This window comes from Chrysoperla carnea, chromosome 5, assembly GCF_905475395.1.
Source record: "Chrysoperla carnea chromosome 5, inChrCarn1.1, whole genome shotgun sequence".
Lineage (NCBI taxonomy): Eukaryota > Metazoa > Arthropoda > Insecta > Neuroptera > Chrysopidae > Chrysoperla > Chrysoperla carnea.
This window is the reverse complement of record NC_058341.1, coordinates 32,145,623-32,201,647: the sequence shown is the minus strand read 5'-3', so window position 1 is coordinate 32,201,647 and position 56,025 is coordinate 32,145,623. Positions and strand designations below refer to the sequence as shown.

The 56,025-nt window shown below is 28.6% G+C and overlaps 1 protein-coding gene across 4 annotated transcripts; it reads left to right on the top strand.

Annotated features, from left to right (window-relative positions):
* Window positions 1-28,840: 28,840 nt before the first annotated feature.
* LOC123301820 lies at window positions 28,841-54,303 on the top strand. Of its 4 annotated transcripts, XM_044884727.1 has the most exons (5): window positions 43,226-43,332; window positions 44,950-45,149; window positions 46,557-46,912; window positions 49,287-49,563; window positions 53,569-54,303. In XM_044884727.1, exons 2-5 carry the CDS (start codon window positions 45,065-45,067, stop codon window positions 54,087-54,089), a joined length of 1,239 nt encoding a protein of 412 aa, XP_044740662.1. In that variant the 5' UTR covers window positions 43,226-43,332; window positions 44,950-45,064; the 3' UTR covers window positions 54,090-54,303. The 4 variants fall into 4 exon arrangements, with proteins under 4 accessions (XP_044740665.1, XP_044740662.1, XP_044740661.1 ...); XM_044884730.1 differs by lacking the exons at window positions 43,226-43,332; window positions 44,950-45,149 and adding an exon at window positions 28,841-28,973; XM_044884726.1 differs by lacking the exon at window positions 43,226-43,332 and having other exon boundaries at window positions 44,923-45,149.
* Window positions 54,304-56,025: the final 1,722 nt, after the last annotated feature.

Genomic DNA, 56,025 nt, shown 5'->3' with positions numbered 1-56,025 from the left:
AAAACTTCTTTCTGCCGTTGCGGTTGTAACTGGAAGGGTCAAGAATAAAAAGCATGCTGTGAGTACCTCGGGAAAATTGGATGCAAGACTATTGAATTTTACTAGCAATAATTCAATGAGTTCTTTAATGGAATAAATTTTTTTAATTTCAGAATTTAAGCATGTTTTTAGAGCTTTTAATTGGTCACAAAGATTAAGTGAGATGTCTTTACTGTATTTAGCAGACAGTTTTCCGGAAGCGTTTAATATCTCTTCGCTTGAAGAAGATAGGAGTTTCTCCGGTTGTAATATTTCGAATATACTACTCAGGTTGCAAAGGCTCTGAAATCTTTCTTTAGTTTGAGAAATTAATATATCTAAACAGCAATAGTATACATTGACTTTGAAATAGGATTCCGGGTCGGAAATTCTCTCATCTTGTGATAACTCATCAAAAAAACGCTTCGTTATCTTTCGCCTACTGTTTTTAAAAACAGTTGTTACCCCCCACTTTTTTGCTAAATCTTTGGATTCATTTAAAGGAATTGCTTTATAGAATTTTGTCATTTGTAAAATAAAATAAATTAGAAAGTTTTTATTCTTTTTCCTTACACACTTTGGGGGCCCCCGTGGCCCGGGGGCCCCGTATAATTGATACGGCAAATACGGCGGTAGCTACGCCCCTGGCCCTCAAAAATCTTACTTGTAGTTGTAAGTAAACTAAGAGAGAGTTTTGTTTCGCACTTCTGGGCGTCGACGCTATAGGTAATGCATTTAGCTCGAAATTTGAATTGATATTTTTTCTAACTCGAGGCAATTTATTGTATATTGTTCTTATTGGTGCATATCTTAAATACACACATATAATGACAACAAGTATGTTGTCACTATCTCTAATTTTACACTACACTCACCGTTTCATTGAACATATCACATATCGTTAAAAAAGAGAAACAGCTATCTGCTGATCGATAAAAATCACAAAAATCAGTAAAAATACAGATATATTTTACGGAGAGTAAATAATATTTCTTCGAAAAGTGTACCTACTATTGTAATCCTTGTAAACAAAATGAATGAGAGATGAACCATAACAATGGAAAAATTTTTATCATATTAATTTATTTTAGCGATAGCATTCACAATTCATAATAAAACGAAATTGTTAACCTAGAAATAATTTACTATTATTGCTTACATTCCTTTGCACAATCACGCACGCAATACATACAATCATAGATACAATTCTAGATTCGTGAAATATCATTCGACAGCTTCTTTAAATTGTATTGGAAAATAATTTTTGCGTTTTTCAAAGCAATGTAATTGTTATGTATATACCATTCACTTGACGAATCATGTTTACGGACTTACCAGAGTTTCCCATACATTGACTGATCAGCCCAACGAGCAAATCTACAAAAACACATGACCAAATTGTCAATTTGGCTGGTATAAATAAATATTATAACTATCTGCCACACGTTATTAATCAATCACTAGTATATTTTGTCTAGCGTTGTATTTGTGTCGGATTGCGCAACTATTACAAACAAAAATAGGAAGTCATTTCCATTAATTATTTAATAGAGTACAGTAAACAACAAACATCGAGACAGATAGACATATATGTGTATTAATAAAATTTTTTGCTCTCCGAGCGGAAAGTGTCAACTTTCGTCCCGCTATTGTAAACGAAGTTTCCACTTGCCATCTCCAGCGAGATCTCAGATCTCATGTTTGCAACCCTCGACTTCGCCTCAATCGACCATGAACATGAGATATGTATATCATCATACATTACCAACACTACAATAAGCTCTGACAAATCTCGCTTGAACACACATTGGTTCGCAACATGTTGCCGAGCATACCAACATGCTCCCGTATATACTCGCCAAGTTGTGAAAGCCCGCAGATTGTTTCTACACCTGTAGACGCTATATTTAAAAAAAAGAACGAGATGTGTCCCCTTGGACCTTTGTATATTATAAATGTAGCGCTTACTTTTTTTAAGAAGAAATTTTTCTGAAAATTTAAGGTTTTTATTTTAGATGTCCAATACTTGTTTGATTCTTTAAAGAGTTTAATTTTATAGCTACTTTTAGTTTTTACTGTATGAATTAATTGTAATATTAGTTTCAAACAGACTCACTTCTGCTTTAGTAGTCAACTCAATATGTGCGTACATTACGTTTGCCTTGATCAGGATATTTTTTATGACATACCTAATATAAAAATTGCTTTGTATTTAAAATTATTTCTGTTATCTTTAACTTTAAATGATAAAACATACAATTTTGACAAAAATAGAAATTGACAAATTATAAAAATATTTTTGCATTTTCTCAAAATTTATGGCAAGTTGAATCGATAGAAAAAGTTTTAGATTAAAGGGTTAACTAGAGGAAAATGGTCGGTTTTGGTGACTTTTTTTTTGTTCCCCTTTTTTGGGTTTTACTTCCCAACCAGCTAACAAATCAGAAGAATAACGGACGATAAGGTACATAGTTCCAATAGTTCCAAAATTGTTGTGGTATTATAATAGCCACCTAATGATCTTTTACACAGACTGTATAGATTATCTAATAATTCGTGCGTGTTTATTATTATTTCTATTTTTTATATAAAAAATGTTTATAATATAAAAACTAATTTATGAGTGGGACTCTAAATTTGCATAGTCAATTTATTCAGAGCTTTTTATTTATGAGATAGCCGTAATGACTAATGAAACAGAAACAAACAAAGAATTTCAATTAATAATTTATATCTTTATGATTAATCACTAATAAATTTTTCTTTTTGATTCTTATTATATGAAACGTATTAGTTAATTGGTACTCAGAGCACCGTCCTAAAAGTCCAAAGCTTTGTATTTTTAACCCCCGAACTAAAAAAAGGGGTGTTATATGTTTGACCGCTATGTGTGTGTCTGTCTGTCTATCTGTCTTTGGGACCGTAGTGCTAAACGGATCAGCCAATTTTGTTTCGTTTGAAAGGTAATTTAATTGAAAATTTTCTTAGATATGTTTCAAGTGCGTGTTTAGGGTTCCGTACCGGGAAAAATTTTTCTATTTTATTTATAAAATTATGTTTATTTTATTTAATTTATGAATTATAAAATCAATCAGCTTTTATTTTTTAAATCTCTTCAATTCCAAGCAAATCTTACCAACTCAGCCAATTATGTTTATTTAAATAGTGTACGACTTTTTGTTTCCGAAAAATATTTAATATTATTTTATCGAAAGATTCTTCATATTTATTAAATACGAGCATAATAATGGAAGTTAAAACTCTTAAATAAATTTTATATTCATCAGGTGAAAAGATAACCTTAAGAGATGAACACATGAAAATAAAACTAATTAATGTTCAATCATTTGGTTTTTTTAAATAAAGTTATCAAGAAATAACTGTAGGTCGTTGTTCATTTCTTGGGTAGTAGTACTCAAGACTATCAACGAAAATTATTTCAAATATGATACGTTTATTAGAGGAAGAAGAGGGGTAAGCTGCAGATTTTCTGTGCCAATTTTTTTAAAATCGGAATATAATACTCCCAAGCAAAAATAATGAGATTCCCTGAAAATATCTTTCGTAATAATAACTTTAAGCTTTTTTAACAGCTGGAATCCGTTGGAAAATATATCTGTGTGGAATATCCATTTCTCATGTGAATTGTAAAATGTATACGGATGTATGCATATACAATATACCTTTGTTTACAGAGAAGATAATCACAATAATTCATGGTTGTACGTTAACTCGGTTTCGCTACCAATCATTATTTATAATAAATTTAATTTACTCTAACAGATTACGAAAAATGGAATGAACATCTTTAAGTTTATTTTTATAATACCCATTTGGTACAAAATTAATGTTTTGATAAAAATATGGGACTTTGCAGGGTGGCTCACACCTATTGACTCTATTGATTGCTGTTGATTAATTGATGAATTTCCTTAATTCAATAATATAAGTATAGCAAGAAAATAATGTCTTAAATCAAAGTATTTACTTGCTGCCTTAAGATTTTCCTGCTAGTATTTTTTTTCAGTTTATTATTTATTTTTCAAATAAATTTCACTGTAAAGTATGTATTTTAGGGAAAAGACCAGAATATTTCGAAAAACTAATTTTTAGTCTTATTTTCACTCCATCTCATTGATAACAGGTGGTCTAATTCAGAAAAAGTTGGTAGGGTGTTGCTTTCTCGTAAGACTGTTAACAAATGTTAACATTTTTGAACAGTTTTTTCAAATAAAATTACACGGTAAGGTATGATCGAAACTTTTCACTATACGATAGATTAAGACTGTTATAAAAAAATTATTTTTCCTTGTAATCTAATATTTTTTAATTCTTCTTTTTTGAAAAAAATACAACGACCTACTTTTGTACATTTTATCATTACACTAATGTTTGCCACGATTAAAAATTTCAAGAATTACTAAAGTTTCAGAAATTAAAACCGTTAAATAAATTTTATTCATAATTTTTAAAAACGAATAATGTTCCATTTATATGAAATTTACCATATTACTGGTGTTATTATTAGAATTAATAAATAAATAACACATAATATTTCCAATAAGTAAAATAATTCTTAGTAATTTTTTATTTAAAAAAAATTCCCAGCAATTTATAGTAAAATACTTGATCCAAGGCATACTCATTGTAAACTTCTTATAGTCGTATACCTCTAACCATGACAGTTTTTGTAGTTGAGTAGAGTGGTATTACCATTTTAATAGTCATTTAATAAGTATAATATTATTGAATTAAATTAATAATTTTTGAATAAAATCGAACCAGCGAAAAATGTAAAAAATAATTTTAAAGTACCCACTTTAAAAAGCGTAATTGCTCACAAGAAATTATTGATTGGAGTCGGTTCTTTAACTTTATATTTTACTTTCTTGAGTATTTTTCAGTTCTTTTTTTCTATTCTGTTCTATTTTTTGCCAGAAATTTTCATTTTATATATACATTTTAGTACATTCTTCTCTTATACATTCCCTATTTTTCTACCCTTAGACGCGAAATAAATTTTGCATTTTGTATGAAACCAACTTTGAAGTATATCCTATCGAATAATATTTATATATACGAATAATAATATTTGTATATTACAGAAAGAAAAGGACGATAGTCAACCGTTGGCGTAAGGGTGAAAAAAAGTCCACTTCTGATAATAAAGGAATAATATTTCTAAATTTTTATTTCGGTATAACCACAAAACAGAAAAAAAATTTTGAAAATGTATTTTCAAAAGAAATTATACATATTTGAAAATTCACCTTTGCCATTCACACGCCAACGCCATTCTTTATTTAAACTAAGTAGTATAATCGGTTGTTTTATTTAAACCGTTGTCCATTTTGTGTTTCCTTATTATTATACTCTTCAATATCTACTAAGGCTAAGACTTAAATGCCAACAGCTGAGCACTATGTGTGAGACTTTGGACAATAATCTTAGCCTAAGGATTTACCAAATTTTTAAAACAATTCAAGGCCAAGTCGAATGTGGCATTGATTGGCGCAAGTCGGATACTTTTCTATTGCAAATGATATTTAATGACTTTTTATAGTAATATTTTATTATTCAATAATATTGTGGTCGCTGAAATAATCAAAATGGTCTTTCGAAATAATCGAAAAGGGCTTGAAAACTGCTCTAACTTAAGCCGAAGTTATTAAATCGATTTAAGAGATTCATCTCAAGGATTGTATCCAATGTCTTCGTTATACCATGTATATGAAATATACAAAGGTATACTAAGTTTAGTCTCAAGTTTGTAACGCTTAAAAATATTGATGCTATGAACAAAATTTTGGTATAGGTGTTCATAAAATCACCTAATTAGTCAATTTCCGGTTGTCTGTCTGCCTGTCTGTCGTCTTTCTGTCCGTCTGTCATCACGATTACTCAAAATATATATCAACTGAAATTTTTAAAGCGTGCTGAGGACGTAAAAAAGGATTTCGAGTTCGTAAATGAGCAAAATAGGTTAACAAAAGTTTAAATGTACATAATGTTCCTTATAAAAAAATAAACAACTTTTGTTTGAAACATTTTTTCGTAAACATCACTGTTTACCCGTGAGAGTGCAAACTATGCGCAAATTGTATAGTTTGTATTATAAGGGTATATCAGTTAAATGTGACATGTATGTATGTGTAATGTGACAGAGTAATCATCACTGACCATACATGGTATTTCAACAAGTAACTCAATCAATTGTTTGTTTTCACTTGTTTATGTTTAAATTCTATGACGTTACCGTGCGAATCTTTTATTACAAATTATATTTAAAAAAATGCAAATTAAATAAAATTATAAAAATCATATATATATATTAGTTTATAGTATTTAAATTTTCTGTTTTATTTTTTACAACAAACGTTTTTTTTATATATTGATTTATTTTACAATTCTGTAGGTCACGGAAAAAAATGTATAATTACGAAAGTATTTCAATTTTTTTTTTGTTTTTTTTTATTTCTGTTTCAATATTATAAACAATGAATAAAATGTTCGTGCAATCCGCAATTAAAAATTAAAAATGTTAATTTGTTATAAATAAATAAATATCGTCAACAGATTCATGTACGTATTAAATTAATGTATAAAAATTTTCTCACTATTGTATTTTAATAAGGATGAAGACATCTTCATAATCTTAATATATATATTTCTTGTGTGCGTGTGTATGTAATTGAACTCCTCCTAGACGGCTGGACCGATTTTGATGAAATTTTTTGTGTGTGTTCGTGGAGATTCGAGAATGGTTTAGATTTACAATTTGGTCCAGTACAACTGTTTTTGAGGGCTCCGTACCAAAAAAATGAAATTTCATTAAATGGTGGGAGCGCATATAAATCATATCACATTATGTATACTATGTGTACTAAGTATTTTTAATAGTATTCAGGTATTGTCAATAGGCATTTATTAGAGCCATATGCGAGCGCAGCGAGCTCTACTATCAAAGGTCAGGCCAAAGGTCGAAGGTCAGGCCACTCCAATAAATAGGAGTTAAATTGGGGTTTAGCGGGATGGGTTTAGCGGACAGGCTAAACGTAGTATAGGTATTCATGAATTGGAGTTACGTTTTTACGGGACAACGTCCGTCGGGGCCGCTAGTAAATCTTATAAATATATATAAATATTTTTCTCATGTTTGACATTGAAATTTTTCTTGAATATTTAATTAATGATATTTCTTGATTATTTAGCGATAAATTATAATAATAAACAAACAAATAATAATAACCACACATGGGCAAAGAGACTTAGTACTTTTAAAATCGTATATTCCATAACATCACGAATAAGTTTATTTCAAGATGGGTTTTTTTCTTATTGAAATGAGGAGTGCATTTAGGCGCACATCCTCACAGACATTAAACTTGACCTAGGTTTTGAAACTATTTGGTTTACAAAAAACTGTTTCAATCAAAAAATGTCAGCGCTTTTATAAAGAAAAACTTTTTTTAATTCAAATAATAATTGAACCGGAAAATTTCAAAAGAAAAGGAAATATTCAATTCAATACCCGTATAAGGTGTGAGCCTTTGAAATTAACATTTTTTTTTATACATTTTCCTAGAATAAACTTATTTTACGAGTTTCACGCATATGTCCGGTTAAAAAAATCACCCTGTATAGATTATAAATGCCGGACAATCCTAACACGGTGCCAGAAATTATCTCAATATATAAAAAAATTTTACTCTGACTGTAATTTTAAGATCATTTAATTTTATAATTAAATAATGTAATTTTAATTTAACAGGTGGAGATTCAGTTGCTTTACTAGCGCGCATCCAGCGTTAATTAGCGCTATCGTTCTCAGGTGCAAAATCTACCTCATCCCTACCTTACTTTAAACAACAAATATCCGAAATTCAACTAGAATTTAAAGAGTCTAGGAACAATATAAATAATAAACATTGTTGGTTAAAAATAAGGTGTACTGTATACAGCACTAATTATGATTACTATTACTATTCTAATGTAAACAAGTCATCGGAAAATTCCTCTTGAATGTAACAATGAAGAGACGGCCTCGAAAATTAATTAAATTCTTACTACGGTTATTAGTCTTTAAATTGTGTGATTTAAATTATGTTTTGAAAAAAAATAAAATAAAACATTTAAAATTTCACAACTTACAATATGTTTTATAATAACAAATAAAATTTTGGCACAATAGACACACACTAGAAGTGGCTTTACACTTGTATCTTCTCGTTTTTACCAGATTTTCTCTGACATGAATAAATTTATGTTTAATTTTTTTTCTACAAAAAAACAAAGATCAACGTCCGCGAATTATCAGCCATCATTTTTCTATCTAGCCATCATAGACGACTATAAAAACTACACTTGCTCGCCTAAGAAGAATAGTATAAAAGATAGAAAAAGTGGCCATTGCTGGCTGGTATATGAATTTAACAAAATAGATCTTGAATTTGGTTTTCTAAGCTTTAAGAAATATCAACCGGGCCAATATTGGTTCATGTCTGGCTGGAGATTGTTGAACATCGAATCCAACTTGGAAACCAAGACTGACCCAATATCGTATCAGTATCGATCATATCTAACATAATTTTGCATTTGTCATGGCTACTTTATATCTGCATTTTAATGGATATTTGCTACTGACGGGGTTTGAAAAAGTGTGTATAACTGCTCTAAGTCAAGTGCTATCGCTCACACGACTAATCTCTATGAATGCATAAAAGGTATAAATTGTTAACAAATTTGGTTCATTAGCCAAGGTTAAGGCAGGACTGGCAAGCTAAAACCTGATACACCAATGCTAATCCAGCCTTGATTCAATAATCACTGGCAGATCCTATAATATGAGCAGTTCATTTACAACTTGTTAATTTGTGAAAGATCGCTACAAATTTATCATTTTTAAATCAAGAATTTCTCTACTAATCGCCACTTAACTCCTGGTTAAAGAAGGCTTATGACACACTGTATAATATTGTATCGTATAATACGAATTCCTTTCTCTCAATTGCATTACAGGTATGTATAAATAAATATCAGACCAAATATTACTGAAAGTTTTAGAACTATTTCTTAGTTAAAGTTAAATACCTAGATGTTTAGAAATTAAATCATAGTGTTTTGAAGAACTTCACAAACTTATTATATAGAGCAATAATTGTATAGATTTCAACAATTCGTACATGGATTGTTAACAACTGTTAGTGGCGTTTACAAAATAATTTCCTTCAATTGATATTCAATACTTCTTATAGACAACAAATATATGCTAACATTTTTCGGATGAAATGATCCACCACGAATCATGTTGAAAATGATTTTTCTATATGTAAAAGTAAGTTTAAGCACCATGGCGTCGGTTTTTGCGCGGTCACAGGTACAAATGAGAAGTTACGGTGAAGTATTTTAGCATCCTTCCGTGAGTTAGAACCTTAAACTGTACAAAAGCAGCGGTAAAGGAATTTTAAAAAATTTTGATCTCCTGTCAATTTCTAAAGCCCTACGTGATTTATTTCTACATTTATGAAATTCGCTTCGAATAATTATGCAGAGTTAGTATCCAGCCTATTATGTAGGAAACCTATTTTACTTCATATTCCAAATATCATTTTGTTAAGTTATTAAAATCAAGTATTATTTGAAGAAATATATAAAATAACTAAACACTTTTTATGGGCTCTATGGTTACCATTTAATAATGTAGTAGATATGTTTCCCAGAAACTCGTCAAATACCTTATTATGAATTTACCAGTAATCGGAAAGAATAGATTAAAAGTTTTATAGACCCGGAGTATTGTTGTAATAACGACTTGGTTTTGTTGAGTTTGTCGACTATAGAGGAGTTGGCTAAGTTCTGAAATTATTAGCCATTGCGTTCAAAAATGGACAACTATTACAGAAATGTTTTTCGATCTATTTTTACCGGGTCTATTTTCCCTAATTCTGAATTTATATCATATAAACCTTCCTTTTAATTTCTGTCTTTCGTCTCGTCTCGTCTTGCAACATAACTTTTTCGAACGCAAACGCGGTTTTTTTTTTGAATGTCCATAATTTGTTTGAGTGGCATTTCCGCTCCCTGTTATTGTGACCTGGCCTTTCGATGCACCTTCCCTTATCAGCTATACTTTTAAGTGTATTCATATCAGCGTAAACTAAACAGGCTTTTAAGGCTTTGTTTCTTTGTTCCATATTCTTTAATATAGATTCGCCACTGGTTTTATTGTATACAATATATTATATAGGCAAACAAAATAAATATTTAATTCTATTTTGATATTATCAAGAAAAGTATCATTAGTTTTGTAAATTTTATGATAATGGCGATTTGTATATTTGTAAAAATCAATAATTTAACAACACAACGTAAGGATACTACAATACTACTTCTCATTCACCCCCTATAACCATACCTAATACCTACGAATACCTATATTTATTACGAACTCCCAAGTTTTATATATTTTCAACAAAGACTATATAGAAATATGTAGAATGTAGAATATAATATATTAGAACTGAACAACACCGCACCTGAGTTGAGTGTCACTCATAGAAAATAGTGTTAATCAAGGTATGATGCATTGTAGTTGTAGAATAGAATATTCGGACTAACTATTTAATAGTTTAACACATACATCGACACACTTAACGAGACGTAACTTTTTTTTTTTTTGTAACAAATAAGAAACATTTCGAAAATATTTAAAAATAAATTTATTTAGTGTTTGTTTGTATGTGATATTTGTCGTGTTTTAAATACTCTATTGTTTCTTGTGAAAATTTTAAAATATAATGTATTTAACACAATATTTAATAAAAGAATGTTGAATAAAGTGATTTTCATAATTGTTAAAGTGCACTTTAAAATGAAAACAAAGTTTAATGTACTTCCTAAACATTTCCAATTTACATAAAAAGGTCATGATACAACCAACCTTGACTTTATATTGAAGTAATTTAAGAGACAAAATATTATTATTATTATCTATATTTTCAAAATAATGTTATTTGATATTCGAATGTAAGTTTTATCTGAAAAAAAACTATTTAATGTGTGAAAAGCAATTAACAAAAAGCAAAACTAATTAATAAAGTTTCAAAACATTCGTTCCACGCTTCACGCGCAAAAGGCAACATAAAAAACATTCATATGATCAATGAGAATACTTTTGAACATTTCCAATTAGTATAAAAGTTTTTCGAAATTAATATGACTTTCAAAACATTTTTTATTTAGGGATGTTGGACTGTTAAAGCAATTTTTTTTTTTGTCTACGTGATACAAAGATATATTTATTGCTAATAAAAAGTCAAAAAAAATTAATAGTTTAAAAAATAATAGCTCTTGATGTATATAGTTACACTTTTTAAGTCATTTTCTGGTGAAAAGTTTGGCGTTGCTGTAATGTAAAACACAATAAACAAGTTACTGGATTACTACGTTTACTTGGTTGTCTGTTCTCTTTTAACTAGCAAATATTTCTTGAGTATATATAATCTCAATACTTAATTCAAGATAATAAGTATTTGACTGGTGGCTTTGAAGATTTTAATACAATAATAAAGGTTTAAAAATTAAAAGTACAGCAAGTAAATATTTTCTTGAATCAACCATGTTAAGAACATATTTTCTTGCACCTAGTAATTTTGCTTTGTACGTCGAAGGTTGCTTATTAATGATTCAACTAAAATTTACCTTAAATATTATACTTACAAATTCTTCCAATCTGTAGTCCTTACCGTGCCTTCGAAAGTATAAAAAACTTGACTATTTTCATTAACCATATTAAAAGAATGCAAGGTAATAAAGCAAAAATAGGCCTTACAGCATCTAAAAGTATAGTGACGCGTTTTTTCTTAAAATAAGAAAATCTGTTAATTGAACTGGAAAGTTTTTTGTCTGCAAGTACTGTCAAAGAAGTTGGAAAAGACGCTGTGACGGGCATTTTAGTTTTATCGATTTAAAGTTATTAGTCATTTTCAAACTATTTTTTTTTCTTTTCTTGAAGGAAGGGTACTACACTTTCTAACAAGATTAAAATACATTATTACATAATCAACGATCCTGTACAAATATGAAAGCATAATTGCAGATAAAAATATGCCCGAAAAGAACATCTTTTTAAAATTCCATATAATATCAACTAAAAGGTATTTTGCGGTCAAATTATTCTGTACGTGCTATTCTAAAAAAAAATCTACATGGCCCTTGCTAAGTTTGTCTTCCCTTTTAGTACAAACTACTCCCCCTTTATGCTAAAAAGAAACATGCATTTTAATAAGCATTATATTTAGACTCTTTAAGGAACATAATTTAATATTAATAGAAATTGAATATTCTCATTTATTTTCAAATTAATGACAGTCGCAAGTAATTGGCAATAACTCATATCAATCCAAATCATTAGTTCATCATCAGTTACATCATTAATTTTCAACAATTAGAACGATATAAATAAATATGTAAAATATTATATTTCGAAAAATATTTACAAATATTATATTAATATTCCGTCAACATATATACATAATGACTTCTTCAACAGCTTTAAACTTTGACATTAGCAAAAAACAGGCATTGACAATGATTGGGTTGTACTCTATCGATTAAATTTAAATATTAAGTTTTTTTATAAATTTATAAATGAAACGTTTGGTTGTAACTTGGAAGGATTCATAAGAAACAGTACCTCAATTAACAGAATTGTGATATTTTCAACATATGAATGAATTCAGCAGGTTCATTTATACTTTTGGGAATATATAATCATTTTTGTTTCGAGTCTTTTCGAAAACTAAAAAGCGTAGGATGGGATATCTTTTTGAAATGTTCTCGTGATATTTATTCTCGCCAGGACAATGTACTAAACTCAGTTTCGAAGTAACTAGGAACACCTATGCGTTTCCAGGCATATAACCAGTCTCGCCTAGAGCTTTTAATAAAAAATATTGTACATCAAGCTATTTAAAGGTAGGTAATCCTTATTTTCGATGATTCATGAAAATATCTTTGAAATTCTCGGAAAATTTTCAATTTACATAATTGGTCAATTTATCCTGAAGAAGAATCAAACGCCAACTTACCATTTTCCAACTTTCTAAATAATTTGCTGACGTATATCCAAACAAAATGAGGCACAGCAATTAAAGTCTCGTAATCTTAAAAAAAAACGCCAAATTAAATGCTGCTCCAAACAATACACGCCATAAAATACTTTACTTAGAAACAATAGACGCAATATACATATATAAACACAATATATACCACTAGTTCGATTTACATCTAGGCATATAACTATTAAAAGTATGACAGAGTACATGCGTTAAGCAATGCATCTAAGTAAGAAGTATTATAGATGTTTATGAAATTGCAAAGGTGACTTGTATCGTGGCTTCAACATCTTTTAAGCTATACAATAGTTCTTCTGTTGTATGCCTGTAGAGAGTGGCAGTCAACATATGTATATAATATCTCTCACTTAGATGCATTGCTTAACGTATGTATTCTGTCATTCTGTCATACTCGTGATATTTATATGCCTAGATGTAAATTGAACTAGTGGTATATTTGAAATATGAGCCTCTAATATAGGTCATTTTATAAAGGCATCGTATGGAGTATACCAAACCTGACATGATAATATATATTCTGTTGTTACAAATCTACTTTTACATGTCACACTATCATTAATTCGATTAACGATTATACCATAAAATGTAGACCTTGAAACGGTGACGTTATTAATGACGTCATAAAATATCAATATACATTATATGTCACATCATATCATAACAAACAGTCGTCATTAAAAATATATTAATATTGACTTATTCGTGACGTGAGATTTTATTATTTTACATTTTTTTAAATATTTTAATGATATGAAAAACAAAAAAACATATCGATTAGTTACGTTACCTTAAAAAACACATAATTGACAAAACGATACGTCGGGCGGAAAATGTCATTCCATACAATATTAAAGAGGATGAAATTCTGCGTCGAATGAACATCTTAAACTTAAAATTCGATTCAGTGATATATCTGTGAAGCCGGAAAAGTTTCTTATTTAGGTGGAAACTTACATTTTACATTTTAGTAGAAATATACACCATTGTTATAATTAAAAATGTTTTCGCATTCGTAGTATGAATCGAATTTCTACTCAAGATGTGAAAATTTGTATAACTAGATTTCTGATTGGGCATTAAAATGTCTAAGCCGTAACGCTGCATTCAATCCCTCAGGCCCCCCACCTGATATTTATGAAAATGTGCAATAGAGCAGGAAAAAAACCAATTTTGAATTGATGCCAAATTCAGTCTTTCAAAATTTAAGTTGTCAATATAATGTAAAATTTTATTCTCTAAAACTTTTATTATTTTTTCTAAATCTTCTTTTTTAATTTTCTTATTGCGGTTATTTATTAAATTGTTCTGCACTTTTCAGGTTTTCTCTTTCTTATCAAACATATAGCTAATATTCCTATTAAACTTTATTACAATTGTTTTTGGCAACTCGGAAGCTTAGTATTATCAAAATTAATGATAGTATATAACAGAATGTCATCTGTTACATAGTTAAAGGTGGCATATAGATTATGTTCCTCAATAGTCAGATGTTATTTAGGTTTTTTTGTATCTTTTTTTACCAGGCTGTCAAGAAGTGGTTATGTTTTTCGCTCGTAGCTTTGTATGGAGGTATATTTGTTTGTAAATTTCTTTATTACTTCGTATCTTGCAAACGGTTCGATAGACTTCGACAGTTAAGGTATCGTTATATTCGTCTTTAAAACCCAAGTGTCCTTAGATAGGTGTTTAAAAAAAAAAAGGCAAAATGGCGAATTTTGGGCACGAAATATTATCTAATACATTAATAATAAAAAATTAATCAAACAATTCGAGTATCAAAATAGAAAAATTTAAAAGAATATTTAAAAAATCAAGAACCTGATTTCGTTGAATAAAACCTGAAAAGAAAGAAACAAGTCCTGTAATTTAGGTACATACACATTTTCCCAATAATGGGCTCCGCCTGTTAAAATCGCCATAAAAACTATAACAGGACTTGTGTCAGATTTAATTTAACGCAGTAGAGTTATTGATATTTTTAATTATTTATTTTTTTATTTTATTTTTTATTTATTTTTTTTTTTATAATTATAAACTCTGTGTACTTACAGAGACTGTTCAAAATCAATAAATAAAATATTATCCAATAATGAATATATTAATTAAAATAAACTAATAAACCATAATTTTGAGTAAAATGAGGGAAAATTGGCGAATGAACTGCGTGGGTAACGTCAAAAAGTTCCATTTTCTTTATCTAATCTTATTTACCCGATAACAGAACGTATTCCAATATTTTTTTTGTAGGCATCATGGTATTCACTTTCATACTTTCGATTGCCAAAAACTTTTCTCGCACTTTTCCCCTCATTCTAGTCCAAAGTGATATACTTTTCATTGTCCTTCGCAGATATGGAAAAATGGGAATATCACTGTCATTATCTTTGTTAAAATTTTCTGCTCTAAAAATTATTTTCATTTTTTTTAAGACTATCATGGCTTTTTTAAGTAATTGTGATTTGTTATTAAAATAAATAAATATTATAAACAATTAAACAAAACGTGTGTTTAAATTAAGAATATATACAAAAGAAAAATAATACAGCATCAAAATGAATTTGATGTTCAGAAAAGGTTTTCAAGAAGTAAAAACAACAAATTACAGTGGTAAACCAGCGTCACGAAGTACATATCAAAGTGTGGACGATAGTCATCATCATTTACGAACACATTTACTTTTCGGTCCAAAACATTCTAGTTACAGTTTTAATCAACACGATTACGAAGGTAGTGTGTGTGTGTGTGTTTCCTTATTTGGTGTGATGCTTGTTCTCTTTTTCGTGTGTTTTATAAATGTGCTTTATAAGCTTTGCAATATGTGCTTGCTATCATTGAATAGTATAGGTCATAGTGGTTTCGACAACGCTCCAATTTATTAAAACGTTGTTGACATCAACTTTTCAGAGAAGTATTAGTTTCCAAATCCAATAATAACTCGACTTTTTGAAAATAACAGCAATTAATTGCGCAAAAAAATTGTTTCATTTGTAAAAAATTTATTTAATTTAAAAATCGAACCTACCAATTAATGATTTATTCAGCGATTGAATTTTAAAATAGAAAACAGGAATATCTTTAATGCTCTTTTTTAAGATTTTTTCTTAAACTGGGCTTTTAGTGAACTTGGTTCTTAAAGTACTTAACGCTGGGTATTTACGTAACGCCTTTAGGCAAAATATTTTGTTTACAACCTTTTGCTCGAACTGTTAAATAAGTTTCAAACATGCTCGCAAAAATATTTTTTCCAAAATTGGTCTGAATAACTGTTTAAAAAATCTAGCAGCCAACGAGATATTAAGAAAAAGAATCTGAAGCTTAAATTTTTATAGCCAGAGCAGCCTCTCTATAAGGAAACAAAATTTCTGATAATAGTTTCACAATCAATAATATTTTTTGGATAAGGATGAACAGGTAAGAGCTATACATTTTTTAATTTAAATAAAATAAAAGATATTCAGCTTTTTAAATTTTAGACATTGGATCTTGACAATTTTATTACAATTACACCTCCATCAATACCAAAACACATTCCAAACTGTTATTTTTTATGAACGTGATTCGTGGACATGGGTTTTTAAGGTTCCACCAGATTCAATATTTCATGAAGAAATCGATGACGATCACTTTTTTGTTACATGACTTTGTAAACAAACAAAGTTGGCGCTTCACTTATACCCGCAACACCTAACAGCTTGGTGTAGTTTAAAGCACGGCAATGCAAATGGAAAATTTGGAAAATTTTTACGTGAAATCATTTTTAAATAAAAATACTATGACCCAATTTTTAAAATGAAAAAGAAATAATATTTATCTGACATATATAAATCTGACACTATCTTATTTTTATTTCAAATGAAAAATGTATATATCCAATTTGATCACCCTATATATCATGTAATAAAAAACTAGTAATTTATCTTCAGATGTAAATAATATACAAATATAAGTGTTATTTATTTTCCAATATTTTTTTTATATCGAAACTTTTTTCAATAAGATAAATTCAATCAATCAAAAGCAATAAAAAATAGCTTTTACCTTGTTCACCTTTATAAAGAAACCTGTAATTTATAAATTAAGCGAAAGGATGCCCTATTATCCATTTTCTCTATGCGATCATTAAATTATACATTATCTTAAATATCAAGGTGAAAACAACATAAGTTTATTAAATTGCTTAGTTGTTTGTGAATTTTTCGTTAATATCCTTAAAAGGAAAGCTGGGCGGACGCCCACCAAAAAAATGTTTGGTAGGTCAAAAAACAAAAACTTGGATGTAATCATCATAATAACATTGGCCGATTGGAAAGGGCTTTGCGCCAGTATTATAACTTGAAGTTTAAAATTATGGATATTCGAAATTTTGGTCGATCCATCGTAATAACGTTGACCATTGATCAGTGCTAGTGCTATTACTTAAATTTTAAAAGTATAAATATTTGTACGCGTATTATTTAGGTTATTTCTAAAGAATAGTATTTAAAAAAGTATAGAAAGCAAGTCTCATTATTTAAATAATAGAACTTTATTTATAGACGGTAAAGTATATAAAGCTTATGAATGCTTTATTATAAAAATTTTAAAGTATTCAATTAATTTCATTCAGGAAATAATTGTCCTTTCTCTTTCATATATACCTTGCATGAAAATGTTTATTATGCATAAATACCTTTATAACTTATATGTAATTATATGAATATAAAAGGTATTTATACTTAAATTAAAGCTCTTAAAATATGCAAATTAATTTATGTGGAATTAGTATACAATATAATATTTTAGGGAACACATGCATATTAAAATGATATGGTCAAAGAACTTGGCGTGGTAAACCATTCTTGTTAAATTTTTAACTTCCCAGAGAAAGTTAATGTAATAGGGCCAATTTTAAAAATCTCCAGTTTTACATATTTCCGCGGTTTTAAGGCCGTAGTACCCGAATCAAACCTTTTCAATGTATGTTCGTATGTGTGTATGTTCGTTCGGATTTTTTCGTCTCAATTATCTCGCGAACCAGTTATACAGATATTAACACGTGACTGGACTTATTCCACGCGTAATCGCGTATTTAAGAAAGGAAAGAGTTTTCAGCAGAATTAGTTGAGTCGTTTCTTAATGGTAATAAAAAAAACTGGAAAAAACTGAATAAACAGAATCTAAAAATTGGAAAAACACATCATTTATCTATGGAGATAATACTCGTTTTATGTACTATAAAAAAAAGGTTTGTACAAATATTCAGTTTATTTCGTTAGATTCCGAGGTTGAACTCCTTTCTTGACTAACGTGATAAAATTCGTAAAATTTTTCTGCTTTATTATTTGACAATTCAAGTCAATCGAATGAAAAATATCGCGGTCTTCTTCCTAATATTTCAACGAAACTTTTGTATTATCAAAACAAAGGTTTGTACAAACATTCCGCTTATTCCGTTAGATTCCGAGGTTCACCCCTTTCTTGACTAACGTGATGATCAGTATGTATAACGATGGCTATCGTATACCCTTAAGCCAGTGCTGGACAGACTTTGGTGTACTCTTTATGGCTTTTAATTAACAAGAAAGATATATTTCGAAGTGTTATAAATAGTTTAAATACAGCGTTTAAATACTACCTGATTAGAATCTAAAATTATAAACAGAAAATAGTTTACTGTTGTTAAAAGAATTACAAGAGGAATTTTAATTTACTATACACATGCCAATGAGAAGATTTGGGGAAGGGGAAAATGTTTTTGGGGATAGTTTTGTTTGGTTTATATATTATTTTAATAATGGAAAAGACCATTGCTTTTCAGTTTATAAAATTAATGAAATAAATATAAAATTATTATATTTTACCCCAGATAAATGATTTAATTTTTAAATAAATAATTAGTTGAACTCTGTATTTGCACTGAGTGAGTCTCACCTCAGAACATACCACTCTTGCTTACTCTCATTGGAGAATAAGAAAATTACCTGGAGTGCTTACTAAGTATAAAGAGTAACCGGTGCCCATAAGTGCCTTAATCTTAAGCCACCCAGTATTTGCATAGTACCTTTCAATTTCACACATAAAAAAAAAGCTCGTTTAATTATACCCCATATTTCAATTTATTTTACAACACTTTTATTATTATTGGTTTTTGTTTCGTATTTTATTTATAAAATATGTATCGATCTAAACCCAAGGGCATTCTAACTAACTGTGTGTGTATGTATCTATTGTAACGAAAACGTATTTATTTAAAATATACAACGAAAACGAGGGCAATGTTATAAAATCAAATTTAACACTATTTGGGTTTGACCACTGATAAGAATGTCACCACAATTTACATTATAATATATCGTATATTGCCAAATCTGATATGCTAATCAAATGGTAGGTACTGGTACGGACAATTAACAACAAATTAGAGTATGTACGGTTTGTATGGTGTTCAAACACTTCCGTTTTACTATGATATGTTGTATGTGTTATCTGTAATAGATATTTTAGTACCTCATAGATTTATGTAACAAATTATCCGGATATAATCCTGTTCGAATGTTGAAATATCTATCCAGGATAATTTTGTTTGTGTATTGTAAACAAATCTAAATAATTCAAAGAATCTTATTATATATTATTAGCTTTTATCGCGTGATTTGGAAGAAGGGATATTATTTACGAATAAACTCCATGCAAAATGGAAAATATGACTTAAAATTAGTGGGTTTCAAAAAAAACCATTCAGATCGGAGAAAATTTATCCAAAATATCAAAATAAAATTTTTGTATACTCTATGACGTCATCAAAATCAAAGAAATTTTATTTTTATTTTTCATATTCATATTTTTTCCAATTTTGATAAATAAAATATGTAAGCGGACTAATTTTGGGTCATATTTTTCAAATTTGTAATCAAATTTAATGTATCGTTGATAAATTTCAAAATTTCACTATCATGGCTTCCACACTTGGCACAGGTATTAATATTAATGAGTAAATTACATGAAAAATGGAAAATATGACTCAAAATTAGCTAGTTTCAGAAAAAAAGTTTATTCAGATCGGATAAAATTCACCCAAAATATCAAAAAAATTAATTTTTTATACTCTATGACGTCATCAAAATCAAAAAAATTTAATTTTATCCTATCATAGTCAGATTTTATAGAATTAAATTATTTGGACATAGGCAAAAAGTGAGTTTATTTATGGGCGTTAATTTCCTATAGTATTGATGTCTATAAACATTAAAAAACTGTTAACTGGTGTACTTAAAGTGTAATTTTCAAAACTTAATACCAACTTAATAAAAATAAGAAAAATCGTTTTTGTAAACATTTTTTTTAAAATTTATAATGAAAGCGTTAGGAAATCCAAATATCTTAATATATATATTTCTTGTGTGCGTGTGTATGTAATTGAACTCCTCCTAGACGGCTGGACCGATTTTGATGAAATTTTTTGTGTGTGTTCGTGGAGATTCGAGAATGATTTAGATTTACAATTTGGTCCAGTACAACTGTTTTTGAGGGCTCCGTACCAAAAAAATGAAATTTCATTAAATGGTGGGAGCGCATATAAATCATATCACATTATGTATACTATGTGTACTATGTATTTTTAATAGTATTCAGGTATTGTCAATAGGCATTTATTAGAGCCATATGCGAGCGCAGCGAGCTCTACTATCAAAGGTCAGGCCAAAGGTCGAAGGTCAGGCCACTCCAATAAATAGGAGTTAAATTGGGGTTTAGCGGATGGGTTTAGCGGACAGGCTAAACGTAGTATAGGTATTCATGAATTGGAGTTACGTTTTTACGGGACAACGTCCGTCGGGGCCGCTAGTATCAATATAAAAATTCAAACATTTTACTCTTCATAGTGCCTTTTTATAGGTTTATCATTTATCTCTACAAAACTAAGAAAAAAGAGGGTGATTTTCAAACCACTGATCAAACCTCGATGCAATCTGGGATCACAATTACCCCACAAACAAATATTTATATATTTTTACCCTCCGGTTATCCCATGGCAAAATTATTAACGCAATAACAACCGTCTTTTTTTGGGCTTACAAAAAATTTTAAAAATTTGATCTTCTTCAACATCATGTTAATCAATTTAAAGGTATCAAACCATTCCCTTTACCTCCCCTTCTGCTGGATAAATGTCCCCACGGATTGTATGAAATAAGCAAACATACTACTTTCGTGTGTTTCGTTTTGGTGCTTGTTTTTTTAAATTCCATATAGAATATAAAATAAGTTTTTGATCGTATCACTACACAAAACTAACATTTAAATAAATTATTTGAATTTTTTATGAAAGTATGTATAACGCCAACATATACAGGACGATTTATCATACAAAATATTATTTTCTTCTTATACGTATGGCAGACTAGTGGGAGAGCTGAGTGAGACATTTTAGATCAGGTATTTGAAACTCCTTCGAAACTTTTAAAATACTTCTTCTATGAATACGAAGTGAACTCCTGAAAGAATTTGTCCAATCCACAAATTTTCTAAAATAATTCCTTTTTTTTGTTTTTTAATTATTGTTTTATCCTCAAATTTAATATTTGAGAAGTTGAAAAATCAAAAAACCAGATTAGTTTATTGGTTTTAAAACCAAACTAGATATTTGCAAAATGTAGTTTGCCAAAAATCCAAAAATATATCTAAGGCATTTTGAAATTTTAATACAGCCATCTTTGTTATTAAAAATTTAAATTTTCAAAAAGTCAGATCATTTTTGTGGAATTTTCTATGATCGAAAATGTTATTTATGAGTGCGAGTGAACAGCACTATATAGTAAGTAGTACCAAATATCAACTATTATTTTCTGTTGTAAAGGATTCTAGCGAGAAAAATTTGTTTTTTTATTCGTTGCTCGGTCAAGGCACGACTCAAGAGTTTTATGAAATGTTTGAAGCTTATGTCTTGAACACCTACAAAGCTGTTATAAAGCTTGTAAATCTATAAAATTAAGAACTGAAAGCTTGCTGCATTTAGAAACATCTTTCGTATAAATTATTTGATTGAGATCCCTTTTAGCAAATTTCTCATTTATAAAAAATATCTTTTTTGGCGTTGTTTCAGCGACGAAGAAATTTGAGAAAAATTTGATCAAATTGAGACTATTAAGTAGATGTCAAAAACATTGTTTAGTCTTGGTATTAATGTATATAATTACATATTTATGCTAAATTCGCACACTTCATTCACTAATCACTGACTGACTCTCTGACTCAATGAATGTATCACTTTATCTTTATGTTCGGAATGGTCTAGAAGATGGCTAATAAGACAGGCATTCAGAAAACCATGCCTTGAAAATGGTGGCTCATTTTTTCAGACGGTTGGTAAAATTTTCTATAATACTGTAATTCTAAGCCTAAAAACCTGCGATGGAAAGAAACATAGAATAAGTCGTAGTTACGCCGGTGTAATAATATGAAGCTTGGCTGGCAATAAACAAAGCGGTGAACGTAAAGAGAACTTAAAGAATGCTATATGAAAATGGAAGCGCATATAAAAAAAAAAAATTTTGAACTTGCTGACACTACCTGCTTAAAGATCCTTGGAAGAACCTCGAAAACTATTAGCCTCTCTCGATACTCCTAACTTATGTAAATCGATTACTCTCATAAACTATCAACATTTCAAGAGTTTCAAGTTGATATACATTCAAGTGTTTACATGTTAGTTATTCTCCATCACTGAAAAGACAACACTAAAATAAGTCATAAAATAAATAAGAACTGAAATAAATCGATTGTTTTAAACTAGTTTTCTTTACTTCTGAGAACTTTTATTTGCAAATTATAATATTTCATGTTTATCTATACAGAGTGGGCAGAACAGTGTATGATTTGGAAAACGCTGCAAAACAAAAAACCCATTAATTTTTCCACATTAGTTACTTACAATCTTAAAATAAAAAAGCATTTAAAAAATTACATTCATTGTTTTTTTGTGTAAATACAGTACAATCTCACTAATCCGCCACTATTAACAACCAGAGGGTGTCGTATTATTGTAATTTTCGGACAACTGGAATGTACAGAAAATTTCACAATAAATATCATCACTGGCACGAAAATCTTCTTTTTTGGAGATTATTTACCTTTTATAAATTTTTTATTGGACGTATTGGTCTACTAAAGTGTCGGATTACGTTTTCTAAGGATCATCTTTAAATCGTGTATATGCATTCTCGTCAATGCCTTAGAAGCAGGTAGAGTTTTTAATACCTCTTACAATGTTAAATTTTTATATTTGATCTGTTGAAGTTTTTAACATTTTAATCCTAAGAGTTTTTAAACGTATGCTTTATAATGTAAGAAAGCTAATTTTATTAAGATTAATTTGAAAAACTAATATTTATTAATTCAAAGCATGACAAATATTTTCTTGAAAACAAAATTGTAAAAGCGAAACTCGTTTTTCCATTAATTACATTTAAAGGAAGGAAATTAATGTGTTTTTCTCTAAATCTTAGGCAGCAATAGATATTTCTCAAACTATGGTATATAACGAGTTCTAACAGAATCCACCTTCAAAATTTGAAACATAAGTCTCAAATATTTTCATACACTTATTTCTTTGGGAAGGTATTTAATAAAGTAAGAATAATTTATAAGTCGGGTCGGAAAACTTGCAACATTTTGTGTAAGTTAAGTTGTAAAGAAATGTATCAGGAAAAAAATAAACTGTAACTGGATTACCCATTATTCATATTTGAAGCACCGAAAGAACGCAACTGATAAAAGGTGTTTCAAATATATACGCCATCTTACTGGACTAATTTTCTTTAAGTAATTTTACAATTTCGGTTGTTAATTAAATGTTTTTATGCGGATTTTAAGATATTTGGAAATATTGATAAATTTTCGTTTTAAAAATCGCACACTTCTTTGCCTTACCCTGTATTTTGTAAGACATTTATATCCAAATAAGCTCTGAATTTTATGGAGAAGATATTCATTGATAGGTTGTTGTTATATGAATAAAAGTATATTATATTACCTTACGAAGTATCAAATGTATTCATTGGACGTTTAATATATACAATGGGATGTAATTTATTGATAAAAAACTATAGAAAAGAAAATATTACGTGAGGTTAATACATAATACAATATATCTACTCTATCGTTATACAATTCTTTTTTCACCAATTTTTAAACCAGCTTAGTATTTGTATCAATGTTAGATTTTATGTTTGTTTACCAAATTTAAGAAAAAAACCGGAATCACAAATAAATTTCCGGAAATGTATTTAAGACGAGGATATTTTTTGATTTATCTTAATTCAACCTTGAACTTCAATTTAACATTATTTAAAAGGAAACTTTATATCTATAACTTATGTTATAGCTATAAACTTCGACCTTATAAAAATATAAATTTTTTGTAAAATACATTTTTCAAAAAATAAAAAAATTCTGTAGAATTTTCATATAAATCAGATCAAGTTGCCAATTTAAAGTTTTTCTCTACTTCTCACCATTTTGAGAAATTGCTACACATTCTTTCGTTTACATACAAATAGATTGCTTGAGAAATTCAATTCTTGCCGAATTAATCGGATATTCGAAGATATATTTCGCATAATAAATAAAGGATCATTTTTTTAATTCAAAATTTTCTATTAATTATTGATTTAATATTATTTCTATCTCTTATGTATACTCTGCGTCACAAAATCTGCTCTAGTTGATTTTCCATTTTTATTAATTCAATAAAAATTTAAAGGTTTCTAAAATTTGTTTTAAAATTTTAAGGATTCTTATGACATGTATATGTATATGTATGACATGTATTCACCAAATATATTTTAGGGAAAAAAGTAAGGCACCTTTTTTACATTTTTTCTGTCCAAACTTTGTGACGCAGAGAGAGTATATGTTTAATTAATTTTTAGCCTATGTTTAATTTTAAAATAATTCTAAACATCAAGATCAAATTTAACATGAGAGGATCATATTTGAATCCAAAATATTTAACGTCAAATAATTCGAATGTCCAATAAGTCATTGTATAGCAAAGAACCGCCATTTCGACAATGAAACGATGAATTTGGAAAAGGGGCCAATACCAAATTCGGATTTAATGAAAAAAGCAAAGTCAAAGTTGTATTTTAGAATTAATCATAAATTTTGAAATTTAAATTATTTACTTTCAAAATTTATTTTTGGTTTGTAATTTTAATTTTTAGTTCTCATTTTAAATGTTTAAATAAAGTGATAAAATACACGAATATCGTTGGCCTATAAGGATCACGCTCATTAGCCAAACACTAGTCATCTGATAGGATCTGATTGACCGATGTCACAAAATGTTAGATACTTGGAAAAGTAAAAATTGAACACACACCAAATCACCAGTGTGCAAACCGTCATCAAATTTAGCAACGACTTACATACTTCAAAATCGAAATATCCAGTTCTAATTTATTAACTTTGATAACATTTATATTCCCTTAAAGTTGATTATCAGATTTTCTTTCGATTTTTATTGTTTAAACGTTTCTTCATTCAATTCAATCTGATGTCCTTCTGATTTGTTTCGAATCGAATTTGCATAATTTGTATAAACTTACTATACACAAGTATTCGAATGCAGCTATCTATCTATCCATCTATATTTCTAATATACATAAAATACTAATTCAATTTCGTACTATGCGCCAATAGTCAGTACTATTTCATTTGTGGTTTCAATTTATTTTTGAAAATGGAAAATGGTTTTTTTATGAAATTTAAAAAAAAATGGTGCAATTGCAACAGCACTTTATATATAACGACCATTTTGTTATGGTGAAAAATATTTTCAAAGATTAAAGAAAACAATTTCGCTCCGAATCAATTTTTTCACCTCATAAAAATTGTGGCTAATAAATTTGGTAGTATTTAACTTTGGTTATTCTAGGAAATTGCAAGTTTCTCGTTCTAAACGTAGTATTAGAACCAGAAAAGAGTATAATTGGACTTTGAAGTACTAATATTGCAAGGTTTGCACTTATGTATCTATGTCCACGGTGCAATCAGAGACATTCTCAACCCATTAATGACTTAACGCCAAATATAATGACAATTTAAACTACCTCTGAACTGCATCTTTCGATGGTACCAATACATATATGATTCCAAGAAATCGATGCTTTGTCTAAGATTCCAAGAAATCGAAGGCTCATTACATATGTACCATTATCATTTCAACATCGATGTTTCAGAATAGAGCCGTCACATTGCCATCTTCTGTATATTATTAACGAAAGATAAGTGTTTCTCTTTCCACTCGATCCGCAAATAAGAACCGGATTCTATATTACGATTTTTCTATGTTCTCAGAAGCTGGAACAATAATTACTCAAGAAAGAAATCATTTAAGGTATTTCCAGCATGTTATTCGCAGTTCCTATGTCAAAGCTATGGTAAAATTTTTTTTTCGACAGAATTTAACGAGAAATTAAATTCAAGAACTTAATAGGGCTTATTAATATCTGAAATTAATATCTGAAATTTTTTTTAACATTTTATTTTATAAACATTCCTTTCAACTCTTCTATTTTTTTCAATTGTATCGAGATAATTTTTAATATCGTAAAAAACAACTGATAAGACAGTGATTTTTAGCTGATGATCTCGCGATCTAAACGATCAAATTTCGGGACCTCACAGCTGACATTATTCGGAGGCTATGAAAAATAAGCCAAATCTGCCGACATACCTCCTGGAAATAATTGAATGGAATCAAGCTTATGATAGTTAATATTGCATTCATATCCACAACGAGGAAGAACGAGGAACGGCGAGGAATTTAGCATTCCAATCATTGCCCAATTCTTTCTTACATCACTATTTCACCAACTTGCTTTGGCGGATATTTGCTTCTCTAATTTAACATTTCCTCACTTCAAATCTCTTTTTCTAAGCATCAACGAAGGATGAATTCTTCCTTTTTGGGTTATCATTATAAGTATAGAATGTGAAAACAACCAGCAGAATAACGTAAGTTATGTCGATGACCTATTATAGCATACTTTGCTTATAAAGTTACTAAACTATTATTACTCAATGAAACACATACTAAAAACTTCAAAAACAGTAATATTCGTGCATTATATTATTATAATATTTATATAAGTAAAACGTTGTAATTTTAAACAAGTATAAACCAACTTTGTATAAACTTCAAATATCATATATAATGCATGTAAGAGACATAACAGCATTGCGGAAAAGGAATATTGAAATCGGGCATAGTATGTAAATATAAATAAAATATATATTATAAATATATAGGTATAATAATAATAATAATAATAAACTCATAAAAAGTAAACTTATTTATTTTATATATTTGAATTATTATATTGTTTACTTCATAATCATAATCATAATATTATCCTACTCGTTGATACCCGTTAAAAAATCGTCCGATAATAGCTCCACAGAAATGAAAATATCAATCCAAAGAATTGTAAGAAATCTTGAACGTAAATCGTACTACAAGATAATAAACGTAAATTGTTATTTTTAATCGACTTCAAACAAAAAAGGAGGAGGTTCTCAATTCGACTGTATTTTTTTTATGTTTATTACCTCAGAACTTTTGACTGGGTGAACCGATTTTGATGATTCTTTATCTATTTGAAAGCTAGTGCTTCCCATGTAGTTCCATTTCAATTTGGTCCAGTTCTGACAATGACATCAATGTGAAAACCATATAAGTCTTAAATGTTCATTAAGTATGTGCGCGACAAATGGACGAATAACTCAGTATCACACCGACCGATTTCGATTACTCTTTTTTAATGACAAATTAGTTAGTGTACTTTACATTCACTAAAAATCATAAAATAAAAAAACTTTTAACAAAAAAAAAACCGACTAAAAAAAAAAACAATTTAAAAACAAATTAATATGCACTAAAAAGTAAAAAATAACGATAATATAATGTAGTTACAATTATTGTTATTTTTGGAGTCGGTGTCAGCCAAGGAAACAACTGTGAACAGTTTGATACATTAACTAGGCTGACACCGACTCCAAAAATAACAATAATTGTAACTAGGAGATACAAGTGGCAAAAAGTTGGAAATCAGGTTCTGATTTTGGACAATTTCTTGCGTTTAATATTTTTTTGCTAATCTAAATTATCTAATAACTGGTTTAAAAAATTAATGATACAAATTCTGTAAATCGATGTGTTACCCAAAAGTTGACTCACGCAGAAGTATCATCCAAGGTAGAAGTGAGAAAATGAAGTTCTTTTATATGCCGCCATAGGTCGTATTTTTAGGAATTTTCTCACATAATTCAAAAAAAATGGTTTCTAACCTGTCATGCTAGTAAGAATATTTATTTTTAAGTGTTATAAGTGATGTTTATAGTGACATATTATAGTAACTAGACTATATCATAGAACATTTGACAGAGGACAAAATAGTAAAAATAGTAAAAATTAAATAGAATATATTAGGGAAAACTTGTTAAAGTCGAATAGTTTTTCTGTTGTTACATTTTGTTATTTTTCATTTGTATGGAAAGTATTACATATTTATGATTCATATACGCGATTATTACTACGAATTGTATTTTATATGAACAAGTGTACCATATATGTGTGAATTTGTATCTCTATATTGTTGTTTACACAAAATAGTAATATATCTTTTTTATTTTGTATACTACACTACATTGTGTCAAAATTAGTTGAAAACAGTGTTATTATACTTACATTTTAGTACAATTAAATTATAGGAAAAAAGTGACGCATTATGCAGAATATTATACAAATATTGTGTTCATAAATAGAAAATGAGTGTTCATGTGAGTTATATACCTTTAATAAAATTTTGGACCGCTTTTTTAATTAATTAATGATTATTATGTCTCTAAATTTCTTTAAACGTAAACACACTTCAAAAATGTTGAAATTTTTTAGATATATTTTTCAATTAACCTCTGTTAGTAAAGATATAATCTTGTGAATCACTTTCTATGAATGTACGGATTGTTTAAATTTATAAAAAATTCTTCATCTGAAGTGATAAAAAATATTTAGTCCGATCCCCTATTACATTTAACCATAATTTATTTGCGCTTCCACCAAATTATGAGTAGTATTCACTTAAAATTTTCAAATTTGAAAGTTTGCAGGAAAAGAAAACTTAATGTATTTTCTTTGCATCTATTAAGTTCATTACACCTCTGCGTAATAATAGCGTTTAAAAATTTATATAATTTTATGAAAATTGGATTCACTATAAACATTGTAATATTTTTTCATATTTCATTTTAACGTATAATCAGTATAAGTGTACTTTTATTTTCGTCTTTTAAAAGCTTCTTTATACATAGTACTTTTTTTAGAAAAATAAAAGTTTATTTTTATCATATTTAGTTTATATGTATGCTTCTGTATATCTGTGGCCAGTATTTCAATTTTATAATTTTATGGGTATCTTGGATTAAAGCAAATCGATGAGAAATGTATTTTTCAATTACATAACTTTTTTTATCCTCAGATTAGTGTGCCTTGTTTATCTTTGTTTATTCACAGATTAGTGTGCCTAGTTTTGTCTCATTTGCATAGATTTTCTTCGAATACTTTTAAAGACCTCTTGTAGGTGTTTCCTACTATCAACTCGCAGAAATTTCTAATTTCTATACAAAATCAAGCTCTTACAATTTCAATCCTCAGTTGCATGCAATCCTTATGGCTATCACTTCCCAATACAATAAAATTTTTATAGCCAACTTCGCAAATCCGTTTTAACCACATCGGTTTCAAAAATGGAATTCATTTACAAATTTCCGCAGCAGAAGCAGGAAAATAAGGCACCCGCGCTTGTTATCATCCCAAGGCTAATACGGCTCAATAAATTGACTTTCTAGTTGTGCGTACGTCCAATTTGACTAAAAATCTCGTTTGACCGTACCAATTTCTGTTTGATTATATTGGCTACTATTGTAATATTGTAAAAACAAGTGAAAACAAAAATTTGACTGAGTTAATTCTTGAAATACCATTTATAGAAAGTGTTTATAACCCAATCGTTTGTTTTTTTACGTCTTGTAAATAAAGAAAGATATTCACTCTTAGATAGCCACACACATGGAACTGATATTCCAATGAACTAAAAAAATTTGCACCTAATTAGCGCCCTCGCGGGTAAACAGTGATGTTTACGATAAAATGTTTCAAACAAAAGCTATTTAGAAGCAACATCTTTACGTTTAAACTTTTGTTCTATCTCTAACAGTTTACAAGATGGGTCCTACAGACCCAATTGACCTATGTTGCTCATTTACGAACTCAACCTTACTTTTTACTTCCTAAGCCCGCAGTAAAAATTTCAATTTGATATCTCTTTTCGTTTTTGAGTTTTCATGTTGACAGACAGACGGACAGACAACCGAAAACGGACTAATTAGGTGATTTTATGAACACCTGTACCAAAATTTTGTTCGTAGCAGCAATACTTATTGGCGTTACAAACTTGGGACTAAACTTAATATACCTTGATATATTCCATATACATGGTATAAAAATAATAATATTTACGAGTACATGTGTGGTGTTATGATGTTTCAGATAAATAATTCATATCCACAAATTTACACTCACATGCCTATAGAAAATTTATTTGCATGGATTCGGTTATATTTTCGTTTTATTATGTTTTATTATCATTTGTATAAACTTTTTTTGTTTTTGTTTTGATTAGAATTTTTGATTTATGTTTTCAAAAACACCCAATACCTACACCAATTCTCACCGTCGGTATTATAACCAAACACAGTGTGTGAATTATCCGATAAAATGATTGTCATCAGTTTTTGTTAAAATTAAATGAATTTTAAATATAACCAACGGGATTCTAATTAATGGTTTTGTATTTATTTTGAATTTTATTAAAAAAATGTTCGCCTATGAATATAAAATGGTTATTTACTAAGCAATGAAAATAGATTTTTATATACCCTGTATTTATGAAATATATATCAAGGTATACTATTTTTAGTCCCAAGGTGGTAACGCTTAAAAATATTGATGTTATGAACAAAATTTTAGTATAGGTGTTCATAGAATCACCTAATTAGTTCATTTCCAGTTGTTCGCCCGTCTGTGCATCCATCGACACGATAACTCAAAAACAAGAAAAGCTATCAAGCTAAATAGAACGGAAAAAATAAGTTTGATTTCGTAAATGAGATAGATCAATTGAGTTGTTTCTAACAATTTTTGTTACAAAAATTTTTCCGTAAGCATCATTATTTACCCGTGAGGGTGCAAATTCGGACAAAACTTTTGTGTCCATTTACTCAAAAACTATTAAAGATAGGGAGTTCCAGGTATCTTCAGCTAGTGGTCTTATGAAAGATTTTCGAACAACGAAAAAAATTCTAGAAAATCCTTCAAAAATTTTCGAAAACAAAATAAATGTTGGCGGGGTTGGTTTTTTGGGTGATTAGCATTGATCTTCAATACTTTCTGTGCAGAATATTCCAATAATTAACTCAGTCAATTGTTTGTTTTCACTAGCGTTTTTTTAAATTGGCATCTTTCATTTTTGCCAATCAATTGGTAAATAGCAACTTTGTGTAAGAAAAAGTGATGATTTGATGATGGCTTTATTGACACTTTCCTTATGTATCACGTGATTCGATACGTTAAAAACTGACAATGTAATATACACTAAAAAGACTTTTATCATATACCAGGTGATGAAAAAATGCGACATTTCAGGGTGATAAGAATTTTCAAAATTCATCTTAAATGTAACAAATTGTTCTTTAACATTCCAAGATGATCTGAAATGTTTGGAAAACTTTTCTAGTATAATCTATCAGATGTTTCAATAATTAGGTAACGTTGAACATTTCAATACATTTACAGTGGAAGAGATTACTTTTGCATTACCTTGTATTATTTTTGAAACATCAGTAAAGGTTATTTATTATCTGCATATTATGTTTTACTCAAAGGCATTTCATGTATGTATCTATCTATATGCATAGATAAAAAAAAAGTAGCGCAGGAGCTGCGTTAGCTAAGCGAATTTCCTCAGAGATAAAAAAAAATAACACAATTTTCTAAAAATCGAATATTGCATTTTTAATTTCTATTTTAAAAACTAAGCGCCTTGAGAAAAAAATCACAAGAGTACTTTTTTAGTTAAAGCTGATCAAAAAATATTTTTTATTTAGAAAATTTTGTACTTTGCTCATCCCTCACCCCTTGATTATCGATCGATTTTTCTCATTAACAAACTTGACCTTTCAAATACCAAAACTCTTCTTGATACCAAATTTTATTCAAATCGGAACTAAATTCCGACCGCTAGAGAGTTTAATATATTTAATATATATATATATATATATATATATATATATATATATATATATATATATATATATATATATATATATATATATATATATATATATATATAAATGTATATATAAAACGATGGTCATTTTTGACATCTATTAGGTAGAATCGATGGACATTATAAGAAATTTTCCAAAATTCCACCATCAGTACAAAAGCAATAGCTCCATTTCCTTCAAATGGCTATTCGCTATAAAGACACATAGAGGATAGTTGAATAATATTACTTTTCTATAGGCACGATTTCTCTATAGTAAAATTCCAAATACATTATTATGTAAATTATTTTAACGTATAGAAAAAAAAAAAGCTTTTTCATTAGAAAAGAGCTTTATTTACTTTTTAATTAAAACATTAGATGAAAAGATATTAAATACAGAATGTGTTATATTAACTGCAGTGCGAATAAACTAATGCCTACAAGGCCATTGTTAATGTCCTTATTTGGTCTGGTAAACATTTTCCAATCCAAAGGTCCAACACACACACTTTTTTAACGCCCACTGATAAAGCAAAAACTTTGTTAAACAAAACACTTTTTTTAAGCACATTTTATTTTACGACATTTTAATTGCATACTATAAGGTGTTTGTTGATTGAGAGCACATATTGATTAAACAGAATTTGGAAGAAAGTGGCCTCATACAAAACGCTTTGTTCGATGGCATCGAACATTTTCTTTGCAGCCCTTTAAACAAAACAATTTGCTTAATAACTTTTTGTATTGTCGGTCAATAATTAACTTGATCACTGTATTTCTGGTGACTATTTTACATAGTTTATGATTCTGGTACTCCTTATTTTAAAAAGTTTGAGAACCTCTGCTCTAAGCTAATGGTAAACTGATACTATTCTACTGTTTAAAATTATGAAATATTCTAATTAACTTTAAGATTTATGAAATTATTTTAAATGTAATGATATTTATATTTCCTTGTGATATCTTAAATACAAAATATTTACATAAAATTTATCGTGAATTATTTAATTTAATTAAACTAAATTATGTCCACTGCATTCAAGAAATGTTAGCATATATCCCCTATTAAAATATTGTAATAAATTGTATAAATAAGAGGGATATAATTACGCCAGTCAAATTCTAGATTAAAATCGCAAAAAGCGATGTAAAGCTGCTTTTTGGAATTTTATTTGTATCCCTTAAGGGGAATGTAAAACAAGGAAAAAAAAGTTGTGCTACCTACATAAGCTGTGAAAAAAGCTTATCAGATATATCAATGTCAATGTATCAGATATATCCTTGCTTTAGTATTACTTCCCATTTCTTAGCCTCCACCAAAGCTCAAACTATCTCATATTGTATTTGCGAATTTCTTCATAAAATCAGGTAGAGCACTTTAAAACAATACGAAACTGTTTATTTTTCAACAACTTTTCGTACTAAAATTATTTTTACTGACTCAAATTTTGTTTTCATTAAACAACAATCAGAGGAAATTAATCAACTACCCTCAAAAAAACTAATTATAAACTTGGCAATATTAAAATTTTATTTACAATTTTCTAAATATATATAAACAAAATACAATAAAAAAATGTTGAAAGTACACAAAATTGTGGCTAATTATAAAACGTTTATTCTGAAACCGACTATTGACGATGCTTTGTTCAAAGTTTTTCGTAATTGTAACTTCCATATAAAGACAAGTTAAAGTTTTAATTGAATTTTTACCTTTTAGAGTTTTCAAGATAATCTAAGGACAAATCTTCCCATTCAGTATAAAGCATCAACCACTAAAGCAATGTGACTTAAATAATGAAACTCAAACAACGCAAAACATGAAAACAAGCATATAAGCATATCCAAATCAGAACACTTCAAATAGAATCAGGATTTTGCTATTTCCTTTAATTTTATGCCTGCTTTCATCTTTTGGCATGTCAAGTTTTAGTTTTTAACTTTATTTTTTTATTTTTTATTTTATTCTCATATTTTGTGTAGTCGAGTTTTGGTTTTGAAATTTTTATTAATTTCCCAGTATAGGAAGTCATTGTAATAGGTCCGATTTATTGAATCGAAACTTTCAACATATCTTTACGCTCATGGCCAGGATAAGACATTGACACCAATTTGTAGAAAAAGTGTGCGTGTGTGTATGAACGTATAATACGTACGTTCGTACGTTCGTTGTCATTTTGTCGTCATCTATATCGCACGAACAAGAAATTATATCGTCTTCGTTGAGGTGTCGATTGAAGCTTATTAACGGCAATATGGTCCGAAAATAATTTCATTACATTCGGTCGAGTTTATATTTTTCATTATTTTATAACTATTTATTATGCTTGGAAGCTACGTAAGGGTCACACCAGACCATACTTACACCATGTTTTATTTTTTGGTCGAATTTTTTAATGACTACATTAAAACGGTTTAATAATAAGATTTATGAAGCGTTCTATATATAGAGATCAATGTGAGTGTTTCACACCAAATACCTACTTAAAACAAATTATAATATTTGGAGCGCATAATGACATTCTATATAAGAACGCAAGACTACGTTGAGAGTAGATAAGTACACCAACAACAACTTACAACGCATACAACAAATGGTTGTAGACTTTATGGCGACTATAAATATAAAATTTCGCTTTATGATACCCGGAAATAAAATGCTTAATAAATAGAAGAATATAACAAGCAATATTATAAACAATTCAACAAAATATCGTATAAATTATGATTACGTTTGTCACGATCAAAACAGAACCTACATTACTTGTTTTTGTCTGTATATTCGTATTTCTTAATAAGTTTGCTCTAAATATATTTGTAACTCTAAAGCTAGAAAAAACTGGGAAAAAATATGTTTAATTAGTAAACTTGAGCAGTTGAATATACTTCATTTCATGTTGTGTTTTTATTCTCTCAATATTTCCCGACGCTTCCACCATTTATTACAACAAATCTTATTTTTAACCCCCGTACCAAAAAAAGTGTATTATAATTTTGAACGCTATGTGAGTCTGTCTGTCTGTGTGTCTTTTTTTTCGTTTGAAAGTTATTTAATGCGTTGAGTTCTTAAGTGTGTTTCAAATGCGAGTTAAGGATCCCGTACCCGGTTCAACTAAACAATAGGCGATGGTCCCCAAAATCGATTCAGTTTGGAGAAGGCCTTAAGGAAAAAGGTAATTTAATGGAGAGTGTTCTTAAATACATTTCAAGTGCGAGTTTAGGGATCCGTACCCGAAATTTTTTCGGGGTTTGTTAAATTCTGTAATTATTATTTGTTACCATTTGATACCACGAAGATGCAAACACACGCCATGTTTCTCTTACAGGCAAGGTACCCACAAGAAAAGCATGTCTAGAATTCTAAATGATTAAAAGAAAATGTCAATATTAGAGACAGGCTTTATTAAAGCCTTCAACATTAGAGGAAAGCTTACAGCTACAACAACACTGATTATTCTAGTGAAAAGGGAGAATATGAGGAAATTACTGTCTTATCAGCTACATTTCACAACTTTTGATTTGGTTAAAGAACAAATTTAGTAACAAAAGAAGGAATATTATTTTGTTACTAAATGTTGTAAGAGCTATTTTCTGATGTATGAGCTATATTGCTGTACAGTTTTATTCAAATCCATTCGCTAGTTTTTGCGTGAAAGGGTAACAAACAAACAAACAAACATCCTTACTTTCACATTTATAATATATAGAGGTATCTCATGTGTTATTCTGATGTATGAGCTATATTTCTGTACAGTTTCATTCAAATCCATTCGCTAATTTTTGCGTGAAAGCGTTACAAACAAACAAACAAACAATCATCCTTACTTTCACATTTATAATATATAGGGTTTTGAATGCTTCAATTGGTTAGAGCGGGATCTACTGATTTCCGTATGGGGTATTTCGTGGGTTATATAGTCGATTCAAGTCAAATCCGAAAAAAATATATTTAAAAAGTTGCTGGTGTAGTGCTTTCTACCTCCTTGTAATAGCTAGAAGATTTTTACTCTTAGCTTTCGCACGGTTAAAGTAATGTGCGTTTTGATTCAAGTGTTTTCCACCCGACCAACCAATACAGCCTAACTCAGTCTAATGTCTATAACATGTTGACCGCAACATTGAACTTTTCAAATTTTTTTAGTTGATCAGAACAAACTTACCTATTGTATATTATATTTAACGTTGTGTCTGGTATTAAAGTTAAAATGTCATCTTTTTTATATTATTTGTGCTCCGTTACCTGTCATATAAAATAAATTCACATAATAAACATTCCTACTAATATACAAAACTAACTACTGACGTAAAAATAGAATTTTCAAACTACGCCAACAAAATATGTGTAACAATTTTTTTTTTCAAGTTTCTTGATACAAAATTATTGTATTCGCTTCGAAAATTGAAAATTTTTTTATCGAAATTCTATAAAATCGGTACTTTTTACCCGACTGTCAAGAAGTGCTTATGTTTTTTCCGCGTATCTGGTATATGTATGTATGTTTATTATAAATTTCTTTATTACATCGTACCTTCCAAACGGATGGATGGATGGCGATAGTTACGGTATCGTTATTTTGGTCTTACATGGGATCTTCTGAAAGATTGTTTTAGAAGGTAGAAAAACGTTGTTAGTTGCTACAGCTTAGTACCTCGAAAAGGAACTCAAATCGTTCAACAGTTGCAAACTTTCGAACAGTTTTATTTGTGATGTTGTCCATAACGTTCTTTTGTACAAATGTCAGTGACACTCTTCGGGTTAAAAACTCAATTTTCTCCAGTATGCCATTGCCAAACCCTTATCAATTTTCCTTATTAGATATTTTTTACTTTCCAAGGTATCAGATAACAACAGACACCTTTCAGTGACTGTTGAAGAAAATCATAATTGTAAACGGATTTCCCAACCACTTAGCCGACCCTCATAAAAGAGAAAGCCCCACTTACAAGAATTTTCATAGAAGAAAAAGTTTTCAGAATAAGCACAAGTAACCCATATACTAATTTTTAGATTTATTTACATTTGTTCATCCAGGATGGGCATCAGGATTTGTTTAATTAGAAGCTACTTATAAAACTTCTAACAGTCACACTTACTATAATTTTGAAAGATATTTCGTGGTTTTTGTACACAGAAAAGAGAAGGAGGACAACATTTTTATTATAACTATTCTGTTTAAAAACTTTAAATAAAACATTTTATTTTATTAGTTTATGCAAAACCATCGACGAAAATAATTTTTTATTTTATTTTATTTTTTTTAATAATTTTATTTTTGTTTATATTCTTTACACTTGTTTTTTGTTTTGTCATTTACTCATATAGTGTTTTAGTTTGTAGTGAAAAACTATTTTCAACTTTCATCAGTGTTTTATTTCTTTTTTTAAATTTAAATCATTGTGGTGTATGATTAAAAAATTAATTTTATACAAAAATTATAAAAAGTTGTCTTGTGTAAAAAATAATATTAAAAAGTCATGTTTTTCACAAAAAAGCTTTAAAATAACATATGGTGGGAGCGAAGTTTTAATTTTCTATTTTATAAAAATTGAATTAAAAATATGGTTTAAAAATATATTATATTTCAATTTTATGATTTTGGTTTTATCTCTAGTACATTGTGGTATATGTAATATACAGATATTGTTTTAATTAAAATCATTAATAACTCGTCTATTACAGTCGAGTAATCAGGGTTGCCAGATCATTTTTATAAAAAAAAGTAATAAGCTACATCTAAAAATGGTTGGTTCAGAAAAAGATTGATTTATACTTTTTCCCATCTCTACATGGTTAATTCATAATTCGAAATCAAAATATTCTATTTACGATTTCTATAGAAGTTTAGATGACCCGATTTATAGCAAAGCGTTATTTATCATAACTGTTTGACAACCCTAGACGCGAAATACTCGGAGAAAACATACGCAGAGAGCCATCAAAAAGAAAATGAAAATGTTTCAAAGACAAAAAAGATAAACTTGTTTCAAAGACAAAAAAGATAAACTTGTTCCTAAGATAGAAGAGGTAAACTCACAATTCGAGGGTTGTTATCATCCCTAATATCATCCATTTCAATTTAATGTGTTAGGCCCCAATTTACCAAAAATAATCCATTCAGCTAAAAAAAAAAAACGGATTTGTGACATTTTCTTTACACTTTTATAATTTAAGTTTTCAATCAGAAAAATAAGATATCTGGCAACCCTGCGGATAATTGATCATAATTAATCATAACTTGTATATGTCTGGGATTTAATGAGAAAATTAAATTTTCCATCTGTGGATGAAATAATAATATATATATGTAAACGAAGGTAGCATACAAGTTAATATGTTGTAAAAAACGGAAAAGAGGCCCTTTCATGAATTTGAGATTTCGCGAAAATTACAAATATAAAGAGTACAAAAGCATGAAGTTTTAAACTTATAAAAAATACGCATCTAGCCTTGCTTACAAGATGGCTTTAGTATCTTGACTTTTGCGGGTTTAAATTTTGCATAATATCGTTTTAAAACCAACTCCACCCCTACACAAAATTACAGGATGTTTTTTCAGTTGAGAAATGCTTGAAACTGAAAATTCTTGAAACGAAAAATGCTAGTTTCAAAGACATACATCTTATACCGGCATCGAATGTGACAGTAAGTTTCAATCGTACGTCAACTTAAAAAAGATAGCCCGTATAATGGGAGGTTATTTTATATAGCATTTTTATAGTTTTGATCGAAATCATTTTGTATAAAATAAATTATTTAGTTTTAAATTTTTATAATTTTCGTTTTAGTGTATGCACTTTTAATCGCTGCTTAACAGCGTATAGATTTTGTAGTAAACTTGTCCGGCTTTTCTATTTCTTTCTCACTCTGCCCTTACCGCCCCCTCCTCTCTCTCTCGGAAAGAACAAAAACAAAACTTTTTTAAGAAGTCGCTTGGATTGAAAATGGGGGAGGGGAGTCTGTTGTAATATCCATGTTTTAACACTTGTAAACTTCCTGTCTTCGGTTTTTACATACTGTGCCATTAACTAGCTTTTACAACACATATAAAAGAAAATCATGGAAAAGCACACAAATTGAAAAACTCCATTCTCATTAACGTGTCTTTTGTATCACGGTCAAAACTTCAAGTTTGATTTATTGCCAAATTTGCCTTTGACACTTTTCCAAAAAGTAATAATAAAAAAAATCGTAGAAGCTTTACTTCGTTATATCCCATATAAAATATTAATCACATTCCAGTACGCGACTGATGGCAGTTCATAACTATTATACAGCCCTGAATATCCAAAGTGCAATAGTGACTTTTCCAATCCTTCGATGATCTTTGAACTATAACGGACAAACAAATGTTATTTCAAAAAATGTCTACGAAAATACTCTTCTTTCTCTTGGTCCTTTCTATACCATAAAATAATTCAAAAATGAAAAATCACAAAAATTTTTAAATGATCTGAGGTAAAACGCCTCAGATCTAACGCCTATATCTTAAAGAAATACCCTGTAATTTTTTTTAAATTTCCCACTCTCGTATTTATAAAAACGGTATGGGAAATCAAAAAACGCGAAAACATGTATCAGCTTATTTTTAGGGAGAATGAAAATACAACATGCAATGAAAGGTATTTAATTTTTTTATACGGAGACGTTTTCATGGAAATCATTTGGGTGATATTGAAAAGGGTTATATTTTGATACAGTATTTTAAATTATAATACCTAAAATTTATTCAAGAAAAAACAATTCAAATGTAGCTCTTGAATCGATCAAAACTAATTTTATCTCGTCAATATTTAATATTGCCAATTTTGACTATAACATAATAATATGTATTTTGACTATAACTATGCCGCTGTAATATAATATAATAATGAGATACAAAGAAGCACAGTAAGTGTATTATTTTGAGAAAACGCCTTCTTAGCATAATTACAAAGCCCACCCGTTCAATTAAACCCAAATAAATGACAAGGAAAAACCTGATAAGCGAAAGGAAATGATATAATTTTTTTATGTTTATGATGTAAAAAGATAAATGAAAAAAAATTTATGGGAATTTCTTTTCATAGTTTTTCAAAATCGCACACTGCTCTGCCCCATTATGTTTATTTCAAAAATACAACTTTATTTCAAAAATATGGCAAATACCGATATTAAATTCCCATACATTTAAAATGTCTAGGAATGTTGCCAATAATATTTACAATCTTAAAATAATTTTAATTACTTATATTGGTTTTTAATATTGCCAATAAATGAAATCATAATATACTAAATATTATTGCTTTATGAAGGTAATGGTCATTATTTATATTTGTAGATCATTGGCGTTGTTTTAGTTCAGAGAATGTTTAAAAAAAATTCGTTTTTGAAACTTTTTTCAAGGCTTATTAATTTTATTTACTATAAGTGATTTGATTCGCCCCTGTCTCCTTTGAAAACTGAAGAGAAATATTCTGTCAAGGTAGTTAAAAGATTATCGTTTTGTATCCATTAATGAATTCTAGAGTTCAGCCCAAGTTTCGGTTTCTACGAGTAACCTATCTATGCTTGGGTTGTTTTATCAAGGCCAACTTTTTGAACTTTAAAGTGCGTTTTCGAGCCTAATAGTACAAACATGATAAATAAATGGGAAAAAAACAAAATTTCATTTTCGAATCAAAATGTGGTTTTAATCGGACACCTTGTTTTATCGATAACTTTTAGTTTACTAACATTGTTTGCTACACTTTCTAATTATAAACTATTTATATTTTTTATTATCTATTATATGAAGCCACTAAAATGTAGTGTACTTAATAAAAATTATTTAAATGGAACAAATTTTTCTAAAACGACAAAAATTTTATCCACTTAAATAAATGTATTTTACACCCGGCTCCAATAACTGATTGAGTAAGATATTTTTCAAACAAAATTAATATTTCTTCTTAATCAAAATTTTAATCAATAACACGATGCGTATAAAAACTAATTTTGAAAAATCCAAAAATCAAACGATAAAATTATTTAATTCCTTTGATTAAATTTGATTCCTTTTTTAAGGATAAACGAATTATCAAAAAATACTGTTCCATTTCTAATTATTGTATCATCGGGTTGAAACTTATGCAAAAATATGCAATTTCGATGATAAAACAAACATAATGGAACTTGGAAAAACCACAATAAAATAGAAATTTAGAGTTGGGTACTAATTTTCCCAAAATCACTTTTCCTAGTTCAGTGAATCATTTTAAATCTTTGATTTTATTTACCTTTTCCGATGCTGCTTTTTCTAGACTGATTTAGGAAACTATATTCCATTAAATGGAAACTTTGTATACCATCGGTTTTCCGAATATTACCTACACCAGTCTTCAACGGCAATTGCGTCGTTTAGCACTTTATATGAGTATCTCGATGGTTGCTATCGCTCTTTTTGTTTCGCCTGTGATATTAATTTCATCCGAGGTTTTCTTTAAGGCACTAAGCTTTAACAATCCATCTACCATGATATTCTTCTTTGCATCACTAAAATCTAGCCGAGACTGACGTTGCTCGCTGTTTTCATTGTGACTTTGAGTATTATCCACTAGTCTATATAAATTATGATATTTGAGAAAGTAGTATTTCGACCCTTGGTTGTGTAGCAACCGTGGATTAGTTTGGCATCTACTCAGAAATCTTGAGATCTAACTGTCCCCGTACTTTGGTCAATTAATTAATAAAAATTCCTCATTATCTTTGATTAGTAGGCGATTAATTATCTTCATTCATCATTGATTACCAGTCGACCAAATAATCCGATTATTCCTGGTGATCAAAAAGTTCAGAAGTTACTGTACTTTATTTAACACTATCAAAAATATTAACGAATTTAAAATCATTTATGTATAATTTATTCCATTTTCTACAACCCACTTAAAATAAATCTTAAAATATAAATTACTAGAGTGATACCCACCCGCTTCGCTGGGTTTAAAAGTAAAGATTGATAGAGATTGCTCTCGCTTATCCCCTTTCTATAACACTTGAAATAATGGTAAGAATTGTTTTACACAGGTGTTAATCTGAAGTATGAGCTATATTGCTGTACACTTTTCATTAAAAACCATTCGCTAGTTCTAGCGTGAAAGCGTAACAAACAAACAAAAAATAAACAAACAAGCAAACAAACAAACAAACATGCTTACTTTCGCATTTATAATATATAGAGATAGAGATAGAAATCTTATCTCTATCTTATTATAAATTATATCTCATGTGTTACTCTGATGTATGAGCTATATTGCTGTACACTTTTCATTAAAAACCATTCGCTAGTTCTAGCGTGAAAGCGTAACAAACAAACAAACAAACATACTTGCTTTCACATTTATAATATATAGAGATTTTACACATAAATTCCTTTTCAGTTTATGTACAACTAAAATTTTAGTTCAGTTATTCAGTTTTAATACCTTAATATATTTATTTTGAGATATTTATAACTTAATCATGTCATACGACAACCCATAAATTATTCGTAAACTGATGTTGCAATCACTCAAGTGTCGTTTTTAAATGAAATTTTTGCTTGTTTAGTAGTAGTAGTAAATATATATGTGAAGTATATTATATTGCAATTTGGTCATCGTATTTTAAAATACACTTTATAAATAAAATATGTACTGAAAATATTTCCGCTCTAAAATAAATTTGTATCATAATAATTCCAGAATCATTTAAGTCATCACTCAAAGTGTTTGTTATTCAAGTGTTTACGGTATATTATTTATTAAATATTAATTTTATTGATTATATTTTTTGTTTTGTTGAATATTCTAACCAGGTAAATAAGTATTTATAATTTTTTTTTTTTTCATTTTTAATTAAACTTATAAATTGAAAATATTGTTTTTAGTATCGTTATATCATTTCAATGTTTTTTTTTGCTTTATATTTATAAAACAATATTCTATAACTAAATTTAATATTAAAAATCCATTGATTTTCATAATCAAATAATTTCACAAAATTTATTTTCCAAAAGTTTTTCTTGACTATTCAGAATAGAGAAGACGCATAATATTTTTAGTCATATTTTTATTAAATCACTTTGTTTATTTGTTTATCTGTTCGGTTCGATTTAAATCGTGTGTTTGAAAACTATACAGTGTGTCGCATTTGAGAAGAAGACACCCTCATATTTTTGTTATTTATAGGAACATCGATTTGAAATGTTGAACATTCGCACAGAGTGATAAGTAACATTAAATTATCAATTTGTTCAGTTTTTACATTCCATAGCACACAAGTGATAAAAGTTTATTTTTTAATTTTATAACTAGTGTGCTATGGAATGTAAAAACTGGACAAATTGTTAATTTAATTCAAAATATGTATTCAAAAATTTCAATAAACTTGTAATAATTATGAGTGTGGACTAAAATAATGAAAAAAATAAAAATGCGAATTTTGTTATGAAAATCAGTATATGGGTTTATGCAAAATATTAAGAATCGATCCTTTATGTCAATTTGTAGTAGGCTGAGTTTAACGGTCTGATTTCGTTTAAGTGTCTCAAAAAATGTAACCCATCACCCGATACGACTGTGCAAAATTTCAAATCGATATTCCTATAAATAACGAAAATATCAAGGTGTCTACATCTTAAATGCGACATATATTTTGAATATACATACTTTCTGGTCTAAAATTTATGAACATTTTTTATTTCATTTGTAACTTGAAATGTTATCGATGGCAAAATTTATTTATTAAAAGAATATTAAAATAAAATTTATTGATTAAAAGAAAATTATAACATATTGACAAATAAAATCATTTGGAGAGAATGAGCTAGAATCTTAAATTTTCCGGCAATGGTATTTTTTAACACGGTTCAATATATTCTCAGTTATTGAGTGATTACAGCCGATGACAGCGAATGTCAAGCGAAATTTACAAAAGTATCTAATTGAAAAATTTTCGTGTAAACTATTTGCTATAAATAAAATTTAATAGTCTGTCGGTATTTCCAACCCGACTGCAAAAAAGCAGTTAAATCTGCTTTTATAAAAGATCTACTCTATTATTAAAAAATAATTGACTAAAAACTCTTAAATCATTCTTACATGCGCCTTCCCTTTTAAAACGACAAAGTACTACGATAATTATTAAAAAATATAAAGTCCGAATCGTAAATTCATTCTAATTGTTAGAAATTTTGAAAAAACCAAAACCATAAAAATGAAATACATACAAATGTTATAAAGTTTGATATTTTTGTGCACCTAAAAGGAAAGAAAATTTTAGTAATTTTTTTTTAAATTTCATATACATATTTAGAAACAAAAAACATTTATCGAAAATCTTTAAAAACTTAATTACTGTTTAAAAATTAAAAATATTTTTTTTAACAAAGAATTTATAAAAAATACTCAATCAAAATGAATTTAATGTTCAGAAAAAATTTTCAAGAAACAAAAAGCACCAGTTTTGGGAAAGGTACCCGAAAACCGGTGAATCGTAATGCTGCTAAACGTAGTACACGTGATCAGAATTATTCATATCAAAACAATATGGATGATAGTCCACAATTAAGAACGCATATATTTTTTGCACCAACACGTTCCAGTTACAGTTTCAATCAACACGAGTACGAAGGTGGTGTATTATATATTTCTGGATATGCAATTTGATTTCAATAATATGGGTTTTATGTAAGCTTTCAACGCATTTATTGCTTTGCTTTCATAGTTTTACATAATTTTTGTTCTTAGACTAAGAGATACTGGCAAAAAAATTTCAAATGATCCATAAAAAGGTTTCGTGACTCCAAAATACTAATCTGGCTTCTACTGTTTTAAATATAAAATAGCGAAGAGGGTGTAGACATTACCTTATAGAACATATAATTAAATGTTAAAAAATGGTGAATCTATACTAATTGACTTACGAACTAGAGTTGTGAATGATTTAAAATGAATATATGTTAATCTCTGGTAAATGGTTTTTGTTTTGTTTATACCACAATAGAGATAGATGTTTATAGCCTCTTCAACCGAAATTACAGTGCCATCCATAGTTTTTTTCGAGTCTCGAATAGCGAGCCTAAATTTGCCACATTACGTGGCGATTGGAAGGTAAATTATGGGTCATAGCGCTGATCGGAGTTTAATCGCAGGAAGATTAAAAGATCATATTAAAGACATCATTTATTTTAAACAGGCTAATATTTTTGGGTTAGTCATTTTTGATCAGTTAATCACGGAAATCATAATGGCGCTATTATGCCGCAAAGCGAGCGATTACGCTCCAAAATGGCTTGTGTTTTTTGGTCTTTGTCTCCAGATCCAATTGTTAACAATTTTTGAGAGTTAAAGATAAGAATAGAGCAAGCCGTGGTTTTACTCCTGTAAAATTCTTAATCGTGATTCTTTAAAGTATGGGGGAAAATGTTGTGCCGCTAAATATTGCGGGTAATACCCTGTCCGATCTTTGTAATTTTAGTTTTGTAATAAAGTATACTTTAAAAAATTTGCTGGTACTTAATTGATATCTCGCTCTTCTTATTAAGTGAAGGATTTTCAGATTTTCAGATTTTACTAACATTATAAACCGATTTTTTCAGTAAATAACATGTTTGAATTTGCTGGATAATTTAATTTTACTAACAAAAAATATTAGCTTTTATATACAAAAACAGAAAAAGTCAAAATCAAGATTACCGCATAAGAAACCAAGTAAAAAACACCCTACACCTACAGTGTTACCACTTTCAGGAAACACCCAAATAGATATTTGCATTAAGGCAAAATGACTCAAATAAGACTCCAAGTTGTTTTACTCGGAGGAGGGCATCTCACAGAACTTTGAATTCTACTCTTATTTTTCTAAATTCTCGTTTTTCTTAATTAACAAACTTACCTATAACAATGTTTCAAATGGCAAATAAATATAACCATAGCAATTTCTCTTGATTATCCACTCTTGGTCTAATATATTAAAGTTAAACAAGACTGATTACAAACTGAATACCAATACTAATTACAAATTTTTATTCTTTTTCAGAACCAAAATGTGGTCCAGTTTTAACTTCATTAACATTAATACCATCATCAGGGACAATGAGTTCGTCCGAAAACGAACCGCCACAGCCGTTAGTGGTACGTGGCCCCGCCGATTCATTACCATGGCCAGAGTATTCCAATAGTACAAAATCAACAAATATCGATTTTCCAACATCGATATCATCCGGTGGTGGTGGAAGCCGACAACAATCCGTTAGTTTTCGTTCCGATACCGGTGGTGCATTGATGAAACAAAGTCGAAGTGAACCAATATCATTATCAACATTAGATCGTGATTGTTTTATAATTCCTGTACAACGACTTGATCGTTTCTTACCAGCTGGTTTGCCTGTCCCAGTATGTATCTATTTATATCATCATCACGCTCTTATTAATATACTTAGTAAAAATATTATTACTTGCTAAAATTCTTTCCAAATACTTCCAATATTATAGAGGGTGATGTAAAGAGTGTGCTTAAAAATGCTAAAAAAACAAAAACTGTGGTTTTTGAAAATAAAATTATGTAATTTTCTTAAATGTCTTGTTAAATATTTTAAGATGGTAAAAAATACTTTGAAAAATTGAAAGTTTTTGTTTTACAACGTTTTCAAAATTGCACACTTCATCTACCCATTCTGTATCTGCTTAATGGTTTTTAAATTGGTATAAAAATGTCTAAATATATTCAATTTAAAGTGTATCGTTATCCAAATAAAAACCCTCGAACGATGAATAAAAAAATATAATTCTTTATTTTTCCAATTTATTTTCACTTATTTTTAAATCAAATTCCACGTTATTTTCATTTTGTAATCATCATTTCACTTTCGCACACAAAAATTTTCAAATATGGTTTTTTTGTAAAATTGTATACTACTGATTAGTGTTTCTATAAGATTCTTCAAATTTGTAGTTGGGTCAACTTAACGAGCGAGCCTACTTAAGCAATTTTCTCCTACAAAGTTTTAAATTTTTTTGATTAAGTTTTACACCAATTCCCAGTCTAATGATAGATTAACTATTGAAACATGTACCACTACATCGCAACTATAATTTTTAATAAAATAAAGTGTTAAAAAACTATATATAATTTTTTTTCTAATAATTAATAAGAAATTTTTTCATAAATTAATTTAAACTTAATGATAGTAATGTCTAAATTTATAATCTATAAAATTGAAAATTTTATCCAAATTTATTTTGTCTGGAATTTTACTTATTCTAGAATTATGTCTACTTTCACCGATACCGACATATTGCTTTTGTACAGCTTTAAACGAAGGTAACGATAATTTTTTTGCGGTTCTAAATGGATAGTATAAGTAATGAGCAGTCCCTTCTTCATCAGGCATTAACCTTACTGGATGAGATTCTTCCTTAGAACAATGTTTACTCCACATTGTTGACTTAAACATAGAAGCATATTTAATCTGGAAAAAAAATGGTTATCTTTTAAAAATCATATAGAGTGGCCAGTAAGAATCTTCCAAATGGCCGCTTTTCGGCACTTTTTATATGTGGACATACTTTGAAAAACTTTTAATATTTGCGTAAACTTTTTTTTTCAAGGATTATGTAAAATCCAAAAAGAAAATAAGGGCTTTAACAGAAATTTTTGAATAATAAAATTTTATTTTGCAAAAACATTGGCGAGATCACTCTAAATTACTTTAAATTATTGATTATCATTTTATGAAACTTACCACAATTAAAAAGAAATACAATTTTAGTAATTGAGCTCGCGTAAAATTCATTTTGAAATTAAACAGAACGAATTAGTTTAAAAAACATTTAAACTTTCCACTAATTGCTTTCTTTCGTATTTATTATTAATAACAACATACTTATATAATTAGAAAACAAAAGGGTAAAAGCCATTTCATGATTGGATTACCTTAAAATCCGTTTACATGTGTCTAGTATAGCGGATGATTTTATTAGCACTTAATATCAAAGTAAGTAAGCGTTGGTCACTTCCGTTGAAAAAGGCAAACAATTGCCTTATAGGAACCATTTCTTACAAGTAATAATATCTTATCTTATCTTATCCCAAATTACCACATTCTTTTTACGTACAAATAACTATTTTCTGTTATTATTAGGTACTTTATTTCATAATAAATTTTTAATTGGGATACGAAAAATTTTTAATTGATAATTTTTTAGGACTGTATTGAGTCCATTATATAGCGATTAAAAATTATTATTTTTTTTAAATTTGTTTATGATCTTATTATAATTTTTTTTTCATGATAACATTTATGCTACTAAACATAATTTTGCGTTAAAATAATTACTTTCTCGTCTCAAAAAGTCATTTTTATTAAAACTCAACAAACCTCTCCCATACACACATGTAAGGTAATGCTTAAGTCTCAAAAACTTTATCCCATATGAGGATTGAAATTCAGTTTAGCTTACAGTTTTTACATGCGCATATAGAAGTGACTTAAATTTAGAAGGAGATTTCAGTACGAATTAATGCATTTACTTGCGCTCCCACCATATTTGAGGGAAAAAAATTTTTTGGGAATTTATTTCAACAACAAATCAATGTTGCAAAAAACGCGTTACAAAATGCTAAAAATTTCGTGGAAATTGATTTTATAAAAAACACAACTTTTAACGAGTAGGCAGGCAGGCATTTCACTTAATAAAATAAATAGATTGATTTTAATTAATAGAATAAACAATTATAAATTAATGCATAATCAATAACACCATGCAGTTAACTGTTCCAGGAGGTACAGCCGTTCCAGAAAAAATTGCAAGTCCAACATCTACAACATCCAGCGGTAACATAAGTGTACTAGAAGTATCTGATCCAAAATTATGTGTGTTAGCACATCTAATGAGTCCACTTGAACCAATAGATCCCGTTCTAGAAACACCGTTAACACAACCATTAACAAAGCAACGTCAAGTCGCAATTGAATTATTAAATGAGGTGGCACAAGCAAAAAACGCATTGGGTGGAATGCTCTTATCAAACATGGAACGAAATGGTAAATAGTATTAAAAAATTTTAATTTTATTTTTAACAAAATTTATTATGTTTAAGGAGTTTCGTAGTAATTACAATATTATTCTTTTCATTATTTCTTTTAATATTAATTAATCTATATTTGAAATATTTGAAAGAGTAAGCCAAATTCCACAAAAAAAATCATTCATGAGAAAAAGTCATCTGAAAGTCATCTGATTTTGATAGATGAGTTAACAAGTATTTGTTCGTACAAAACAAATTTGGTCTAGAATATCAGATTAGTTTGACTTTGAAGAGATTATTTTTCTATCTTTGGGGTGAATATTACATTAGTTCAGATTTTTCAATTTTTCGTTCAAGAACACTTCTAATTTTTAGCAAAATTTAATATTTATCTATTTGCATCGCCTATTCCAATTCGCTTAGAAAAGTTTATCCCAAAATAGTGTCAGTTTTCTTCAGCTTGGGATCTACATAACAGATGATTTATCGCCTCTTCTCCATTTAAAATCAACCGTGATTTTGCCGACTCATTCCCGTATTACTTCTATTACGAATTCTTGTTATTGTCTTTCATTGATTTGACTAGTGATGCCAATGACTGTAGAGATGAAGGCTCGGTATCCAAAGCTGGATTGTCAGAGAGCGCAGTTCCTATTTCGAAATATCATCATATCGATATTTTTGCCATTTCTAACAATGAGTTTATCATTATTTCATACACACTAAATTCCCCTGATATTTACAGGGATGAGGTTAAACAGACCAGGCACGCATTTAGAATAGAGGTATACCTTTGATGCTACTTTTAAGCACAGGCTGACTGTTCAAGTAAATTACATTGGGACCTCGATAGCTCGAACTTCAAGGGATAGACAAAAATTTTCGAGTTAATGAGTTTTTGACTAAACAAGTAGTCCGAGACACAAAGGATTTAATTGCTAAAATTCCGATTTAGAAAGGTGCGATTATATTTTACTAAGTACGACTTACGGAGTCTGCTTTTTGAAATTCGAGTTACAGAATATAAATATGTACTATCAATACCTCGCAGAAAAATAAAAAAGAACGAGAGGTATCGTGGGACACCCGGTAGGAACTATATTCCTTTCGTATATTGGTACATTATAAAACAGCGCTTACTTTTTTATTTACAAGATATTTTCCTGAAAATTTAAGGTATTAATTTTAAATGCCAAATACTTGTTTGATTCTTTAAAGAATTTACAAAACTCTTACCAAATTCTTAATATTGTGAAATTTATCAACTGTCAAAATTAACCGTCTCATTCACTTGGTGCATTTCATCTTAGAATTTTCTTGAAAAAAAAATACGTTTTCATTTTTAAAACAGAACGAAAAAATTGGTTTAATACCCAAATTAAAGATTCAACTCAACACGTTTCAGGAAAAAATATTAAAAAAAGGTCCGGAAACTCCTTAAATGATATCATCTAATAAAATTGTTAATGTTTATTTATCATGCTATTTTGAATTGAAAAATTCAAACATGAAAACTTATTTTATTTGGTCTATTAAATTATTTACTAAGCATGTACAGTTAGTGTATAGGTGGTAGAAGGTATACATCACAAAACATTTTGAAATGGGTACGCTTTTATTTAGATATATTGGACAAATTCCAGATCAGAGGTAAATTTAGATGTATATCTTTATATACCGAGTAGACCATTTTAATCTGTTATGACCAATAGCTCCTATTCTAATTACCCACTCAGAAAATAACTTAAACAGAAGTTAAAGAGTTTGATGGAGGATATTTGTTTTGAAATCAGATTCGACCTAGTTCTTCATGTTTCTTTAATAGTCAACACAGACCCTATGCAGTAAGATAGAATAATTCTTTAAATTAGAAAGTTGATCTTCATAAAAAAACTAACATTTTTTCGAAAATTGTTAGCGTTCGGTGGAAATACGACTTAAAAATATGTCATTATAGCATTTAATCGAAATTAAACACGCTAGCTACACAAAATAGCAACAGAGGACATTCGCCTGTGTCCATGACTTTGACCTACATTTATCGATAAACTTGATACAATAATGACATATTTTTAAGTCACATTTCCTTCGAAAGCTAACGATTTTCGAAAAAATGTTTTTTTATGAGGATCAACTTTTTATAAAGTCAGTCAAAATTTTTCCTAGCAAACTCTGCAACTTTTGTTTAAGTAATTTTTTTGGTTCGTTATCTAATTACAAAGCGAGCTATTAGGCATAATAGATTAAAATGATCCACCCTATACATCCAACAAATCGAAATGTTAGCTCTATTAAAAGGTGATAAGATAAGAGCTGTAGGTAATACATTCCTAAATTGGAATAAAAACAAAACTGTATAAGATATCAATATGATTTCTATTTTCATTTTAGACATTGGCTCATGGCATTTTTTATTTAAAAATGGTTTCATGCTTCTTAGACGAACAACAAGGCTATTTTCATTTTCAAATACACGTTCCAATTACAACTCCATTCTGCAAACACACACCAAACTTTTAACTTTTGTAGATATTAACGTGATTCATGAACATAAAAGTTTAACATAGAGAGGCACATCTTTTTTCAAAAACGGCAATTTCGGTTTTCAAGCAGATCCATTGATTTCGTGAATAAAAAAAGTCGATTAAGCTCAATTGACCTCGTGAATAAACAAACCCTCTGTGAAACTAAAATTTATTGTTTGGTATTTTTTGGATTTAGCAATAATTCAATGTCTAAAATTGAAAAAAAATAATATCAATATCCCATACCGTTTTGCTTTTATTTCAAACTGAAAATTTATAAACCCAATTTGATCACTCTATATCAAAACGTTTTTAACAAATAAGAATGTAAAAGAAAAATACTAAAAGTCCATCTCAACTTTTGTACGTTTATTCTAAGTTGCACGTATTTTTCTTATATCTAATCGTAATTATTTTCGAGAGAGATTTGTTACTTTACTTTAAAACTTATCTAATCCAGCTCTGATATAAATTTATAACTTATGTTGAAATAACATAACGATTATAATGACATTATTACCTATACCATCATTGACATGAATTGGTATATTATCAAATAAATTTTGAAATAAATTAAATTCCTATCTATTCCATAAATACCTATATCTGAAAAAAGACAATAAATTTACTAACTGACAACCGATAAAATTTGGCAAAGCACAATAAAAATAAACATTAAAAATAATCGAATGATTGTAAACAATAATTTGGTTTTAAATAAATAAATTTAAAACATCGTTCAAGGTTAATTCCCATATGAAAAAATCGTAAAAAAATCTATCGAAAAATAATATATACCCTATCAGAAGAGTGAAGATCGTAAAAAATGGGCTAATTTTCATTAATGCCATAGTTAAATTTTTCATACTAATGAAAAAACACTTTTTTTATTGCGGGAACGAAACACTAAAAATAGTCAAAGTTCGAAAAATATTAACAGTAAGAGTTTTGTGACCTAAATTGATTTATAAGAAATTAAAAATATGCAATTTGTATAAATAATTGCATTGTAAATTAATCGTAAAAATACTAAACTCACAATTCGGTTAATAGTGATGAAATTATTCCAAACTTGTTACTAGGGGGTTTTGAGGTCGCTGAACGCGAATATCAGAATTAGTCTCAGAGGTCCATAATGCCCAGGGTAAACGGTATCCTCGTCGTCTCTTAGAGTTTTCGGGAAATTCGTTATATAATCGGTCAAAACTCGTTAGTCGGCAGTTTTTGAGGTCGTTGAACACGAATACCTTGGCAGAATTGAGCAACAGGTACCTGGAGCCCGAGATACCCAGGGTACGCAAGATACCCTGGGCACCAGATGCCTCGGAGACCAATTCTGTCCCGACCGTATCCAAATCCGTCGTACTATTCAAATTTTCGAACTTCAGTGCTTTGGTTCCGCGACTAATAAGAAACAAGCCAGGGCCTTTTGAACCATGCTAAAATTAATTATAATCTTTATTCATTATGCTAATTCAATTCTTCTTTTGTTTCAGCTGAATTTCCTTTTATTTCATACTATTTGGTAAACAGTGCTCAAACGGATCCATCAGCATTCTACAATCAATTACGTGTATCCAGTCTAAGTAAATTTGATCCACGCGTACTACGTTACACAGCCGCTCATACATTAGATTTATACAGTGAAGTAGCAGCAATATGTCGACCACCGTTACAAGATCCCGGTACAGGTTTAACCCGATCCCATACACCATACACCGGTTACATAATATCCGTATATAAAGTATTTGATGGTGATGATCGTGAGAAATTCGAACGTAATTGGTTATATTGGACAGGTGCCCGTATGTTATATAGATATTTACCAAAAAGTGCTGGTTTAAAACGTATCGCATTACATAAATCATTAAGTACAAAGGGTGATAAAATGTACTTATTGGTTTGTGAATGTGCAACATTATTACAAGATGTGTCTGCTACAGCGTTGTTAATACCAGCATTACGTGCCCGATTATGTGGCTATACTGGATTATATCGACCGATTCAATCATTTTAAAGATAATAATTAGCAGTAGATAATAATAATAATGATATTTCAATACTTGGCATAAATATACCATGGTTCAATTGTTAAATTTTTATTTTAAACTAAGCAAAATCAATAACGCCACATTTTTATGAAATAATTACACAATATAAAAATGAATTTTTGTTAACTTCAAGTTTCGACATAGTTATTGAAATAAATACCGCGATACTCGAAATCAAATTGTATATTAAGAAATTTTATTTAAAATAATCATCAATCAACCATCGTCAGTAGGTAAATTTCTTATGGTTTAATTCGACTATCTATTTTACAAAATAACATATTAACAATTGAACTAATATTTAAAAAAAAGTCGATAACGTACTTAAAAAAAAAACAGTAGATTTTCCTATTTCTAATTTTTTTTTAAATTACATATAAAGTCTTCCGTGAAGAAAAAAATATGTAGTTACGTATTAAGTTCCAATGGAAATACACTTATTAAATCATATCAAAATTCAAATTTATAAATAAATTATCAATTATCGACATATCGTTTAAAATGTATCTAGCATATCCCTATATTTTTTTATTAACACGGATATCCCTTTCACAAAAACATTCCTTAGTCCTTACACATAGTAATTCATACTACTAGTAAGTTATAAATTTCTAGCGATTTCCCGATGAAATTCCGATTTTGATATTTCCCGATGAAATTCTATTAAAATTGCGCAGATTCGAATAATTAAACTTTAAAATGGTAAGATACAGTCAAAGGCTCAGTTTTTTTAACAATCCTACACTGAGCACAATAAAAAGCTATAAATAAAAATAATAAAAAATAAATAACATGTAATTGAATTGAGTCCGATTTTAATCGTCAGTAACCGCCAAAAAATATGCTCATAATATAAAAGCAAAGTGAAACCTCCCAAAAAAAACATAAATTCATTTAACTATTTAACTAGTAGGGTAACGAATGAATGTGAAATCAGGGGCGACTTTCTAATTTAATTGCTAACAAACCGATTTTGATCTAACACGACGCTTTTTAGAAATTCGGTTTTTAAGCCTCAGAGTTCCCGAAACATATTTAAAATGAAGGCTTAAAGCTAGCGTTGAATTCGAATCTGATCATAAAAATATGCAAATTCAAAATGGTTGCTGAAAAATAAAGTTTTTGCTCGAAATCCTTATTTTGACCCGCTATAATATACAACACAGTTAAAATAAATTTGCTAAGAAAACGATGTTGTGTTGGGGTTTTTGAGGTTGCTTAATCGCTTAATAGGCTTCCTTTTGACTCCCGATAATATAAAACGCGATTCAAACAAATATAGGTATTAAGAAAATCAAATGGTCCTGGGAGATTTTCAGGTTGGTCCAACATATCAAATAAAATTTTCTCATGAAATAATCGTAGACAAATATAAAACACGCTTTCTCACAACTTTATCAAATAGAAGAATGTTTGAATGTTAATAAACTTTTAGTTACGTAAACAGAAATGTATAAATTGTTTCGAACAAAGTGCCAACGTAAAGAAAAAAAAACAAATAAAACAATTTACTTGACCAATGAAACTTTATTTTATTCATTTTATGAATTGAAAATACATTATCGACTTTTTCTTCTTGCCAAATGTGCCTCCATTACATAGTTATGCTTAAATAAAATTAATTGCCTTTTAAATATAATCAATTGAAATGTTAAGAATATAATTAATTTTCCTGACATAAAAAAACTTTCATTTAGTATTGCATTAAGTTTCATAATTCAAGGAAACTAATATGGCCGAAATAGAAATTAAATATTACTGCCCTAATGCATAAAGCCTTTGGAACAGGGCAAATAACCATTAGACTTTTTGTAAGAATGTTATGTCGTCAATGTTATTTATTTATTATACTGCCATACCGCAAGTGTATTTTAATGGTTTAAAATATTGGCAAAACATTAA

What these genes read in the sequence shown, in the direction of transcription:
- LOC123301820 (XM_044884726.1), top strand. Translation starts at nt 44,933, where the DNA reads ATGAATTTAATGTTCAGAAAAAATTTTCAAGAAACAAAAAGCACCAGT. An exon ending in CAATCAACACGAGTACGAAG is followed by an intron (nt 45,150 to 46,556) that starts GTGGTGTATTAT and finishes ATTCTTTTTCAG; the next exon opens with AACCAAAATGTGGTCCAGTT. An exon ending in CAGCTGGTTTGCCTGTCCCA is followed by an intron (nt 46,913 to 49,286) that starts GTATGTATCTAT and finishes AACACCATGCAG; the next exon opens with TTAACTGTTCCAGGAGGTAC.